This window comes from Vicugna pacos, chromosome 36, assembly GCF_048564905.1.
Source record: "Vicugna pacos chromosome 36, VicPac4, whole genome shotgun sequence".
Classification (NCBI taxonomy): Eukaryota; Metazoa; Chordata; class Mammalia; order Artiodactyla; family Camelidae; genus Vicugna; species Vicugna pacos.
Genome location: NC_133022.1, coordinates 4522710 through 4593393, shown reverse-complemented (window position 1 = coordinate 4593393; position 70684 = coordinate 4522710). Strand labels below are relative to the sequence as shown.

The following is a 70684-nucleotide window of genomic DNA, read 5'->3' as shown; positions in this document are numbered from 1 at the left end:
AAAGTGGAAAACAAAACACATACACATACCTATTATATAAATTTTATATAACCCTGAAATATGTTAACTTGCATCTTTTCTGATTTAGAGACGAAAGGCTTCGACTTAGCTCTTTGCTTCATCTTTATTGCATAAACTGCACCCACCCTACATCACTCTGATTTTCAGTTTTTGGGTTTTGTGTTTGTTTTTTTAGAGTGAAGCAAGAAATCAAGGACACTTAGAAAGCAATAGGGATGCAGAAATCCTGTGACCTTTAAAGAAATTTGTGACCCTGTTTTTATGTTGTTGCCTTCAAAATGATTTTGACATACATTGCTTTACTCTTCAAAGCAGAAGTGTAATGGATTCGTTCGTTGTAAAGGGGAGGGTAAGGACAGCTCTCTGGTCTTCATAACCTTTTTATTTGTTGCTGAACATTTGTTATATCCCACTATTTTTGGAGTAGAAACTCATGATGAAGTACATTCTAAGGAAGAGGTCAGAAGTGATACCTACTAGACCACGTGTCTTTCTACTGTTGTGCACAGAGCAGAGTCTTGACTTGGGGCAAATGGCTGTTATTAGCTTTGAGTCTTTTCACACTGCAAGAAGCTTTTCCTTAGTTCTTATCACCTGTAAATACATAAAAAGCTAACTGAGAATAGATATGTATAGTAAATAGTAAATAGTTTATTTACTGTCAAAAGGCTGTCTGACATGAAATGCTGTGGAACAACAATATACACTGAAAGATCCGCTCTCCACCTGTATTGCATTGTGAAAGTCTGATAGTTCAGCAATTTGTTGCATTTGTAAGTAACCAACTTATGTATTCTTCTCTGACATTTAAAAATATCTGTGGAGATTATACTAGCTTTAGGTGTACAACATAGTGATTCAATTTTTTATAGGTTACAGTCCACTTAAAGTTAGTATAAAACATTGGCTACATTGCCTGTGTTGTACAGTGTACCCTGCTATCTTATTTATTTCATCCCTAGTAGCTGTGTCTCTTATCTCCTGCCCTATCATGCCCTCCCCTCCCCTCCCCCATTGGTAACCATGATTTTGTTCTCTACATCTGTGAGTCTGTTTCTGTTTTGTTATATTCACCAGTTTGCTTGCTTTATTTTTTAGATTCCACGTATGTGTGATTCTACATACAATACTTGACTTTCTCTGTCTGACTTAGTTCAGTAGGCATAATACCCTCCAGATCCATCTATACTGCCTGTTGCAAATGGCAAAGTTTCAATCTTTTCATAAATGAAAAATAGTCCAGTGTGTGTGTGTGTGTGTGTGTGTGTGTGTATACTTATACCACATCTTCTTTATCCATTCATTTGTTGACAGTCACTTAGGTTGCTTCCATATCTTGATAACTGTAAATAAGGCTGCTATGAATACTGAGATGTGTGCATATCTTTTCCTTTTTCTCTAAATCCTGAGCAGCATTTGTGATTTGTGGTCTTACTGACTCTAGCCATTCTGACAGGTGCGAGGTGATATCCCACTGTGGTTTTGATTTGCATTTCCCTGATGACGAGTGCTGCTGAGCACCTTTTCAGTGCCTGTTGGCATCTGCTTGTCCCCTTTGGAAAAATGTCCATCAGATCTTCTGCCCATTTTATTGATTGGGTTGTTTGGGTTTAGTTGACTTTTGAGTTGTATGAGCTGTTTATATATTTCAGATATTGACCCTTTATCTATCATATAATTTGGAAATACTTTCTCCCACTCAGTAGGTTGTCTTTTCATTTTGTTAATGTTTGCCTTTGCTATGCAAAATCTTTTAAGTTTATTTAGATCCCATCGTTTATTTTAGCTTTCATTTCCTTTGCTGAGGAGACAGATACCAAAAACATATTGCTGTGATATATGCCAAAGATTATCTGCCTAATGTTTGCAGGAATTTTATGGCTTCTAGTCTTATGTTTAGGTCTTTAAGCCATTTTGAGTTTATTATTGTATATGCTGTGAAATGTTCTAGTTTCATTTGCCTGTAGCTGTCCAGGTTTCCCAGCACCACTTAACGAAGAGACTGTCTTTTCCCCAATGAATACCCATGCTTCATTTGTCATGGATTAATTGACCAAGTGTGTGAGTTTGTTTCTGGGCTCTCCGTTCTGTTGCACTGATCTACTTCTCTGTTTTTGTGCCAGCACCAAACTTTTTTTGATGACTGTATCTTTGTAGTATAGTTTGAAGACAGGGAGTGTGATGCTTCCAGCTTTGTTCTTTTTCTCAAGATTGCCTTGGCTCTTGAGTTTGTGTGTGTGTGTGTGTGTGTGTGTGTGTGTGTGTTTTGTTTAAATTTTAGGGTTATTTGTTCTATTCCTGTAAAAACTGTCATGAATATTTTGATAGGGATTGCATTAATTCTGTAGATTGCTTTGGGTAGTATAAATATTTTAACAGTATTAACCATTTCAATCCATGAACACTGGCTATCTTTTCATTGATTTATATCATCTTCAGTTTCCTTCATCAGTGTTTCATAGCTTTCAGAGTATAGGTCTTTTTCCTCCTTGGTTAAGTTTATTCCTAGGTGTTTTTTTGTTGTTGTTCTTCTTCTTCTGATTTTAAATGGGGTTGATTTCTTGATTTCTCTTTCTGATAGTTGATTATTTGTGTATAGAAAAGCAACAGATTTCTGTATATTAATCTTGTATCCTACAACTTTACTGAATTCATTTATTCATTTTAATACCTTTTTGGGTGGAGATTTTAGGGTTTTATACATATAGTATCATGTCATCTGTGAATAATGACAATTTTACTTCCTGCATTCCAATTTGGATACATTTTGTATCTTTTTCTTTTCTGCTCTGGCTAGCACTGTGGTCCAGCACTATGTTAAATGTAAGTGGCAAAATTGGGCATCCTTGCTCCTTGTAAGAAGTGAAAAGCTTTTGGCTTTCGACTGTTGGGTATGATGTTGGCTGTGGGTTTGTCAGCACTTTACATGTAACATGCCACTCCCCTCAGGCCTGAAAAGCTTCTGCAGAAAAATCTGCTGATGGCCTTGGGAGTTCCCTCTATGTGACTCTTTGTTTTTCTCCTGCTGCCTTTAAAATTCTCTACTTAAGTTAAATATTTACCAATTTAAATGTGACATGTCTTGACGTGAGTCTCTTTTGGTTCATCTTGTTTTGGACTCTCTGAGATTCCTGAACCTGGAAATTTGTTTCTTTCTTCAGCTTTGGGAATTTTCAGCCATAATTTCATCAAATTCATTTTCTACACTTTTTGCCCTCTCTTCTCCTCCTGGGACCCCTGTACCACACTTGTTAGTTCACATGATGTTGTCTCAGTGGTCCCGTAAACGGTCTTCAATTTTTTTTAATTTGTTTTTCTTCTTGCTATTCTGACTGAATGATTTCCATTATTCTATATTTCAGATCAAAATATTTTTCTATTTTTCTGTATGACTTCGATGTTAATTCCTTCCAGTGTTTGTTGTTTGTTTGTTTGTTTTCAATTACTTTATTCTTCGGCTCTGACTGATTCTTCTTTATATTTTCTTTTTTTTATATTTTCCTGGTTAAAATTTTTACTGTTTTCATCCATTCTATTCCCAAGTTCACTTAGCATTCTTATTACTAATGCTTTGAACTCTTTACCTGGTAGATTACTTATCTGTTTCATTTGTCATTTCTTTCAGGGATTTATTCTTGTTCTTTTGTTTGAAAGAAATTTCTCTGTCTTCTCATTTTGTTGAGCTTACTCTGTCTTTATGAAATTAGAAGGAGCAGTGACCTCTCCTGGTACTGAAGTAGTGTCCTTGTGTGCTAGCTTCTCTCTGCAGCCTTTGGACCCGGTGGCTTTGCCGGGGAACAGGATCTGGAGTGCGTATGGGTCACATATTCCCCTCAGGGGTGATAGCAGCTATCACCTTGGTGGGAGGTGGGGCTGGAGATGGAGGGGCTAGAGCCAGAGGCAGGTGTGAGCCAGAGCTTCTCTGCTACTCAGTGGGAGTCACAGCTTCCTGGTCCCAAGTTGCTGGAGCAGAAGTCATAAGGGTAGGGTCCAAACTGGTCCTAATCCATCTACATGCACTCTCCCCACTCCCAGCAATGGCACCTTTGCCCCGTGGGGTGCAGGATTGGAACAAGAGGGGCTGGAGTCCCAGCACATCAGGCAGAGCTCCAGGCTCGTCCTGATCTGCCACTCTCTAAGCTCCAGCAACAGCTGTCCTTGCCCAGTTTAGATGCAGTGCAGGGTCTCAGTCAGCCCCATCCCCTCCAAATGCTCACTCCCCTCAGTGACAGCAGCCATCACCCTAGTGGGAAGCTGCCCTGGAGCAAGAGGGGCTGGAGTGCATGCCCAGTGTGGCCAGGAGAGGTGCTGGGGCCATCCCAGGACACCAGCCAGAGCCCCGGGCAGTTTCAGTCCACTTCCTCTGCAGATTGCTCTGGAGAGTAAGCAATTGTGTGTACCCATTCTCCAAGAGCAGAGTCTAGGCTTCTTACAGCCCTCCTGTAAGTCCCACCAGTTTTCAAACCAGCTAAGGGACTTGCCTTCTGGTGTCGGACCCCACGGCTTGGGTGCCCAATATGTGCTTGGACCCCTCATACTCCAGGGAGGAGTCCACGGCCATGACATCCCTCCTCTTCTGTGTCACTTGCTAGGAGTTGGGTCCCAAACTGATTGCTTCCCCTCCCTCCCCACCTACCTCTGTGTGGATCTTTTTCTACAGCCTTGGTTCTAGAAGAGTCTTTCTGCCTGTCTCCAGTTTGTTTTCAGTGAGAGCTGCTCCACACGCAGACGTATATTTTAGTTGTGTCTGGGGGTGGGGGGCGGTGAGCTCCTTGACCTCCCACTTCACCATCTTGATCTCCTCCAGTCTGTCTTCTTTCTCTTCATGCTACTTTGTTTACAGTAATGGAACTTATGAAATTCCTCTCAGAGTGTCTGTTTCTCCTAAATAACACCAATGTCTCTTCCTGAGTCCCCAGATTCTCACCTCAATCCTTAAAGAAAACCTCTCTCTGCAGTTTGTATTTAAGTCCCTGGAACTTGCCTAGTAGCTTTGTCTGCAGTCCCCTTAGTACCACCCACATTACAAAATTATATTTTCTAATAATTCTTTTTGCAAAATCAAAATGGGGTCTGCTCTTTGTGTGTTTTTAATTCAGTCATTCAATCCACTGTCTTATATAAATGAGCTAATAGAAGTATATTGATGTTTGGCCACATGAGCATTTCCCTCTTTAGGATTTCACCAAATGTCACAACTTGCTGGTCTCTGTGCCACGATGTCCATTTATCTCACACTCACTAGGGCACTGAGCTTCATCACCTCCACACATGCTGTGTGTCTTACGTCAGTTTGGGGCCCTCTCTGTTTGTTGTCTCTTTCAAAAGGATGTTAGTATAAGAATGAGGGATGCCATTGGACTTCTTCTAAGCCAACCAACTGCTTTTTAGCTTATGGGAATTCATGGCTCTTTCCTTGGGACCTGCTAAACCCGTGTGTATTCATGTGACCCACAGAACCTCAAATCCATGAGGAAAAGACATGCTGGCTAGGCCTTCTGCAGATTGATCTGCAAGCTGCCTATGTGGGGCATCCTTCCAAATAACTACCAGAGTTAATGACAGATTCTCGACTCTCACCTGAACTACCCTGCGTACTTTTACGCTTGGTTCCCAGCGGCACATGCTGCCCACGATGACGCAGTAATTTTGATATATCCCTTGCAAAGCTATTTTTCTTTTAGTCTTAGATCATTAATTTCCAGTGCTTCACAATAAGAAAACCTGCTCATGTGCATTTCTGGACATCAGAAATCATAACAATAATAGCGCAGTTCCTGAATACAGTTGCTGTCTTCAGTAAGTGTTGGTTGAATCAGTGGACAGATCACATACCTGCTTTCCATGTTCAGTGATTATCACCACTAACACCAGCCTTATTGCCTGTGGTATAGACATGGATTCTTCCTTACTAATTTTTTGGTGCATTGGTTAGATTCTCCTACATTGTGCTGCAGTGATAAACAGTCTCAAAATCTCAGTGGCAAACAGAGACATAGGCTTAACATTGGCCAAAGTCTGCCTGTCCCTCCACTTCACTTATGGACGTGGGGTAGATCAGTAGCCAATATCTACGGCAGTCTTGGCACAACAAAGCAGGTGGCGTCACAACCACCTGATAGCTCATAAGGCGTTTTCTCAGAAGGAGCACACATCATCTCTACAAATATTTCTTGGCCCCAAACTGCTGCTTGGCCCAGGGTGAGGTCTTGTGACGATGGACTCATCAGGAGAGGGGATACTTTGACAGTAATACAATCTAACCCAGTTGCCCTCTTGGTTTTCTTGCCATGCACAAGAGCTACTCTCACCCTCTTCTCCAAGGAGCTAATCCCAAAGCCCCAGCGCTAGGATTGGTGAGCATCTTAACACTGTCTCTACGCGGATCTTCTTTTACTGTAAACCTATTAACTATAAAGACAATTTTTCTGCCTTGCTCACACAGACACAAAAGCAAGAGCTGCACAAATCCAGAAAATCATAATCAACACTCCCTTTCAGAAGGAAAAAATGGGGGAGCAGCACCATCCTGGGACAGAGCAAGTCTGTGATCCTGCTGGGAAGACGTGCAAGCCCTGCCCTGAGGGTGGGGCTCCTAAACCCCTGGTTCTCTAGGACTCGTGACTCCATCTTCTGAAAGATACTCTTCTCCTCAACCACAGATGAGAACACACTGCAGAATATATTATTTTGGGCAAATGCAGACTTCTAACCTGCTTCCTGTTTACAGAAGTTAGGGAATGGCCATCAAAAAGGCCGTTTTAAGTCTTGAACAGTCAGCCTCTTATAGTTCAAGCGATTCTTTTGAAAGTGATACCTTCTCAAAACCTTGGTTGAATTGTTGTCTGTGAGTCAAGTCAGTTCTGTGTGTCAACACCTCACTCACAAATCTGTACAAGATGTGACTCTACGTTTTTCAACTTATAGATAGTTCCATACACTGCTTTTCTAACTCTGAGCAATGATGTTTTATTTATTTTTCAGTCACAATCCCCCTTTGATATCCTCCTTTGAAGTATGGAGCCTTGTATTAAAGAGTAACAAGGGTGGGCACGCATTTCCCTCAGTCCTCGCTTCTGAGCTGGTTGCCTGGTGGTCACTGGTATTTACTGTGGGAGCCCATGACAGGGTTAACAAATTGTAACAGACCCCAGCCACCACGAACAACTGTGCTTAGTAACTGCTTTGCAAGCAGGCACCTGTGTGTCCGCAACCCTGTCTCCTGGCCCTAAAAAGCAGAGACAATGTCTTGCTTGCACAGTTGAGGTGTTAGATAGCACACTGCTCATGGCACAGCAACGACCCAGACCCTCAGCTATCTATAAACGCTGGGCGTGCCTGCTGTTAGACAGTCTGTTATCCCCAAAACAGGGACCTGGCGGGGCTGGGCTCTGCTCTGTAACTAACATATCTAAAGATGTACCTTGTGCCCATCTCTCCATGACTCCCTTACAGATAAACAAAGCCTTGGTACTCATTGTGGCTTCTACAGTCTCCAGCCCACCCTGTCTTTCCCTGAATGCCTGCATTCCCTCACACCTGTTAGTGATTTTCCCTTTGATTGTAACACTAAGCATGGGAGCATTTGAGAGTCTCAGGGAGTGGCCTCCGGACTCCCTCTCTCTCTTGACTTTCCGCAGAGTCTCGAGTAATTCACTCCATCTTGGTGGGGCTTCTGCCAGCCGGCCAGAACTCACAGTTTACAGCCTCTCTCTTCTGGGAGTGGTTTCAGCACCCTGTGGCCTCAGCCAGGTCTTACCTAGTGAAGCGATCTAAACTCCTTTACCTGGTCAGGTGACCCAAACGGTCATTGGCCAAAACTTTTTAGTTTGATAGAATTCAAATCCATAGAAAAGTTGCAAGAACAGTACAAAGTCCCATATGTCTTTTCACTCAGATTTACCAGTTCCTGACACTTTTGTTCCATTTATTTTTTCATCATCTCTCTCTCTACATTTATGTGTATTCCTATTGCACTTTCTGACCCATTCAGGAGTTAACTGGGAACTTTATGCTCTTTTATCACTAAATGATTTGACAGATATTGTGTAAGAACAAGACCACCTTCTTACCTAACATTGGTACAATTGTCAAATTAGGAAATGTATCGCTGATGCAGGACTGTTAAGTGATCCAAACTTTCAGTCCTTGAATTCCTGTCATTATTGGTCTTGCTCTATTGGCTTTCTGTATTTTGCCATTAGCTTTCAGAACAGGATTTGCAAATGTCATTTGGTGTCCCAGAGAATTCCCTGGGTCCCAGACTGCAGTCAGAATATTAACTCTTCTCACTGCCTGTTGGCAAAATTGTTAACAGAGGTGAATGACGTGTGATGAGGTGGCAGCTGGCATTCTTTGTGGGTGCATCTATGAGAGGTTTCAAAAGCCTCGTGTCTTTTTCATGAGCATGTAGCAGTGACATAATTAGAAAAATCACATTTTAAAATAATACACCACTATGGAATAAGCCATGAGCCAAGAGTGAAAAAAATGTGCAGAACATAGTAGTTCATAGTCAGCTTACTGCCGCTGTAGTTGTCCCCTCCTCTGTGTCCTGTCACCACCGCTGGGCTCCCTCCTGCCAGTGTGTGTCACTCACCCCTGTCTCCCACCTCTCCGTCCCCACTCAGACTCAGTCCCTCCCAGGTTTCCTCGGCCTCCGCTGCTTATCAAATACGATTTTCCCTTTTCCACTCAAAAACAACATTAGGTAACATACAAAGGTACGTTCCATGAATTATACATTTCATCAAGTCACAAAATATTGAGGGAAAGTGGATATGTGAGTACATGTGTTTCTTTTTCATAAATGGTGCTCATTGGTGGTAGAGAAATATACATAACTTATAAATGAAGACTAGGTGTATCAAAGGAAGTTCAGTTGGGGATTAACAGACACACGTTACTTCACATAAAACAGATAAACAAGGACCTACTGTAGAGCTCATGGAAATATATTCAGTTTCTTGCAATAAAATATAATGGAAAAGGGCCTGAAAAGAAAATGTATATATGTATGTATACGTGTAACTGAATCACTCCACTGTACACCTGAAACTAACATTGTAAATCCACTACACTTCCATAAAAATAAATATAAATAAATAAAAGTTGGGGTACATAGATTATGTTACACCTCTGGGGCCATATCCTGGCCTCCGTACTTGCTAACCCTATGACAGAGGGTAAGTTGCTTAACTTCTGTGCCTCATTCCCCCTCTTTTTTATTGACTTAGAGTCGATTTACAGTGCTGTGTTAGTTTCAGGCATACAGCATGGTGATTCAGTCACACATACACATATATATATACTCTTTTTCATTACAGGTTACTACAAGACACTGAATATAGTTCCCTGTGCTATGCAGCAGGACCTTGTTGTTAATCTATTCTGTACATAGTAGTTTGTATTGGTTAATCCCAAACTCCCAGTTATCCCTCTCTCCTCCCTCCCTTTTATTTCTCATGAAAATGGAGTCACAATAATACCTACATTATAAAGTTTGTAAAAAAGGATTTGTGTGATCATTTGCACAGGAAAAATAGTGCTCAGAAAAGTAACTGTAAACAGGGAGAACTTACACATTAAGTGTTGTCAGGTGTGATGCCCAAAGTCACAAATGTGGGTCTATTCAGGGATGTAAACTGGCTTGCTCTGGGCTCGCTAGTACCCTGTTCATCCCAGAACTCTTCCCTCTGGGTAAAACATCTCAACATGTTCAAGAAACAACAATGTGGGAGTTTTTGTTAAACTAGTGCAGGACGAAATATTTAGGAAGTGGGATACTGTGTTCTGGAAAGCTGCGTTTAAAATGTACATGAAGAATAAAATAAAATAAAATAAAATAAAATAAAGTAAAATAAAATGCACATGGTTGAGAGCATGATCCAAAGCCCCCTTTCTTCCTCCCAGAGCTTGCTGGTCTCTCCCACCCAAGGCTGGGGCAGAGCTGGTCCACTGAGAGCTACACAGTTTGAAGGCACTGAAGCAGCAGGTGTCAGGAGCTGAGACTTCCTGCACCCACCACTCTTGTGTGGGCTGGAGTTTATCCTGGGAGTCTGGAATTCTTTGCCGAGGGGTGCCAGTTCATGTGCCAATCATTTGCATTTTAGATTGTGCAGATGGTGACCAGAAGTATGTCGAGGTGAAGACTGGGACCGATGTTCAGCTATGACTTAGCTTATGGGCTGTTTGCCTTCCTCAGAGAGATTATAAAATAAATCATGCCTACCATCTACCCATGAAAAAAATGACACAGAAGGGCTGCTGCCTCAAAATGGTGTGTTTTCTCCCTTGAGATGAGCTTGACTGGTGATACCACCATGTGACACATGTCCTGTCTTTTCTTTTCTTTTTTCTTTTCTTTTCTTTCTTTCTTCCTTTCTTGAGTTATAGTCAGTTTACAATGTTGTGTCAATTTTCAGTGTGGAGCACAATTGTTCAGTTAGACATGAACGTACGTATATTCATTGCTTTTGTTGTTGTTGTTCTATTTATTTATTTAGTGAGTTAGTTAGTTAGATACATGTCCTTAACTCTTCTTCAGATGAAAACAAACATACTTTACAGGTCTTTTCCCTCTTTCAATTGAAACCACTCTTCCACCACCATCCTTTGAGTCCCAGTCATGCCAGCTCCACATCTTCACAAGCACCTGCCCTCACTCTGCTCTTGGCAGCGGGATTCCCACGGGACACCTCCCAGTCTCCCCGAAACACTCCATCTGTGGCCTGAGGGCTACTTCTCCTCTTGTTCAAAGAATGTCAGAAACATTTCAAGATTCAGTTAAAATTCTTCTGTTTTAAAAATCCTCCAGGGGCCAGTTATTCTGTTTTGAACTTGTGTACTTAATTCCTTTCCTACTGGCCCCTTGGTTTGTTTGAATTTTGCCTCCGACCTGTTTCCCAGGGGCTGTGGAAGTTATTGATCATTCTGGTCATGCCAAGCTGCTTTCTCTCATCTCACTAAAGTGTCAATTTTCTGCCTCAAAAAATAAAATCAAAATAAAACACTGTTTTCTTCTCTTCTGTTAATTAACTTACTTCTCTTCAAATAGTAGCACAACCGAAGCTTCTACATTATGGTTAGTATCTTTCACATGAAAGATGATAGAGGGAAAAAAAGTGGAAAATAGAAAGGTAGTATGGTTTTAATAAAAAGTTTTAGAGACAAAGAGGAAAAGACAGGTAGAAAGAAGATGGAATAGACTTAATACTTCCCTACAAAATGGCCTTAATCACAAATAAATCAAAGTAAGGCTAATAATAGCTACCCCAAAACAGAGAGGAAACAAAACCTAAAACTCAGTATTATTTTCAAATTTAGTCATTGTTATCATCAAGCCACAGTAGAGTGGGAAATAAAATCCAGAATTCCTTTAAGCAATTAGTAGTATTTCCAATTAATACATGTATCAAAATAATGGAAATAGAAAATCTTTTTTTGGCATATACCATTGTAATAACTTTTGCAGGAAAAAAACCATCAATGGATGCCAAAGTTTGTGGCCAAAATTTCTGTATAATGGGGAAAAGGATATTTTCACATGTTTGTGTCTCCCCTCAAAATACTTCATAAATAGAAAAACTAATTTTGTAGTGAAGAAACCTGCTGGATATCATTTTAGTCAAGCTTTCATTTAACAGCACAGATAATGAGACATATCACTGTCACACACACCTCAGTATGAGGCACTGAGGAGGGCACAAAGCCACGTCTCTGGTGTTTTTGAAAAAAAAAAGGCAATTTAAACATAAAACTGAGGAATGTCAGACAAACCCAAATGAGGGAAAATACACAAAATGGCCTCTCTTCTTCCAAAGTGTCAAGTTCATGAAGGACAGGAGGGCTGGGAACTGCCCCAGATTGGAGGACACTGAGGACAGCTGATGACTAAACCCAGTGTGTGTCCCGGACCAGAGAAGGGACATTGGTGACTGAAGGGTGAAGCTCAAATAAAGCCTGTAGGTTAGTCAGTGACGTCTCGTTACTGTTAACTTCCTGGGTCTTGATGACTGAGCTATGACTTTATAAGACATTTGTCTTTGGAGAAGCTGGGTAAAGTCTAGATGGACAATATTTGTAATATTTTTCCCTTTTTGAAAGTCTAAAATTATTTCAAAGTAAAATTAAAGTGTGAAATAATGGAGAGTACAGGTGACCTCTAATTAAGAATGGAGGTTTAAAGATAAATTCAGGATCTCCAAATAAAACTTTTGGAAGTGGCCTCTTTCTTCTTTTATTAGTTACAAAGTTATAACAGACTTGTCCAGTCAGCAAAGAATGAACTCTCTGGGTGTGTATTTAACTAAAGAAGATTACATGGTTTATGGGGTGTCTCTGGAACTGTAATGGTCTTGGATGACACTTGGTCAGCCTTCTATTTTTATTTTGAGGTTGTTTTGTTTTCTGCATCTAACACCAAATTAGAAGTTTAAAATTTCATTTTCATCCCAGAAGGAATGGCACACTGATGTGAGACCACTCACCTGTCCTTTTAATCTCTTCCTAAACTAGAAATACACACACACAACATATACCCTGAACATCCAGTTGCTTGGTATCCAAACTATATTTAGAAAGGTGTGACCCTAGAATTTTTTTCTCTCAGACTAACTTAAGAGGAAGATAACAGGCTATTTGTACTCAAAAGGACAATAAATATTTTTGAACCTTGGTAATTACTTCCAGAACCTAAAATTTAAATTGTGAAAAATCCTACAATGTAGATACAACCAGTAGCTTAGCTTTTTATAAGTCATCTGTATCTAGGGAAACTCTCCAGGGTATTTCTTAAACCTGATGTTTAAAAATTTATCTATTTACTTTACAGTTGGAGCGCTGTGATTCGGATTTCGTAGGAGTGAGCACAAGGACCCTGCCGAGCGCCCCCCGGAGGACGGGTTAAGGATGGCCACACGCTGTCCCGCCGTCCCTCCCGCAGGACGGGGCGTCTGTATCCCGCGTCTCTTCTCTTGCATTGAAGGCTTGTCATGTCAGTTTCGAAGTCTGATTGCTAAGGGCTCGACAGCTTCCCTATGACATGGATCGCCCACTCGGCATCTAAGCCACCAGGTAGGAGAGCAGCTACCCGCGGGGGAGACTGTGTGGAGAAGCCCTGAGAATACGTGGAGAGGGACAGTGCGCCCACCCAGCCGACCTTCATATTGCGCCCACCAGAGTCTCGGGCACCTGGAAAAAGCCTTTTCGGGCTAGGGACTGGCTGCTGCCAGCTGAATGCCGTGTGACCCCAGCCAACCCCGGGAGCAGAAGCATCACTCAGCTGAGTCCTACCTAAAGTTCTGACCCATGGATCCTGAACACAGAGAGGATCATTGCCTTGGGATGCTTTAGCGTGCAGCCACAGGTACCCAGAACACACGGGTGTGAGGAATGCTCTTTGGTGGGCGTGTTTAAGACTGCGCTTTCTGAACTAGTCTCACCTCACCTTTAGAAACTGAATCTCAAATACAAGTCTCAATACACCCAGATTAAGACAGAGAAAGACAAACACTCTATGGCAAATACTATATGATATCACTTATATGTGGAATCTAAAAAATAATAGAAATGAAACTATACACAAAACAGAAAAAGACTCACATAGAAAACAAATTTATGGCTGCCAGAAAGGGGGATACAAATTGGGCACATGGGATTAACAGACACAAGCTACCGAACATAAAATGGACAAGCAATAAGAATTTACTGTGCAGCATGGGGAATTATACCCAATATCTTGTAATAATCCATAATGAAATATAATCTGTAAGGAAAAAGCCAGCAAACAGAATCCCTATACTGTACACCTGACACTAACAAATATTGCAAATCAACTCTACTTCAATTTTTAAAAAAGGAATCATAATTTCCAGACTCCTTTGAAGGTCTCTGTATGTGGTCAAGTGACAAAAATTCCCTCAGAGATAGAAATGGAAACACCGTTTGCACTCTCGGGAGAATGTCCTTAAACCATCTCTTCTCCCTTCTCTGGGAGGGGGTGTGTGTGGATGGGATTATTGGTGTCGCAGCCTCATCAGGAGCCTTAAAGACAAGGACTTCGCCCCTGAGGTGTGAGAACTTAGTGCTGCCAGGATCACAAAACTTGGTGAGTTCAAGAAGCTAGTGCAAGACAGGAAGCTGGGTGCCCCAGAGCGCCAAATGTGTCTTCAGATGAATGGATGTCTGCAGAGAAGGCAGAGGCGCTACACCCGAGCTGAGAGCATCACCTGGTCGCGTCCTGAATCCTCCTTTCCTCCGTTTTCTTTTTCATTTCCCCCCTTCCCCTTGCCTCCCCCTTCCTGCTTCCTTCCTCCCCTCCCCCAGCTCATCCACAAGGACTGGCTGTTGACCCTGCTCAGGCCTGGGTGCGGGTGTGGGGGGGTGGTGGGGACCGGAGCCCCGCAGCGGCCCAGCAGTGCCCTCTGGCGAGACGGCTGCCTTGTGCTCTGTGAAAGGGCGGCCACAGGCTCCGCAGCCCAGCCGCACGGTTCTCCCCATCACTGATGGAGATGAAGGAGAAAGACAGTGTCCTTTGCCTGTGGTTGTTAGCTGAGGCCACCATCCAGGGATGCGAGAGGAGCTCTGCAGTCAAGGGTGGACTCCAATATGAAGCCAGCCCCCAGCTGTCAGGGGCTGCGGGCAGCGCGCACCTGTGACAAGGAGAAGCCGAGGGACAGCTGGCCCAGGCTGCAGGTTGAGGTGACTGTTGAAAAAAGCATTTAGATGCTGGATGGGGTGTCCGTGCCCACCCCTGCCTTTGTGAATGGACTGCGCTCTTCCCCAGCCTTCCTGCCCCCAAGGGTGTTGTTCAAAGCCGGAACCACCTGAGGTGGGGGTGAGTGGATTGTGCTGTCAGCTTAACCGGAAGAGACAAAAGTTGAGGGTCCCCCACACTCTGCCCTTTTCAGGGAGTCAAATAGAAACTTTACTCCCTAGAGAGGACAATCTCTGTCCTCCAGAGATTTGGGGAAGCACCTCTAAAAAGGTGGGGGTGAGGCTCTCCTTCCTGATAACAAAGCTTCCTACTCTGCTGCGTCCTTCTCGGGCAGCAAAGGAGATGGATCCTAAGCTTTTAGGTCACCCAGCGAATGGCTCCATAAAGTTCTCTGTCGCCAAATCCCATTCGGGACTGTGGAAGGACAGTCTCATTTGCTCCCAGCAATGGAGAAGCAGGCCTTGCTGCCACTGCTGCCACCAGTTGGAGGCCCTCGGCTTCCTGGCAGCTGTGCTCCATCGTTGGTCATTTCTCTCTGGACCAGCCAACCCCTGGTACCAGGTGTTTCGAGTGCTTGGGAAGTTAAGAGTATTCAGGGACACACAGCAATGACTAGGCACGTGGGCTCTGTAGGTGAGCTTTTTGGGTTCTGTTCTTAGTTCTTCACAGATGTATTAACTTAGCAGGTGGCTTAACCTCTGTGTCTATTTCTTTATCCCTGCTTGGTGGGGGCAGATTAATGATAGTCCCTGACTCTCAGGTTTGTTTTAAGGATTAAATGAGCCAATCTATGAGAGATTTAGCAGTTCCTGGCACATAGTAAATAATGGTCACTCAAACATTAGTAACCTTAGGAGCTTGACTGAGACAAGAGTTATAGCAAAAAGTCACGGTGCGTAACACTTCCATGTATAATTCCATTTCAGATTACTTTCAATGCTTAGTTTTAGAGACATTAAGGTGTGGCTGTACTTTAAAGAGTTAGGTTTCATTTCTGAGAGTTTTTAATGTCTTTCTACGAAGTCAGTGGATGGGGGAGCATTTCCAAACAATGAGATAACCCGGGTAGTAAACAGAACAAAAACATTAGTGTTTCTCCTATGCTAGGTCCCTTCTACTTCACTCTTAAGGTCTGCATTGCGGTGAAGAATCATTTGCGCTGCCTGGTTCTAAAACAAATTGTAAGGAATGGTCATCTGAGAGGTTTGTAGTTAGTTCTGCTTTGCAGTGTCTAATTTTAATTTATTCTCATTCTAGGCTTTTGGTTACTCCCCTTCCACCCTATCCCTTAATTTTATTTTTTGAAAGAGTCTGCATTTCAAGCTGCCAATGAGAGAATGTGATTACAGAAGGGAGGGCTCCTCATTCCAGGTAACTTACTCTGTAGCTGTCACTAGGAAAGCCATTCGGAGTCAGGCTCTGACATGAGAAGCCCTTGCTTACTCAGTAGTCAAATCATAAAGTTTAAATCAAAAGTAGCTTTATTTAGGTAGACACAATATGTGAATGCCTTAACTTATAAAGCCAGCATTCTTTAGAGGTCCTAAAACTTGCATTACCTTCCCATTTAATTATGCATTTTAAAAGCTGTTCTATGAGGAATAAACCTATTAAAATGAGAGATTTTGTTTTCATTAGGTCTTCATTTAGCCCTCAGTAAAAAGTAATGGGATGCAGAGTAATCAGTAAAATATATACATTACTTTCAATGAGTTTTATTCTGTATACTGTAAATATTTATGTAATTTTAAGTCCAGAGAAATAGTAACTAACTTTCAGTTTATAGTTTATTTTTCAATGTGAACACACAATAATTAGGATACAGCAGAATTTTGTGTCTTGCAAAACTTTGAACTATGTTTGTGTGTTTTTGACGTAGCTCATCAGAACAGTTGCTACCCTCGAAAGGAGCCTTCAGATGTATAATGGTGTCAACAACGAGTGTGTCTAATGGCAGCAGGCAGCAGAAAGCTCAAAGAGATTCCAGGACACTGTATCCATGAAAGGGGATGGTAAATTTTGGCCCCATCCTGGTTTTGTAAACAGAGATGTATTGGGACACCCCTGTGCTCATTCTTTACCGTATTGCCCGTGGCTGCTGCCACAGCTACAAAGCTGGGTTGTTGCAACACAGACCGTGGGGCCCAATAAAGTAAAAAATATTTACCGTATGTTCCCTTACAGGAAACGTTTGCCAGCCCCTTCCATAGAACCTCGAAGTCCCTTCCTTAAAAATACACTTATGACCTCTTCATTATTTCTTAGCCCAATGGTTCCCAAACTGTCTTCTGCACAATATTGTCTAACTTAATAAGTGTTGTGGGGAAAAGATCCATGCTAACAGTAGTTTTCCCTTTGTAGTTTATTTTAAAATAAAATTTAAGACTACCAAACTCATTGCTATGGCTTTTATTTTTATGTGATAACCTACCTTTATGAAAAGATGTCCCAAGCCTGAGAGCACCAGGACATCGAGTGAGAGATCGCCCAATATATGAGCATGCGGTGCTCCACCTGTGCCTTGGTGCCCAGGCAGCACTCACACAGACACTGACGAGATGCTTGGTAGCATCTCTTTGATGATGGCTCATCCTCTGTGCCCTGACTTATAATTTCAGCACATTTGTGATACTCAATGTTTATTCTAAATTAACCTTGTTTTGTACCACAAACACATTGCCTATGGATGTGTTGCTGAAACAAGGAAGTCTTAAACAAGAAGTAGAATATTTTTTGTTATCAAATTGTGTCTGAATCAAGTGATCAAAAGGTCGGAATATTACAAAGTAAAGATGAGCACTGCAGCCTTCCATTTCTAAAAATCCAGGAAGTGAGATTTCCAGGACCAATTTTATGTCCAATTCCAACAAAATAACATTTAGTAAGAAACCACTAAGAAGAAAATATGATGAAAGTTATTTGTCTTTTGGATTTACATACATTGGAAATAGAGTTACACCTCATGCTCATTGTGTGTTATGTAAGCAAATTTTATCGAAAAGCTCTTTGGCCCCTACTAAGCTTCGAAGACATTTGGAAACCAAACATGCTGCATATAAAGACAAAAACATAATCTTTTTCAAGCAACATCTTGATTCATCTGAAAACTATAAACCCCCAGCACCTAAAATTGTCGATACAGATCATGGAAGCACTAGAGAAGCATCATGCAGTGTCAACTACCATGCAGCCCCGAGCGGAGAGGCTCACGCATCAGAGAATTGCTCAGCAAGCCTTGTGCAAAAGACATCGTGATGCGGGTGTGTGACGGACAGTACAGTAGAAACAAATAGACGCGGTGCAGCTGTCAGACAGCACTGCTGTTGAATTGAGGATCTAGCTGCTGCCACTGAAGAAGGAAGGGCCTGTTTGTCGACAGAAAACCTGCAGCGCATTCTCACTGCAGCTCCACGAACCAGCCAAAGTCTCAGGACGTGCTGTGCTGCTCATGCTTGTTCGTTGCAGGTTTACCGAGTGCACTGAGGACGACCTGCTCTTACGTGGATCTTTGCAGGGAATGCCATTGGTGAGGACATTCTCAACTGTGTCCACAGCTTTACGGAAAAATGTGAAATTGAATGGGGAAAATGTGCTGGTGTTCGTAGTGATGCTTCTAGGGTGATGGAAGGGAAAATTGCTGGGGCTGTCACCTGGATAAAATATGTGGCTCCCGAAAGCACCTGTTATACAGACATGCACTTGCAGTTAAAATAATACCTGCATCTCTGGAAAACGTGCTTGATCAGGCAGTCCAAATCATCAATGATATTAAAGCTCAGCCACATCGGTCCAGACTACTAACAATTTTATGTGAAGAATTGGGTGCCCAGCATACAGCACCTCTAAATACAGAGGTGAGGTGTCTTTCCCGATGTAAAGTTCTTGTAAGATTTTGTGAGCTTCGTCATGAACTATTGGTTTTTGTGGATTCTGCTTTTTGAAGATCTGATTAACAAATTCATAGCGGTTGCTAAGACTTGTATATCTTGCAGATATTTTTACTAAATTATATGAGGTTACTCTGTCAATGCAAGGGGGAAATGTGACAGATTTTACAGTATTTGATAAATTATCATCAAAAGAAAGCTGTTTTCCTACACTCAGTGACTAGTCCTATGGTTGATGGAGACACTCGCAGGGCTGCTGTGCAGCACCCCAGGGGTTTGTGTTCTGTTTTGTTAATATTTTCCTGTAACAAAGGATAAGAGTGCTTGGGTTAGAAATCCATCTACAGTAACTTAAACCAGCCTCATTAGTGGCATGGAACTTTGAGAGCCTGATTGATTTAACATCTGATTCCCAGGTGAAGCAAAATTTCACTGAACTTTCAGGAAATGATTTTTGGAGCACCCTGAGTCAGGAGCAGCCAAGCGTTGCGAGGCGTGCAGGTTGTGTACTGCTTCGTTTGCTACATGCACCTGTGTGAAGCAGGCTTTTCCTATTATGCTGCAAAAAAAAAAAACCTGAAAAAACAGGAAAAGACTTGATGTGGACCTTACTTAGCAACACCACACCTAACATTAAGTGGCTATGCCTCCTCATGTCCGCTTCCCCCTACCTGGTGTTCCATCACCTCCTGTCCCTCTCTAGGACTTAACCCCCACCTCTCTATCACTCACACCCTCTCTCTCCCTGCCTGTGTCTTTCTGTCTCTCCCCCAGGCCCTCCGGCCCTGAGCTCAGGTTCAGCCCTGTCCAGGGTCACAGGGCCCCAGCTCTCCCAGCCCTCCCACCCTCACGGCCAAGTTCGAGCCCTGGCCCTGCTCACAGAGGTGGAGCCGGTTACAGAGCTGCTCTCGCTGGCATTTACTGCTGCACCGCTGTTCCCCCCCTTCCCAGGCAGTGCAGTCTCACCTTGACCTGTTGGTGGCCCAGCCTGGACCCTAGAGCTGCTGCAGGGCTGGCCGCCTCCCCAACCTGGAAGGAGGGAGGGCCCCGCGGGCTCCAGGGACAGCTGGTGCAGAGTGGAGTGGACTCATTTTATACCCAACACCACCTCCCTGGCAGTGGTGGCGCCCCACCCACTGACCCTGCCCCGCCCACCTCAGAGTTAGGAGGTTGTGGGAGGATGAAGGGCGCTCACGGGCTCACTGAGAGCACTGCCGCCCTCAGCCCCCCTCAGGGCCTGCCTGGAGCCGGGGCAGCCGGGCAGATGACACGCAGCGTGGGGACATGGGCTTGGTCAGTGCGGGGCCTCTCGCTGGATGCCCGTGGCCCCTTCTGCACCTCATCTGTTCCTCATCATGAGACACGGCCACTTCATTCTGATCATCTGGCTCACGACCAGATGCCCCTGTGACTGACAGGTCCACCTGCCCAGTGAGTGTTTGCAGACTGAAGCTGCACAGCCGTCACTGGATCAGACACAGGATGTGCCCGCCACCCAGAAGCAGCCCCGGGGCCCCTATGATCACTGCTGCCCCACAGGGGTGACCTTGCATCCGCCCTGTCATCCTAGTTCCTGCTGGTTTGTGAATTGTGTGCCTGTGAATCACTGTGTGCCCTCGAGAGTGTGTGACCACTGGTCCTCCAGGAAACAGACACTGACACAGAGAACTGTGACAGATTCATTAGGGATGACAATAGGAGACAATAGCAGAGGTGGCAGGATGGAGCAGGGAGACATTTAGGCCGTAATGCACCTCCGACATCATCTCTAAACACATCGTTGCCACAGCTTGGGGTCCCCTTCAGCTTTCAAACTTACTGGGCTGTAAGGCAAAAAGAAATATTTATTTTAATAGGGTCTTATTTTTTCCCGATTTTGTCTTCTCTAACGTATGCATGGCCTCTGACAGACACTGCAGTCTGTGGGTGCAGCTCCATGTCTATATATAATGGAAATAATTGTTTTCACATCTCGGACACAGATCTGAAAATGTGCACATTCTCATTATTACATTTCCTTCTTTAACTTGTAGGACCAGAGGTTTAATAGAAGAAAGTGACCCTTCACCTTATCTCTAACGCAGAGAATAGTAAGCTCTGGGCCTGAGCTCTTAGATCTTCAGTTTAATTTAATGTACTTCCCGAGGTCTCTTTTGATGATTCTGTGTGCAGACACTTTCTTTTAAACTATGAGAATGCTGAGTGAGAAATATGTCCCAGTCATATTGCAAAACAATGTGTGTGCTTCACCTGATCCTCCTGACAATGACATCAGGAGCCAGTGTTACCCCCGGCTCACAGACAACAAAGCTGAGACCCTGTGGGGGCCCCAATGGGTCTTGGTGTTGGGGGCTGAACTGCAGGAATTGAAACAAAGAATCAGAAATTGGATCTTCACACATAAACATAGAGATGCTAAGCTGGCAGTGGGCATGGTGACAGGAGGGAGCAGGGGTGTGGGGACGGGGTCTTGGAGGGGGTCTCCTGACCACTCCTGACTTCCCCTAAAGAACCTGCCTCATGCTGAAGGGCAAGGCACCTGCTCAGCTGATCTGAATCCTGCCTGTACTTTTCAAAATACCGGGGCAGAAGAAAACTTTAGCCACACAAAATATTCTGAAAAAAACAAGCTAAATTTCACTTTCTCTGATATCCAGAGATTTCTTTCATCCAGATCTAGGACTTTCAGAAACCCAAGAGAACAATCATTTGTATATGACGTTGTGAACTGAGGGCTTTCTGGAGGCAGTGGGTTCTGACGGGGATATGTGCATGGCTGCACTGAGTCCCCTGCACACACACGTGGCTCTGAGTGGACCTCACGTTGCATTCAGAAAGCCTGCCTGGACTGCCCTCCCAGCTGGGAGTGACCTTCCAGCTCCAACAAACCCTCGCTGGGCACCTCAATTTCTTTCTTCCCCTTCACACCGTCCTATTCACTCCTGTGTGGCTCACGTGTCCCTCTTTTGCACTTTGGGGCTTTGTATTGGCACGTCTGTTATGGTGATGACAAGCTGAATGTCTCTCTCCCTCAACCCTCGAAGGAACACCCTGAGACCCCAAAAGTTAGTGGTGTGCTTCATCAAAAAAAAAGTACATCACATGGTCCAAGCCGGAGGCACATCTGCCAAACAGGGACTTGAAACTCATTTGATATTCTGTCAAAAGTCTCTTGTACTATACAAGAGACACCTGCTTCCCAGGATAGGATGGGGAAATGACAAAGCCCATCAAATGCGTGTGCTAGGAAACTACATGAACATTATAATGTCCCAAGATAGGTTTCCTCAGGCAACGCAAGGCCCTGGAGTGCCATCTCCCCTTCAGAAAAGACTCAACAATGGAAAAGGACAACATGCTCTCATCTTACCAAGTGGAGAAACTGGTGGCTCTGCCTATGCCTGAGGACCCAGAGGCCACGAGGGTGGTCCAGGTGGAGGTGGCGAATAGCCCATGAAGGGTGACGTTGGGCCACTCATACAGGGGGAAACATGAGCTGGCCCTGAGTAAGAACGGGGCGCTTTGCCATCCACAGTGCCCTGTGGAACAGAAGAGAGATCTGCTGAATGACAGACAAAAGGATAAACACAGACAAAACCAGAAACATAATGCAGCACCGTCAGCACCTGTCACCCTCACCTCCACCAGGTGGCCAGACAGCAGAGCACTACCACATGCTCCACCCAGCCTGGGTCGACAGAAGGACACAGGGATACGACACGGAGGCTGCACGTCACCAACAAATTCTGTAAGTTCATGCAGCCAAGGGTCCTAACCGATAAAAAACTCATAGAGGTCCCAGCAAATTGACTAATATTCACCTTATGAAAACGAAACTTCTCCATGGAGAACAAAATTTTAAGGAATCTTCCAAAGCTCCAACGACACGTAATGTTCTGCAGAACAAGAACACAGAGAAACAAAGAATGTTAAAACACATTCTCCACACGTGCAGAGTCACACCTGGGTTACTGCTCTGCCTGCAGCACCCTGCCAGGCCCTTTCTGCCCCCTCCTCATGTAGGGCCCTCCACCACCCTGCAGGGGCTGCCCCTGGGTGCAAAGAGCCCTGGGGAGCTTGGCAGCCTGGAGTCCTATGGGGGAGCTGCTCAAGTGATCCTGAGGAGATAAGGCTGTCCTTAGGAGGTAGTCAGGCTCCGCTACAATCACCGCTATCCCCAGGGATGTCTGGGTTTTAACTGTGCTACGAAGCACACACTACATGTGTCCTTTGGGAAATTGAAGAGGAAAGTCTTGATTCCACAACTGACACCAAAGGGACCCTACTAGCCCATGCGAAAAATCCCACGGCATCTCATGCTGAATCAGAAGATCAGCTCTGACAGCTTCCAGGGCAGGACCAACTCGGTGCAGGGTGGGGAGCACAACGGGAGGATGCTGCTGAGTGTTGCAATTCCCCTGCAGGGAAGTACGCCTCTTCACTGTGTGCTATTTCCCTTCAAGCCTCTACATCCTACTACAAAAGCAACAATTCTGAGAGTCAGGCTTTTCTACCCAGAGTAAAACTGGAGGCAGCGGGCCAGGCACATTTCCCTCCCGAGAAAAGACAGAGGTGGGTTGTGACATTTACCCCACCCAGGAAGACTCAAAGCTGCACAAAGCCCACGGAACAAAGCTGGAGGGAGACCTCTGCACTTTCCCAGTCATGAGGACTTGAACGGCCATGCAAAACAGTAGAATCACCTGGACTGAGCCGGGAAACCAAAGAAGGACAACAGGAATCTCGATAACTTAAACAGCAACAATCAGAAAAGAAAGTGTTAGGGAAGAAACAGAAAAGCGAGGAGACATAAGTATGGAGCAAGGGCTCACAGTGAAGACCCACATTCGACAAACAGACAAAGTCTATGTTACTCAGCATGTAAGAACTCTGATGCTTCCTGAAGGCTCCATCGAAGGTGATAGGGCTGAGGGGAGAAGACCACTGTGCCCGTGGGCAACAGTTTGAAATTCTAATGACACAAAACACTTGTCTAAAAACACATGTCTACAGAAGAGGATAATACAAAGGCAAGGGAAACAAAAACAACACATTCCCTAGGGAGACATCGAACGTAATGAACACTCAATTTACCTGAGCCTCCACATCGGAATCAGGTGTCAGGAAGGGGCCAGGCCGAAGTTGAGACGTGTCAGGTCCTGCGTGGGCTGAAAACCACAAAAGGGATGGAGGATTAGGCTCGCCTGCGAAGACTTTGCTGAAGCCACACAAAACCTGGTGAGCCTTCCTTCCCCGTATCCCACTCGTCCCCGCATCAGACCGAGTGGGAGACAGGTCTCGTGACCCTGAGGGAGACACCACAGGCCACGGGTTCAGGGGTCTCTTCCATAGCCGATCAACGGCCGTGGAAGGTCAGGGCTCCACACGCTGCAGACAATGGCAGGGGTGGGCTTCTCCTTCGGGGAGCCCGGAACGTGCTCCCTGTTGAAGCCCCGTGTGCAGAACTGACACGCCTGCCTTCTGTCACAGGCCTCTTACTCCGTAGCACTCTACAAGAGACACCTCCTCCCCAGGGCACGATGGGGGAGGGGAAGACGCGGACCATCAATTGCGTCCGCTAAGGGACCAGGGGAGCACGGCCGACAGCCCAGTCAGGGTGGCACATGCCCTGGGAGGGACCTGGAGAGCGATCTGCCCTTCTCCTGCAGTGACGCAAGGAACAAACAGAGAAATGGACACTTTCATCTTACCAAGTGGAGCATCCGGTACTGGTGAGCGAGGCTGCACAGGGCCCAAGGGGGGCCCAGGTGCTGGTGGCAACACGGGCCGGTCCCTGCAAACGCCGGGACGCTGCAAGGTAACCTGCAGGGCAGAAGGGAGAGCCGTGTCAGGCGACAGAAACGGAGCGACCACCGACAAAAGCCGAAACCCAACGCATCAGCTGTCGGCACCGGGCACCCTCCCCACACCCCGCCGGGTGCCCACCCAGCAGCACAGTGCCCCACGCTCCACCCAGCCCCATGGGGCCTGCAGCCGGCAGCCCGGGCCGCGCAGCAGGACACGGGGGGACAACAATGGCGCCACACGACGCCGCCGGTGTCTCCAAGTGGACGAAGCCAAGGGTCCTGCCTGCGAGGATGCACACAGAGCTTCCAGCACTCTGACAAAAGCAGCGCCTTCACAACAGGCAGCCCCTTTGGGCAGGACAGCCCTCCTCGCCACCACCCCAGCTCCACGGGAGCTGGCCCGGCGCGGACCAGGAACACGCAGAAGGGACGGACGTGAAAAGCTCGTACTCCACACGTGCAATCAGAGCCGCACCTGGGTCACCGCTCTGCCTCCAGGACCCTGCCTGGCCCTCTCCTTCCCCCCAAACCAAGTAATCTCCTCCGACCTGCAGGGGCTTCCCCTGGGCGCAACGTGCACTGGGGAGCTGGGCACCCCGGAGTCCTGCGGGGGAGCTGCCCAAGTGCTCCTGAGGGGACAACGCTGCCCACAGGAGGTAGTCAGGCTCCGCTACAATCACCGCTATCCTCAGGGACGTCTGGGTTTTCAGTGCGCTACGAAGCACGCACTACTTGTGTCCTTCGGCAAACTCAAGTGGGATGTCTGGATCCCACAACTGACACCAAAAGGACCGTACAGGCCCGTGCGCAAACTCCCGCGACGTGTCGTGCTGACGCCCAGGAGCAGCTCTGACAGCTTCCGGGGCAGGCCCGACCCGGCGCAGGGGTGGGGAGCACGATGGGAGGACGCTGCTGCGCGTCGCAATTCCCCTGCAGGGAAGTAGGCCTCTTCACTGCGGGCTCTTTCCCTTCAAGCCTCTATTTCTTACTACAAAAGCAACATCTACCCAGAGTACAACTGGACGCAGCGGGCCAGGCACATCTCCGTCCCGAGAACAGACGGTCACGGGTTCTGACATTTACCCCACACCAAACAGGTAGACTCAAAGCTGCACAAAGCACACAGGACAAAGCTGGAGGGAGGGCTTTGCCCCTTTCTCACTTACGAGCATTTCAATGGCCATGCTAAACAGGAGAATCACCTGGCCTCAGCAAGGAAACAAGTCAAACGAGTGACGACACAGGACTCTGCCTCAGTGACCCAGGAGCAACCCCAGGTGCAGGTCGGCAGGAAGGAGTCAGCAGAGCCAGGAGAAGCCAGTGTGGAGCGAGGGCTCACCCTCCGCACGCTATCTCGACAAACCCACAGCCAAAGTCTGCGGTCCTCGGCTTCTGAGCACTCCCTCATGGCTTCTGCAGGCACCAGCCAAGGTGACGGGCTCCAGGGACAAGCAGCCCACTGGCCCCTGGGGAGACTGAATTGGAAAGCGAACGACATGCCAGACCCGTCACAGGACACACAGTCTGGAGATGAGGGCGGGAATGGCTTCCGGGAAAACAGGAAGCTCACCTTTCCCAGGACGACGTCCAACGGAGCACGGCCACCCCACTTACCTGGGCCTCCGGGGCCGCCGCAGGCGGGCGGGAGCTGCCGGCCAATGCCGGGGCCGGGCCAGGTCCTACGTGGGCTGAAAACCACAGAAGGGATGGACGATTAGGCTCGCCTGCGAAGACTTTGCTGAAGCCACACAAAACCTGGTGAGCCTTCCTTCCCCGTATCCCACTCGTCCCCGCATCAGACCGAGTGGGAGACAGGTCTCGTGACCCTGAGGGAGACACCACAGGCCACGGGTTCAGGGGTCTCTTCCATAGCCGAACAACGGCCGTGGAAGGTCAGGGCTCCACACGCTGCAGACAATGGCAGGGGTGGGCTTCTCCTTCGGGGAGCCCGGAACGTGCTCCCTGTTGAAGCCCCGTGTGCAGAACTGACACGCCTGCCTTCTGTCACAGGCCTCTTACTCCGTAGCACTCTACAAGAGACACCTCCTCCCCAGGGCAGGATGGGGGAGGGGAAGACGCGGTCCATCAATTGCGTCCGCTAAGGGACCAGGGGAGCACGGCCGACAGCCCAGTCAGGGTGGCCCATGCCCTGGGAGGGACCTGGAGAGCGATCTGCCCTTCTCCTGCAGTGACGCAAGGAACAAACAGAGGAATGGACGCTTTCATCTTACCAAGTGGAGCATCCGGTACTGGTGAGCGAGGCTGCACAGGGCCCAAGGGGGGCCCAGGTGCTGGTGGCAACACGGGCCGGTCCCTGCAAACGCCGGGACGCTGCAAGGTAACCTGCAGGGCAGAAGGGAGAGCCGTGTCAGGCGACAGAAACGGAGCGACCACCGACAAAAGCCGAAACCCAACGCATCAGCTGTCGGCACCGGGCACCCTCCCCACACCCCGCCGGGTGCCCACCCAGCAGCACAGTGCCCCACGCTCCACCCAGCCCTCTGGGGCCTGCAGCCGGCAGCCCGGGCCGCGCAGCAGGACACGGGGGGACAACAATGGCGCCACACGACGTCGCCGGTGTCTCCAAGTGGACGAAGCCAAGGGTCCTGACTGCGAGGATGCACACAGAGCTTCCAGCACACTGACAAAAGCAGCGCCTTCACAACAGGCAGCCCCTTTGGGCAGGACAGCCCTCCTCGCCACCACCCCAGCTCCACGGGAGCTGGCCCGGCGCGGACCAGGAACACGCAGAAGGGACGGACGTGAAAAGCTCGTCCTCCACACGTGCAATCAGAGCCGCACCTGGGTCACCGCTCTGCCTCCAGGACCCTGCCTGGCCCTCTCCTTCCCCCCAAACCAAGTAATCTCCTCCGACCTGCAGGGGCTTCCCCTGGGCGCAACGTGCACTGGGGAGCTGGGCACCCCGGAGTCCTGCGGGGGAGCTGCCCAAGTGCTCCTGAGGGGACAACGCTGCCCACAGGAGGTAGTCAGGCTCCGCTACAATCACCGCTATCCTCAGGGACGTCTGGGTTTTCAGTGCGCTACGAAGCACGCACTACTTGTGTCCTTCGGCAAACTCAAGTGGGATGTCTGGATCCCACAACTGACACCAAAAGGACCGTACAGGCCCGTGCGCAAACTCCCGCGACGTGTCGTGCTGACGCCCAGGAGCAGCTCTGACAGCTTCCGGGGCAGGCCCGACCCGGCGCAGGGGTGGGGAGCACGATGGGAGGACGCTGCTGCGCGTCGCAATTCCCCTGCAGGGAAGTAGGCCTCTTCACTGCGGGCTCTTTCCCTTCAAGCCTCTATTTCTTACTACAAAAGCAACATCTACCCAGAGTACAACTGGACGCAGCGGGCCAGGCACATCTCCGTCCCGAGAACAGACGGTCACGGGTTCTGACATTTACCCCACACCAAACAGGTAGACTCAAAGCTGCACAAAGCACACAGGACAAAGCTGGAGGGAGGGCTTTGCCCCTTTCTCACTTACGAGCATTTCAATGGCCATGCTAAACAGGAGAATCACCTGGCCTCAGCAAGCAAACAAGTCAAACGAGGGACGACACAGGACTCTGCCTCAGTGACCCAGGAGCAACCCCAGGTGCAGGTCGGCAGGAAGGAGTCAGCAGAGCCAGGAGAAGCCAGTGTGGAGCGAGGGCTCACCCTCCGCACGCTATCTCGACAAACCCACAGCCAAAGTCTGCGGTCCTCGGCTTCAGAGCACTCCCTCATGGCTTCTGCAGGCACCAGCCAAGGTGACGGGCTCCAGGGACAAGCAGCCCACTGGCCCCTGGGGAGACTGAATTGGAAAGCGAACGACATGCCAGACCCGTCACAGGACACACAGTCTGGAGATGAGGGCGGGAATGGCTTCCGGGAAATCAGGAAGCTCACCTTTCCCAGGACGACGTCCAACGGAGCACGGCCACCCCACTTACCTGGGCCTCCGGGGCCGCCGCAGGCGGGCGGGAGCTGCCGGCCAATGCCGGGGCCGGGCCAGGTCCTACGTGGGCTGAAAACCACAGAAGGGATGGACGATTAGGCTCGCCTGCGAAGACTTTGCTGAAGCCACACAAAACCTGGTGAGCCTTCCTTCCCCGTATCCCACTCGTCCCCGCTTCAGACCGACTGGGAGACAGGTCTCGTGACCCTGAGGGAGACACCACAGGCCACGGGTTCAGGGGTCTCTTCCATAGCCGATCAACGGCCGTGGAAGGTCAGGGCTCCACACGCTGCAGACAATGGCAGGGGTGGGCTTCTCCTTCGGGGAGCCCGGAACGTGCTCCCTGTTGAAGCCCCGTGTGCAGAACTGACACGCCTGCCTTCTGTCACAGGCCTCTTACTCCGTAGCACTCTACAAGAGACACCGCCTCCCCAGGGCAGGATGGGGGAGGGGAAGACGCGGTCCATCAATTGCGTCCGCTAAGGGACCAGGGGAGCACGGCCGACAGCCCAGTCAGGGTGGCCCATGCCCTGGGAGGGACCTGGAGAGCGATCTGCCCTTCTCCTGCAGTGACGCAAGGAACAAACAGAGGAATGGACGCTTTCATCTTACCAAGTGGAGCATCCGGTACTGGTGAGCGAGGCTGCACAGGGCCCAAGGGGGGCCCAGGTGCTGGTGGCAACACGGGCCGGTCCCTGCAAACGCCGGGACGCTGCAAGGTAACCTGCAGGGCAGAAGGGAGAGCCGTGTCAGGCGACAGAAACGGAGCGACCACCGACAAAAGCCGAAACCCAACGCATCAGCTGTCGGCACCGGGCACCCTCCCCACACCCCGCCGGGTGCCCACCCAGCAGCACAGTGCCCCACGCTCCACCCAGCCCTCTGGGGCCTGCAGCCGGCAGCCCGGGCCGCGCAGCAGGACACGGGGGGACAACAATGGCGCCACACGACGTCGCCGGTGTCTCCAAGTGGACGAAGCCTAGGGTCCTGACTGCGAGGATGCACACAGAGCTTCCAGCACACTGACAAAAGCAGCGCCTTCACAACAGGCAGCCCCTTTGGGCAGGACAGCCCTCCTCGCCACCACCCCAGCTCCACGGGAGCTGGCCCGGCGCGGACCAGGAACACGCAGAAGGGACGGACGTGAAAAGCTCGTCCTCCACACGTGCAATCAGAGGCGCACCTGGGTCACCGCTCTGCCTCCAGGACCCTGCCTGGCCCTCTCCTTCCCCCCAAACCAAGTAATCTCCTCCGACCTGCAGGGGCTTCCCCTGGGCGCAACGTGCACTGGGGAGCTGGGCACCCCGGAGTCCTGCGGGGGAGCTGCCCAAGTGCTCCTGAGGGGACAACGCTGCCCACGGGAGGTAGTCAGGCTCCGCTACAATCACCGCTATCCTCAGGGACGTCTGGGTTTTCAGTGCGCTACGAAGCGCGCACTACTTGTGTCCTTCGGCAAACTCAAGTGGGATGTCTCGATCCCACAACTGACACCAAAAGGACCCTACAGGCCCGTGCGCAAACTCCCGCGACGTGTCGTGCTGACGCCCAGGAGCAGCTCTGACAGATTCCGGGGCAGGCCCGACCCGGCGCAGGGGTGGGGAGCACGATGGGAGGACGCTGCTGCGCGTCGCAATTCCCCTGCAGGGAAGTAGGCCTCTTCACTGCGGGCTCTTTCCCTTCAAGCCTCTATTTCTTACTACAAAAGCAACATCTACCCAGAGTACAACTGGACGCAGCGGGCCAGGCACATCTCCGTCCCGAGAACAGACGGTCACGGGTTCTGACATTTACCCCACACCAAACAGGTAGACTCAAAGCTGCACAAAGCACACAGGACAAAGCTGGAGGGAGGGCTTTGCCCCTTTCTCACTTACGAGCATTTCAATGGCCATGCTAAACAGGAGAATCACCTGGCCTCAGCAAGCAAACAAGTCAAACGAGGGACGACACAGGACTCTGCCTCAGTGACCCAGGAGCAACCCCAGGTGCAGGTCGGCAGGAAGGAGTCAGCAGAGCCAGGAGAAGCCAGTGTGGAGCGAGGGCTCACCCTCCGCACGCTATCTCGACAAACCCACAGCCAAAGTCTGCGGTCCTCGGCTTCTGAGCACTCCCTCATGGCTTCTGCAGGCACCAGCCAAGGTGACGGGCTCCAGGGACAAGCAGCCCACTGGCCCCTGGGGAGACTGAATTGGAAAGCGAACGACATGCCAGACCCGTCACAGGACACACAGTCTGGAGATGAGGGCGGGAATGGCTTCCGGGAAAACAGGAAGCTCACCTTTCCCAGGACGACGTCCAACGGAGCACGGCCACCCCACTTACCTGGGCCTCCGGGGCCGCCGCAGGCGGGCGGGAGCTGCCGGCCAATGCCGGGGCCGGGCCAGGTCCTACGTGGGCTGAAAACCACAGAAGGGATGGAGGATTAGGCTCGCCTGCGAAGACTTTGCTGAAGCCACACAAAACCTGGTGAGCCTTCCTTCCCCGTATCCCACTCGTCCCCGCATCAGACCGAGTGGGAGACAGGTCTCGTGACCCTGAGGGAGACACCACAGGCCACGGGTTCAGGGGTCTCTTCCATAGCCGATCAACGGCCGTGGAAGGTCAGGGCTCCACACGCTGCAGACAATGGCAGGGGTGGGCTTCTCCTTCGGGGAGCCCGGAACGTGCTCCCTGTTGAAGCCCCGTGTGCAGAACTGACACGCCTGCCTTCTGTCACAGGCCTCTTACTCCGTAGCACTCTACAAGAGACACCTCCTCCCCAGGGCAGGATGGGGGAGGGGAAGACGCGGTCCATCAATTGCGTCCGCTAAGGGACCAGGGGAGCACGGCCGACAGCCCAGTCAGGGTGGCCCATGCCCTGGGAGGGACCTGGAGAGCGATCTGCCCTTCTCCTGCAGTGACGCAAGGAACAAACAGAGGAATGGACGCTTTCATCTTACCAAGTGGAGCATCCGGTACTGGTGAGCGAGGCTGCACAGGGCCCAAGGGGGGCCCAGGTGCTGGTGGCAACACGGGCCGGTCCCTGCAAACGCCGGGACGCTGCAAGGTAACCTGCAGGGCAGAAGGGAGAGCCGTGTCAGGCGACAGAAACGGAGCGACCACCGACAAAAGCCGAAACCCAACGCATCAGCTGTCGGCACCGGGCACCCTCCCCACACCCCGCCGGGTGCCCACCCAGCAGCACAGTGCCCCACGCTCCACCCAGCCCTCTGGGGCCTGCAGCCGGCAGCCCGGGCCGCGCAGCAGGACACGGGGGGACAACAATGGCGCCACACGACGTCGCCGGTGTCTCCAAGTGGACGAAGCCAAGGGTCCTGCCTGCGAGGATGCACACAGAGCTTCCAGCACTCTGACAAAAGCAGCGCCTTCACAACAGGCAGCCCCTTTGGGCAGGACAGCCCTCCTCGCCACCACCCCAGCTCCACGGGAGCTGGCCCGGCGCGGACCAGGAACACGCAGAAGGGACGGACGTGAAAAGCTCGTCCTCCACACGTGCAATCAGAGCCGCACCTGGGTCACCGCTCTGCCTCCAGGACCCTGCCTGGCCCTCTCCTTCCCCCCAAACCAAGTAATCTCCTCCGACCTGCAGGGGCTTCCCCTGGGCGCAACGTGCACTGGGGAGCTGGGCACCCCGGAGTCCTGCGGGGGAGCTGCCCAAGTGCTCCTGAGGGGACAACGCTGCCCACGGGAGGTAGTCAGGCTCCGCTACAATCACCGCTATCCTCAGGGACGTCTGGGTTTTCAGTGCGCTACGAAGCGCGCACTACTTGTGTCCTTCGGCAAACTCAAGTGGGATGTCTCGATCCCACAACTGACACCAAAAGGACCCTACAGGCCCGTGCGCAAACTCCCGCGACGTGTCGTGCTGACGCCCAGGAGCAGCTCTGACAGCTTCCGGGGCAGGCCCGACCCGGCGCAGGGGTGGGGAGCACGATGGGAGGACGCTGCTGCGCGTCGCAATTCCCCTGCAGGGAAATAGGCCTCTTCACTGCGGGCTCTTTCCCTTCAAGCCTCTATTTCTTACTACAAAAGCAACATCTACCCAGAGTACAACTGGACGCAGCGGGCCAGGCACATCTCCGTCCCGAGAACAGACGGTCACGGGTTCTGACATTTACCCCACACCAAACAGGTAGACTCAAAGCTGCACAAAGCACACAGGACAAAGCTGGAGGGAGGGCTTTGCCCCTTTCTCAGTTACGAGCATTTCAATGGCCATGCTAAACAGGAGAATCACCTGGCCTCAGCAAGGAAACAAGTCAAACGAGTGACGACACAGGACTCTGCCTCAGTGACCCAGGAGCAACCCCAGGTGCAGGTCGGCAGGAAGGAGTCAGCAGAGCCAGGAGAAGCCAGTGTGGAGCGAGGGCTCACCCTCCGCACGCTATCTCGACAAACCCACAGCCAAAGTCTGCGGTCCTCGGCTTCTGAGCACTCCCTCATGGCTTCTGCAGGCACCAGCCAAGGTGACGGGCTCCAGGGACAAGCAGCCCACTGGCCCCTGGGGAGACTGAATTGGAAAGCGAACGACATGCCAGACCCGTCACAGGACACACAGTCTGGAGATGAGGGCGGGAATGGCTTCCGGGAAAACAGGAAGCTCACCTTTCCCAGGACGACGTCCAACGGAGCACGGCCACCCCACTTACCTGGGCCTCCGGGGCCGCCGCAGGCGGGCGGGAGCTGCCGGCCAATGCCGGGGCCGGGCCAGGTCCTACGTGGGCTGAAAACCACAGAAGGGATGGACGATTAGGCTCGCCTGCGAAGACTTTGCTGAAGCCACACAAAACCTGGTGAGCCTTCCTTCCCCGTATCCCACTCGTCCCCGCATCAGACCGAGTGGGAGACAGGTCTCGTGACCCTGAGGGAGACACCACAGGCCACGGGTTCAGGGGTCTCTTCCATAGCCGATCAACGGCCGTGGAAGGTCAGGGCTCCACACGCTGCAGACAATGGCAGGGGTGGGCTTCTCCTTCGGGGAGCCCGGAACGTGCTCCCTGTTGAAGCCCCGTGTGCAGAACTGACACGCCTGCCTTCTGTCACAGGCCTCTTACTCCGTAGCACTCTACAAGAGACACCTCCTCCCCAGGGCACGATAGGATAGGGGAAAACGCGGTCCATCAATTGCGTCCGCTAAGGGACCAGGGGAGCACGGCCGACAGCCCAGTCAGGGTGGCCCATGCCCTGGGAGGGACCTGGAGAGCGATCTGCCCTTCTCCTGCAGTGACGCAAGGAACAAACAGAGGAATGGACGCTTTCATCTTACCAAGTGGAGCATCCGGTACTGGTGAGCGAGGCTGCACAGGGCCCAAGGGGGGCCCAGGTGCTGGTGGCAACACGGGCCGGTCCCTGCAAACGCCGGGACGCTGCAAGGTAACCTGCAGGGCAGAAGGGAGAGCCGTGTCAGGCGACAGAAACGGAGCGACCACCGACAAAAGCCGAAACCCAACGCATCAGCTGTCGGCACCGGGCACCCTCCCCACACCCCGCCGGGTGCCCACCCAGCAGCACAGTGCCCCACGCTCCACCCAGCCCTCTGGGGCCTGCAGCCGGCAGCCCGGGCCGCGCAGCAGGACACGGGGGGACAACAATGGCGCCACACGACGTCGCCGGTGTCTCCAAGTGGACGAAGCCAAGGGTCCTGCCTGCGAGGATGCACACAGAGCTTCCAGCACTCTGACAAAAGCAGCGCCTTCACAACAGGCAGCCCCTTTGGGCAGGACAGCCCTCCTCGCCACCACCCCAGCTCCACGGGAGCTGGCCCGGCGCGGACCAGGAACACGCAGAAGGGACGGACGTGAAAAGCTCGTCCTCCACACGTGCAATCAGAGCCGCACCTGGGTCACCGCTCTGCCTCCAGGACCCTGCCTGGCCCTCTCCTTCCCCCCAAACCAAGTAATCTCCTCCGACCTGCAGGGGCTTCCCCTGGGCGCAACGTGCACTGGGGAGCTGGGCACCCCGGAGTCCTGCGGGGGAGCTGCCCAAGTGCTCCTGAGGGGACAACGCTGCCCACGGGAGGTAGTCAGGCTCCGCTACAATCACCGCTATCCTCAGGGACGTCTGGGTTTTCAGTGCGCTACGAAGCGCGCACTACTTGTGTCCTTCGGCAAACTCAAGTGGGATGTCTCGATCCCACAACTGACACCAAAAGGACCCTACAGGCCCGTGCGCAAACTCCCGCGACGTGTCGTGCTGACGCCCAGGAGCAGCTCTGACAGCTTCCGGGGCAGGCCCGACCCGGCGCAGGGGTGGGGAGCACGATGGGAGGACGCTGCTGCGCGTCGCAATTCCCCTGCAGGGAAATAGGCCTCTTCACTGCGGGCTCTTTCCCTTCAAGCCTCTATTTCTTACTACAAAAGCAACATCTACCCAGAGTACAACTGGACGCAGCGGGCCAGGCACATCTCCGTCCCGAGAACAGACGGTCACGGGTTCTGACATTTACCCCACACCAAACAGGTAGACTCAAAGCTGCACAAAGCACACAGGACAAAGCTGGAGGGAGGGCTTTGCCCCTTTCTCACTTACGAGCATTTCAATGGCCATGCTAAACAGGAGAATCACCTGGCCTCAGCAAGGAAACAAGTCAAACGAGTGACGACACAGGACTCTGCCTCAGTGACCCAGGAGCAACCCCAGGTGCAGGTCGGCAGGAAGGAGTCAGCAGAGCCAGGAGAAGCCAGTGTGGAGCGAGGGCTCACCCTCCGCACGCTATCTCGACAAACCCACAGCCAAAGTCTGCGGTCCTCGGCTTCTGAGCACTCCCTCATGGCTTCTGCAGGCACCAGCCAAGGTGACGGGCTCCAGGGACAAGCAGCCCACTGGCCCCTGGGGAGACTGAATTGGAAAGCGAACGACATGCCAGACCCGTCACAGGACACACAGTCTGGAGATGAGGGCGGGAATGGCTTCCGGGAAAACAGGAAGCTCACCTTTCCCAGGACGACGTCCAACGGAGCACGGCCACCCCACTTACCTGGGCCTCCGGGGCCGCCGCAGGCGGGCGGGAGCTGCCGGCCAATGCCGGGGCCGGGCCAGGTCCTACGTGGGCTGAAAACCACAGAAGGGATGGAGGATTAGGCTCGCCTGCGAAGACTTTGCTGAAGCCACACAAAACCTGGTGAGCCTTCCTTCCCCGTATCCCACTCGTCCCCGCATCAGACCGAGTGGGAGACAGGTCTCGTGACCCTGAGGGAGACACCACAGGCCACGGGTTCAGGGGTCTCTTCCATAGCCGATCAACGGCCGTGGAAGGTCAGGGCTCCACACGCTGCAGACAATGGCAGGGGTGGGCTTCTCCTTCGGGGAGCCCGGAACGTGCTCCCTGTTGAAGCCCCGTGTGCAGAACTGACACGCCTGCCTTCTGTCACAGGCCTCTTACTCCGTAGCACTCTACAAGAGACACCTCCTCCCCAGGGCACGATAGGATAGGGGAAAACGCGGTCCATCAATTGCGTCCGCTAAGGGACCAGGGGAGCACGGCCGACAGCCCAGTCAGGGTGGCCCATGCCCTGGGAGGGACCTGGAGAGCGATCTGCCCTTCTCCTGCAGTGACGCAAGGAACAAACAGAGGAATGGACGCTTTCATCTTACCAAGTGGAGCATCCGGTACTGGTGAGCGAGGCTGCACAGGGCCCAAGGGGGGCCCAGGTGCTGGTGGCAACACGGGCCGGTCCCTGCAAACGCCGGGACGCTGCAAGGTAACCTGCAGGGCAGAAGGGAGAGCCGTGTCAGGCGACAGAAACGGAGCGACCACCGACAAAAGCCGAAACCCAACGCATCAGCTGTCGGCACCGGGCACCCTCCCCACACCCCGCCGGGTGCCCACCCAGCAGCACAGTGCCCCACGCTCCACCCAGCCCTCTGGGGCCTGCAGCCGGCAGCCCGGGCCGCGCAGCAGGACACGGGGGGACAACAATGGCGCCACACGACGTCGCCGGTGTCTCCAAGTGGACGAAGCCAAGGGTCCTGCCTGCGAGGATGCACACAGAGCTTCCAGCACTCTGACAAAAGCAGCGCCTTCACAACAGGCAGCCCCTTTGGGCAGGACAGCCCTCCTCGCCACCACCCCAGCTCCACGGGAGCTGGCCCGTCGCGGACCAGGAACACGCAGAAGGGACGGACGTGAAAAGCTCGTCCTCCACACGTGCAATCAGAGCCGCACCTGGGTCACCGCTCTGCCTCCAGGACCCTGCCTGGCCCTCTCCTTCCCCCCAAACCAAGTAATCTCCTCCGACCTGCAGGGGCTTCCCCTGGGCGCAACGTGCACTGGGGAGCTGGGCACCCCGGAGTCCTGCGGGGGAGCTGCCCAAGTGCTCCTGAGGGGACAACGCTGCCCACGGGAGGTAGTCAGGCTCCGCTACAATCACCGCTATCCTCAGGGACGTCTGGGTTTTCAGTGCGCTACGAAGCGCGCACTACTTGTGTCCTTCGGCAAACTCAAGTGGGATGTCTGGATCCCACAACTGACACCAAAAGGACCCTACAGGCCCGTGCACAAACTCCCGCGACGTGTCGTGCTGACGCCCAGGAGCAGCTCTGACAGCTTCCGGGGCAGGCCCGACCCGGCGCAGGGGTGGGGAGCACGATGGGAGGACGCTGCTGCGCGTCGAATTCCCCTGCAGGGAAGTAGGCCTCTTCACTGCGGGCTCTTTCCCTTCAAGCCTCTATTTCTTACTACAAAAGCAACATCTACCCAGAGTACAACTGGACGCAGCGGGCCAGGCACATCTCCGTCCCGAGAACAGACGGTCACGGGTTCTGACATTTACCCCACACCAAACAGGTAGACTCAAAGCTGCACAAAGCACACAGGACAAAGCTGGAGGGAGGGCTTTGCCCCTTTCTCAGTTACGAGCATTTCAATGGCCATGCTAAACAGGAGAATCACCTGGCCTCAGCAAGGAAACAAGTCAAACGAGTGACGACACAGGACTCTGCCTCAGTGACCCAGGAGCAACCCCAGGTGCAGGTCGGCAGGAAGGAGTCAGCAGAGCCAGGAGAAGCCAGTGTGGAGCGAGGGCTCACCCTCCGCACGCTATCTCGACAAACCCACAGCCAAAGTCTGCGGTCCTCGGCTTCTGAGCACTCCCTCATGGCTTCTGCAGGCACCAGCCAAGGTGACGGGCTCCAGGGACAAGCAGCCCACTGGCCCCTGGGGAGACTGAATTGGAAAGCGAACGACATGCCAGACCCGTCACAGGACACACAGTCTGGAGATGAGGGCGGGAATGGCTTCCGGGAAAACAGGAAGCTCACCTTTCCCAGGACGACGTCCAACGGAGCACGACCACCCCACTTACCTGGGCCTCCGGGGCCGCCGCAGGCGGGCGGGAGCTGCCGGCCAATGCCGGGGCCGGGCCAGGTCCTACGTGGGCTGAAAACCACAGAAGGGATGGAGGATTAGGCTCGCCTGCGAAGACTTTGCTGAAGCCACACAAAACCTGGTGAGCCTTCCTTCCCCGTATCCCACTCGTCCCCGCATCAGACCGAGTGGGAGACAGGTCTCGTGACCCTGAGGGAGACACCACAGGCCACGGGTTCAGGTGTCTCTTCCATAGCCGATCAACGGCCGTGGAAGGTCAGGGCTCCACACGCTGCAGACAATGGCAGGGGTGGGCTTCTCCTTCGGGGAGCCAGGAACGTGCTCCCTGTTGAAGCCCCGTGTGCAGAACTGACACGCCTGCCTTCTGTCACAGGCCTCTTACTCCGTAGCACTCTACAAGAGACACCACCTCCCCAGGGCACGATAGGGGAGGGGAAGACGCGGTCCATCAATTGCGTCCACTAAGGGACCAGGGGAGCATGGCCGACAGCCCAGTCAGGGTGGCCCATGCCCTGGGAGGGACCTGGAGAGCGATCTGCCCTTCTCCTGCAGTGACGCAAGGAATAAACAGAGGAATGGACGCTTTCATCTTACCAAGTGGAGCATCCGGTACTGGTGAGCGAGGCTGCACAGGGCCCAAGGGGGGCCCAGGTGCTGGTGGCAACACGGGCCGGTCCCTGCAAACGCCGGGACGCTGCAAGGTAACCTGCAGGGCAGAAGGGAGAGCCGTGTCAGGCGACAGAAACGGAGCGACCACCGACAAAAGCCGAAACCCAACGCATCAGCTGTCGGCACCGGGCACCCTCCCCACACCCCGCCGGGTGCCCACCCAGCAGCACAGTGCCCCACGCTCCACCCAGCCCTCTGGGGCCTGCAGCCGGCAGCCCGGGCCGCGCAGCAGGACACGGGGGGACAACAATGGCGCCACACGACGTCGCCGGTGTCTCCAAGTGGACGAAGCCAAGGGTCCTGCCTGCGAGGATGCACACAGAGCTTCCAGCACTCTGACAAAAGCAGCGCCTTCACAACAGGCAGCCCCTTTGGGCAGGACAGCCCTCCTCGCCACCACCCCAGCTCCACGGGAGCTGGCCCGGCGCGGACCAGGAACACGCAGAAGGGACGGACGTGAAAAGCTCGTCCTCCACACGTGCAATCAGAGCCGCACCTGGGTCACCGCTCTGCCTCCAGGACCCTGCCTGGCCCTCTCCTTCCCCCCAAACCAAGTAATCTCCTCCGACCTGCAGGGGCTTCCCCTGGGCGCAACGTGCACTGGGGAGCTGGGCACCCCGGAGTCCTGCGGGGGAGCTGCCCAAGTGCTCCTGAGGGGACAACGCTGCCCACGGGAGGTAGTCAGGCTCCGCTACAATCACCGCTATCCTCAGGGACGTCTGGGTTTTCAGTGCGCTACGAAGCGCGCACTACTTGTGTCCTTCGGCAAACTCAAGTGGGATGTCTCGATCCCACAACTGACACCAAAAGGACCCTACAGGCCCGTGCGCAAACTCCCGCGACGTGTCGTGCTGACGCCCAGGAGCAGCTCTGACAGCTTCCGGGGCAGGCCCGACCCGGCGCAGGGGTGGGGAGCACGATGGGAGGACGCTGCTGCGCGTCGCAATTCCCCTGCAGGGAAATAGGCCTCTTCACTGCGGGCTCTTTCCCTTCAAGCCTCTATTTCTTACTACAAAAGCAACATCTACCCAGAGTACAACTGGACGCAGCGGGCCAGGCACATCTCCGTCCCGAGAACAGACGGTCACGGGTTCTGACATTTACCCCACACCAAACAGGTAGACTCAAAGCTGCACAAAGCACACAGGACAAAGCTGGAGGGAGGGCTTTGCCCCTTTCTCACTTACGAGCATTTCAATGGCCATGCTAAACAGGAGAATCACCTGGCCTCAGCAAGGAAACAAGTCAAACGAGTGACGACACAGGACTCTGCCTCAGTGACCCAGGAGCAACCCCAGGTGCAGGTCGGCAGGAAGGAGTCAGCAGAGCCAGGAGAAGCCAGTGTGGAGCGAGGGCTCACCCTCCGCACGCTATCTCGACAAACCCACAGCCAAAGTCTGCGGTCCTCGGCTTCTGAGCACTCCCTCATGGCTTCTGCAGGCACCAGCCAAGGTGACGGGCTCCAGGGACAAGCAGCCCACTGGCCCCTGGGGAGACTGAATTGGAAAGCGAACGACATGCCAGACCCGTCACAGGACACACAGTCTGGAGATGAGGGCGGGAATGGCTTCCGGGAAAACAGGAAGCTCACCTTTCCCAGGACGACGTCCAACGGAGCACGGCCACCCCACTTACCTGGGCCTCCGGGGCCGCCGCAGGCGGGCGGGAGCTGCCGGCCAATGCCGGGGCCGGGCCAGGTCCTACGTGGGCTGAAAACCACAGAAGGGATGGAGGATTAGGCTCGCCTGCGAAGACTTTGCTGAAGCCACACAAAACCTGGTGAGCCTTCCTTCCCCGTATCCCACTCGTCCCCGCATCAGACCGAGTGGGAGACAGGTCTCGTGACCCTGAGGGAGACACCACAGGCCACGGGTTCAGGGGTCTCTTCCATAGCCGATCAACGGCCGTGGAAGGTCAGGGCTCCACACGCTGCAGACAATGGCAGGGGTGGGCTTCTCCTTCGGGGAGCCCGGAACGTGCTCCCTGTTGAAGCCCCGTGTGCAGAACTGACACGCCTGCCTTCTGTCACAGGCCTCTTACTCCGTAGCACTCTACAAGAGACACCTCCTCCCCAGGGCACGATAGGATAGGGGAAAACGCGGTCCATCAATTGCGTCCGCTAAGGGACCAGGGGAGCACGGCCGACAGCCCAGTCAGGGTGGCCCATGCCCTGGGAGGGACCTGGAGAGCGATCTGCCCTTCTCCTGCAGTGACGCAAGGAACAAACAGAGGAATGGACGCTTTCATCTTACCAAGTGGAGCATCCGGTACTGGTGAGCGAGGCTGCACAGGGCCCAAGGGGGGCCCAGGTGCTGGTGGCAACACGGGCCGGTCCCTGCAAACGCCGGGACGCTGCAAGGTAACCTGCAGGGCAGAAGGGAGAGCCGTGTCAGGCGACAGAAACGGAGCGACCACCGACAAAAGCCGAAACCCAACGCATCAGCTGTCGGCACCGGGCACCCTCCCCACACCCCGCCGGGTGCCCACCCAGCAGCACAGTGCCCCACGCTCCACCCAGCCCTCTGGGGCCTGCAGCCGGCAGCCCGGGCCGCGCAGCAGGACACGGGGGGACAACAATGGCGCCACACGACGTCGCCGGTGTCTCCAAGTGGACGAAGCCAAGGGTCCTGCCTGCGAGGATGCACACAGAGCTTCCAGCACTCTGACAAAAGCAGCGCCTTCACAACAGGCAGCCCCTTTGGGCAGGACAGCCCTCCTCGCCACCACCCCAGCTCCACGGGAGCTGGCCCGGCGCGGACCAGGAACACGCAGAAGGGACGGACGTGAAAAGCTCGTCCTCCACACGTGCAATCAGAGCCGCACCTGGGTCACCGCTCTGCCTCCAGGACCCTGCCTGGCCCTCTCCTTCCCCCCAAACCAAGTAATCTCCTCCGACCTGCAGGGGCTTCCCCTGGGCGCAACGTGCACTGGGGAGCTGGGCACCCCGGAGTCCTGCGGGGGAGCTGCCCAAGTGCTCCTGAGGGGACAACGCTGCCCACGGGAGGTAGTCAGGCTCCGCTACAATCACCGCTATCCTCAGGGACGTCTGGGTTTTCAGTGCGCTACGAAGCGCGCACTACTTGTGTCCTTCGGCAAACTCAAGTGGGATGTCTGGATCCCACAACTGACACCAAAAGGACCCTACAGGCCCGTGCACAAACTCCCGCGACGTGTCGTGCTGACGCCCAGGAGCAGCTCTGACAGCTTCCGGGGCAGGCCCGACCCGGCGCAGGGGTGGGGAGCACGATGGGAGGACGCTGCTGCGCGTCGAATTCCCCTGCAGGGAAGTAGGCCTCTTCACTGCGGGCTCTTTCCCTTCAAGCCTCTATTTCTTACTACAAAAGCAACATCTACCCAGAGTACAACTGGACGCAGCGGGCCAGGCACATCTCCGTCCCGAGAACAGACGGTCACGGGTTCTGACATTTACCCCACACCAAACAGGTAGACTCAAAGCTGCACAAAGCACACAGGACAAAGCTGGAGGGAGGGCTTTGCCCCTTTCTCAGTTACGAGCATTTCAATGGCCATGCTAAACAGGAGAATCACCTGGCCTCAGCAAGGAAACAAGTCAAACGAGTGACGACACAGGACTCTGCCTCAGTGACCCAGGAGCAACCCCAGGTGCAGGTCGGCAGGAAGGAGTCAGCAGAGCCAGGAGAAGCCAGTGTGGAGCGAGGGCTCACCCTCCGCACGCTATCTCGACAAACCCACAGCCAAAGTCTGCGGTCCTCGGCTTCTGAGCACTCCCTCATGGCTTCTGCAGGCACCAGCCAAGGTGACGGGCTCCAGGGACAAGCAGCCCACTGGCCCCTGGGGAGACTGAATTGGAAAGCGAACGACATGCCAGACCCGTCACAGGACACACAGTCTGGAGATGAGGGCGGGAATGGCTTCCGGGAAAACAGGAAGCTCACCTTTCCCAGGACGACGTCCAACGGAGCACGACCACCCCACTTACCTGGGCCTCCGGGGCCGCCGCAGGCGGGCGGGAGCTGCCGGCCAATGCCGGGGCCGGGCCAGGTCCTACGTGGGCTGAAAACCACAGAAGGGATGGAGGATTAGGCTCGCCTGCGAAGACTTTGCTGAAGCCACACAAAACCTGGTGAGCCTTCCTTCCCCGTATCCCACTCGTCCCCGCATCAGACCGAGTGGGAGACAGGTCTCGTGACCCTGAGGGAGACACCACAGGCCACGGGTTCAGGTGTCTCTTCCATAGCCGATCAACGGCCGTGGAAGGTCAGGGCTCCACACGCTGCAGACAATGGCAGGGGTGGGCTTCTCCTTCGGGGAGCCAGGAACGTGCTCCCTGTTGAAGCCCCGTGTGCAGAACTGACACGCCTGCCTTCTGTCACAGGCCTCTTACTCCGTAGCACTCTACAAGAGACACCACCTCCCCAGGGCACGATAGGGGAGGGGAAGACGCGGTCCATCAATTGCGTCCACTAAGGGACCAGGGGAGCATGGCCGACAGCCCAGTCAGGGTGGCCCATGCCCTGGGAGGGACCTGGAGAGCGATCTGCCCTTCTCCTGCAGTGACGCAAGGAATAAACAGAGGAATGGACGCTTTCATCTTACCAAGTGGAGCATCCGGTACTGGTGAGCGAGGCTGCACAGGGCCCAAGGGGGGCCCAGGTGCTGGTGGCAACACGGGCCGGTCCCTGCAAACGCCGGGACGCTGCAAGGTAACCTGCAGGGCAGAAGGGAGAGCCGTGTCAGGCGACAGAAACGGAGCGACCACCGACAAAAGCCGAAACCCAACGCATCAGCTGTCGGCACCGGGCACCCTCCCCACACCCCGCCGGGTGCCCACCCAGCAGCACAGTGCCCCACGCTCCACCCAGCCCTCTGGGGCCTGCAGCCGGCAGCCCGGGCCGCGCAGCAGGACACGGGGGGACAACAATGGCGCCACACGACGTCGCCGGTGTCTCCAAGTGGACGAAGCCAAGGGTCCTGCCTGCGAGGATGCACACAGAGCTTCCAGCACTCTGACAAAAGCAGCGCCTTCACAACAGGCAGCCCCTTTGGGCAGGACAGCCCTCCTCGCCACCACCCCAGCTCCACGGGAGCTGGCCCGGCGCGGACCAGGAACACGCAGAAGGGACGGACGTGAAAAGCTCGTCCTCCACACGTGCAATCAGAGCCGCACCTGGGTCACCGCTCTGCCTCCAGGACCCTGCCTGGCCCTCTCCTTCCCCCCAAACCAAGTAATCTCCTCCGACCTGCAGGGGCTTCCCCTGGGCGCAACGTGCACTGGGGAGCTGGGCACCCCGGAGTCCTGCGGGGGAGCTGCCCAAGTGCTCCTGAGGGGACAACGCTGCCCACGGGAGGTAGTCAGGCTCCGCTACAATCACCGCTATCCTCAGGGACGTCTGGGTTTTCAGTGCGCTACGAAGCGCGCACTACTTGTGTCCTTCGGCAAACTCAAGTGGGATGTCTGGATCCCACAACTGACACCAAAAGGACCCTACTGGCCCGTGCACAAACTCCCGCGACGTGTCGTGCTGACGCCCAGGAGCAGCTCTGACAGCTTCCGGGGCAGGCCCGACCCGGCGCAGGGGTGGGGAGCACGATGGGAGGACGCTGCTGCGCGTCGAATTCCCCTGCAGGGAAGTAGGCCTCTTCACTGCGGGCTCTTTCCCTTCAAGCCTCTATTTCTTACTACAAAAGCAACATCTACCCAGAGTACAACTGGACGCAGCGGGCCAGGCACATCTCCGTCCCGAGAACAGACGGTCACGGGTTCTGACATTTACCCCACACCAAACAGGTAGACTCAAAGCTGCACAAAGCACACAGGACAAAGCTGGAGGGAGGGCTTTGCCCCTTTCTCAGTTACGAGCATTTCAATGGCCATGCTAAACAGGAGAATCACCTGGCCTCAGCAAGGAAACAAGTCAAACGAGTGACGACACAGGACTCTGCCTCAGTGACCCAGGAGCAACCCCAGGTGCAGGTCGGCAGGAAGGAGTCAGCAGAGCCAGGAGAAGCCAGTGTGGAGCGAGGGCTCACCCTCCGCACGCTATCTCGACAAACCCACAGCCAAAGTCTGCGGTCCTCGGCTTCTGAGCACTCCCTCATGGCTTCTGCAGGCACCAGCCAAGGTGACGGGCTCCAGGGACAAGCAGCCCACTGGCCCCTGGGGAGACTGAATTGGAAAGCGAACGACATGCCAGACCCGTCACAGGACACACAGTCTGGAGATGAGGGCGGGAATGGCTTCCGGGAAAACAGGAAGCTCACCTTTCCCAGGACGACGTCCAACGGAGCACGGCCACCCCACTTACCTGGGCCTCCGGGGCCGCCGCAGGCGGGCGGGAGCTGCCGGCCAATGCCGGGGCCGGGCCAGGTCCTACGTGGGCTGAAAACCACAGAAGGGATGGAGGATTAGGCTCGCTTGCGAAGACTTTGCTGAAGCCACACAAAACCTGGTGAGCCTTCCTTCCCCGTATCCCACTCGTCCCCGCATCAGACCGAGTGGGAGACAGGTCTTGTGACCCTGAGGGAGACACCACAGGCCACGGGTTCAGGTGTCTCTTCCATAGCCGATCAACGGCCGTTTAAGGTCTGGGCTCCACATGCTGCAGACAATGGCAGGGGTGGGCTTCTCCTTCGGGGAGCCAGGAACGTGCTCCCTGTTGAAGCCCCGTGTGCAGAACTGACACGCCTGCCTTCTGTCACAGGCCTCTTACTCCGAAGCACTCTACAAGAGACACCTCCTCCCCAGGGCAGGATGGGGGAGGGGAAGACGCGGTCCATCAATTGCGTCCGCTAAGGGACCAGGGGAGCACGGCCGACAGCCCAGTCAGGGTGGCCCATGCCCTGGGAGGGACCTGGAGAGCGATCTGCCCTTCTCCTGCAGTGACGCAAGGAACAAACAGAGGAATGGACGCTTTCATCTTACCAAGTGGAGCATCCGGTACTGGTGAGCGAGGCTGCAAAGGGCCCAAGGGGGGCCCAGGTGCTGGTGGCAACACGGGCCGGTCCCTGCAAACGCCGGGACGCTGCAAGGTAACCTGCAGGGCAGAAGGGAGAGCCGTGTCAGGCGACAGAAACGGAGCGACCACCGACAAAAGCCGAAACCCAACGCATCAGCTGTCGGCACCGGGCACCCTCCCCACACCCCGCCGGGTGCCCACCCAGCAGCACAGTGCCCCACGCTCCACCCAGCCCTCTGGGGCCTGCAGCCGGCAGCCCGGGCCGCGCAGCAGGACACGGGGGGACAACAATGGCGCCACACGACGTCGCCGGTGTCTCCAAGTGGACGAAGCCAAGGGTCCTGCCTGCGAGGATGCACACAGAGCTTCCAGCACTCTGACAAAAGCAGCGCCTTCACAACAGGCAGCCCCTTTGGGCAGGACAGCCCTCCTCGCCACCACCCCAGCTCCACGGGAGCTGGCCCGGCGCGGACCAGGAACACGCAGAAGGGACGGACGTGAAAAGCTCGTCCTCCACACGTGCAATCAGAGCCGCACCTGGGTCACCGCTCTGCCTCCAGGACCCTGCCTGGCCCTCTCCTTCCCCCCAAACCAAGTAATCTCCTCCGACCTGCAGGGGCTTCCCCTGGGCGCAACGTGCACTGGGGAGCTGGGCACCCCGGAGTCCTGCGGGGGAGCTGCCCAAGTGCTCCTGAGGGGACAACGCTGCCCACGGGAGGTAGTCAGGCTCCGCTACAATCACCGCTATCCTCAGGGACGTCTGGGTTTTCAGTGCGCTACGAAGCGCGCACTACTTGTGTCCTTCGGCAAACTCAAGTGGGATGTCTGGATCCCACAACTGACACCAAAAGGACCCTACAGGCCCGTGCACAAACTCCCGCGACGTGTCGTGCTGACGCCCAGGAGCAGCTCTGACAGCTTCCGGGGCAGGCCCGACCCGGCGCAGGGGTGGGGAGCACGATGGGAGGACGCTGCTGCGCGTCGAATTCCCCTGCAGGGAAGTAGGCCTCTTCACTGCGGGCTCTTTCCCTTCAAGCCTCTATTTCTTACTACAAAAGCAACATCTACCCAGAGTACAACTGGACGCAGCGGGCCAGGCACATCTCCGTCCCGAGAACAGACGGTCACGGGTTCTGACATTTACCCCACACCAAACAGGTAGACTCAAAGCTGCACAAAGCACACAGGACAAAGCTGGAGGGAGGGCTTTGCCCCTTTCTCAGTTACGAGCATTTCAATGGCCATGCTAAACAGGAGAATCACCTGGCCTCAGCAAGGAAACAAGTCAAACGAGTGACGACACAGGACTCTGCCTCAGTGACCCAGGAGCAACCCCAGGTGCAGGTCGGCAGGAAGGAGTCAGCAGAGCCAGGAGAAGCCAGTGTGGAGCGAGGGCTCACCCTCCGCACGCTATCTCGACAAACCCACAGCCAAAGTCTGCGGTCCTCGGCTTCTGAGCACTCCCTCATGGCTTCTGCAGGCACCAGCCAAGGTGACGGGCTCCAGGGACAAGCAGCCCACTGGCCCCTGGGGAGACTGAATTGGAAAGCGAACGACATGCCAGACCCGTCACAGGACACACAGTCTGGAGATGAGGGCGGGAATGGCTTCCGGGAAAACAGGAAGCTCACCTTTCCCAGGACGACGTCCAACGGAGCACGGCCACCCCACTTACCTGGGCCTCCGGGGCCGCCGCAGGCGGGCGGGAGCTGCCGGCCAATGCCGGGGCCGGGCCAGGTCCTACGTGGGCTGAAAACCACAGAAGGGATGGAGGATTAGGCTCGCCTGCGAAGACTTTGCTGAAGCCACACAAAACCTGGTGAGCCTTCCTTCCCCGTATCCCACTCGTCCCCGCATCAGACCGAGTGGGAGACAGGTCTCGTGACCCTGAGGGAGACACCACAGGCCACGGGTTCAGGTGTCTCTTCCATAGCCGATCAACGGCCGTGGAAGGTCAGGGCTCCACACGCTGCAGACAATGGCAGGGGTGGGCTTCTCCTTCGGGGAGCCAGGAACGTGCTCCCTGTTGAAGCCCCGTGTGCAGAACTGACACGCCTGCCTTCTGTCACAGGCCTCTTACTCCGTAGCACTCTACAAGAGACACCACCTCCCCAGGGCACGATAGGGGAGGGGAAGACGCGGTCCATCAATTGCGTCCACTAAGGGACCAGGGGAGCATGGCCGACAGCCCAGTCAGGGTGGCCCATGCCCTGGGAGGGACCTGGAGAGCGATCTGCCCTTCTCCTGCAGTGACGCAAGGAATAAACAGAGGAATGGACGCTTTCATCTTACCAAGTGGAGCATCCGGTACTGGTGAGCGAGGCTGCACAGGGCCCAAGGGGGGCCCAGGTGCTGGTGGCAACACGGGCCGGTCCCTGCAAACGCCGGGACGCTGCAAGGTAACCTGCAGGGCAGAAGGGAGAGCCGTGTCAGGCGACAGAAACGGAGCGACCACCGACAAAAGCCGAAACCCAACGCATCAGCTGTCGGCACCGGGCACCCTCCCCACACCCCGCCGGGTGCCCACCCAGCAGCACAGTGCCCCACGCTCCACCCAGCCCTCTGGGGCCTGCAGCCGGCAGCCCGGGCCGCGCAGCAGGACACGGGGGGACAACAATGGCGCCACACGACGTCGCCGGTGTCTCCAAGTGGACGAAGCCAAGGGTCCTGCCTGCGAGGATGCACACAGAGCTTCCAGCACTCTGACAAAAGCAGCGCCTTCACAACAGGCAGCCCCTTTGGGCAGGACAGCCCTCCTCGCCACCACCCCAGCTCCACGGGAGCTGGCCCGGCGCGGACCAGGAACACGCAGAAGGGACGGACGTGAAAAGCTCGTCCTCCACACGTGCAATCAGAGCCGCACCTGGGTCACCGCTCTGCCTCCAGGACCCTGCCTGGCCCTCTCCTTCCCCCCAAACCAAGTAATCTCCTCCGACCTGCAGGGGCTTCCCCTGGGCGCAACGTGCACTGGGGAGCTGGGCACCCCGGAGTCCTGCGGGGGAGCTGCCCAAGTGCTCCTGAGGGGACAACGCTGCCCACGGGAGGTAGTCAGGCTCCGCTACAATCACCGCTATCCTCAGGGACGTCTGGGTTTTCAGTGCGCTACGAAGCGCGCACTACTTGTGTCCTTCGGCAAACTCAAGTGGGATGTCTGGATCCCACAACTGACACCAAAAGGACCCTACAGGCCCGTGCACAAACTCCCGCGACGTGTCGTGCTGACGCCCAGGAGCAGCTCTGACAGCTTCCGGGGCAGGCCCGACCCGGCGCAGGGGTGGGGAGCACGATGGGAGGACGCTGCTGCGCGTCGAATTCCCCTGCAGGGAAGTAGGCCTCTTCACTGCGGGCTCTTTCCCTTCAAGCCTCTATTTCTTACTACAAAAGCAACATCTACCCAGAGTACAACTGGACGCAGCGGGCCAGGCACATCTCCGTCCCGAGAACAGACGGTCACGGGTTCTGACATTTACCCCACACCAAACAGGTAGACTCAAAGCTGCACAAAGCACACAGGACAAAGCTGGAGGGAGGGCTTTGCCCCTTTCTCAGTTACGAGCATTTCAATGGCCATGCTAAACAGGAGAATCACCTGGCCTCAGCAAGGAAACAAGTCAAACGAGTGACGACACAGGACTCTGCCTCAGTGACCCAGGAGCAACCCCAGGTGCAGGTCGGCAGGAAGGAGTCAGCAGAGCCAGGAGAAGCCAGTGTGGAGCGAGGGCTCACCCTCCGCACGCTATCTCGACAAACCCACAGCCAAAGTCTGCGGTCCTCGGCTTCTGAGCACTCCCTCATGGCTTCTGCAGGCACCAGCCAAGGTGACGGGCTCCAGGGACAAGCAGCCCACTGGCCCCTGGGGAGACTGAATTGGAAAGCGAACGACATGCCAGACCCGTCACAGGACACACAGTCTGGAGATGAGGGCGGGAATGGCTTCCGGGAAAACAGGAAGCTCACCTTTCCCAGGACGACGTCCAACGGAGCACGGCCACCCCACTTACCTGGGCCTCCGGGGCCGCCGCAGGCGGGCGGGAGCTGCCGGCCAATGCCGGGGCCGGGCCAGGTCCTACGTGGGCTGAAAACCACAGAAGGGATGGAGGATTAGGCTCGCCTGCGAAGACTTTGCTGAAGCCACACAAAACCTGGTGAGCCTTCCTTCCCCGTATCCCACTCGTCCCCGCATCAGACCGAGTGGGAGACAGGTCTCGTGACCCTGAGTGAGACGCCACAGGCCACGGGTTCAGGGGTCTCTTCCATAGCCGATCAACGGCCGTGGAAGGTCAGGGCTCCACACGCTGCAGACAATGGCAGGGGTGGGCTTCTCCTTCGGGGAGCCCGGAACGTGCTCCCTGTTGAAGCCCCGTGTGCAGAACTGACACGCCTGCCTTCTGTCACAGGCCTCTTACTCCGTAGCACTCTACAAGAGACACCTCCTCCCCAGGGCAGGATGGGGGAGGGGAAGACGCGGTCCATCAATTGCGTCCGCTAAGGGACCAGGGGAGCACGGCCGACAGCCCAGTCAGGGTGGCCCATGCCCTGGGAGGGACCTGGAGAGCGATCTGCCCTTCTCCTGCAGTGACGCAAGGAACAAACAGAGGAATGGACGCTTTCATCTTACCAAGTGGAGCATCCGGTACTGGTGAGCGAGGCTGCACAGGGCCCAAGGGGGGCCCAGGTGCTGGTGGCAACACGGGCCGGTCCCTGCAAACGCCGGGACGCTGCAAGGTAACCTGCAGGGCAGAAGGGAGAGCCGTGTCAGGCGACAGAAACGGAGCGACCACCGACAAAAGCCGAAACCCAACGCATCAGCTGTCGGCACCGGGCACCCTCCCCACACCCCGCCGGGTGCCCACCCAGCAGCACAGTGCCCCACGCTCCACCCAGCCCTCTGGGGCCTGCAGCCGGCAGCCCGGGCCGCGCAGCAGGACACGGGGGGACAACAATGGCGCCACACGACGTTGCCGGTGTCTCCAAGTGGACGAAGCCAAGGGTCCTGCCTGCGAGGATGCACACAGAGCTTCCAGCACTCTGACAAAAGCAGCGCCTTCACAACAGGCAGCCCCTTTGGGCAGGACAGCCCTCCTCGCCACCACCCCAGCTCCACGGGAGCTGGCCCGGCGCGGACCAGGAACACGCAGAAGGGACGGACGTGAAAAGCTCGTCCTCCACACGTGCAATCAGAGCCGCACCTGGGTCACCGCTCTGCCTCCAGGACCCTGCCTGGCCCTCTCCTTCCCCCCAAACCAAGTAATCTCCTCCGACCTGCAGGGGCTTCCCCTGGGCGCAACGTGCACTGGGGAGCTGGGCACCCCGGAGTCCTGCGGGGGAGCTGCCCAAGTGCTCCTGAGGGGACAACGCTGCCCACGGGAGGTAGTCAGGCTCCGCTACAATCACCGCTATCCTCAGGGACGTCTGGGTTTTCAGTGCGCTACGAAGCGCGCACTACTTGTGTCCTTCGGCAAACTCAAGTGGGATGTCTGGATCCCACAACTGACACCAAAAGGACCCTACAGGCCCGTGCACAAACTCCCGCGACGTGTCGTGCTGACGCCCAGGAGCAGCTCTGACAGCTTCCGGGGCAGGCCCGACCCGGCGCAGGGGTGGGGAGCACGATGGGAGGACGCTGCTGCGCGTCGCAATTCCCCTGCAGGGAAATAGGCCTCTTCACTGCGGGCTCTTTCCCTTCAAGCCTCTATTTCTTACTACAAAAGCAACATCTACCCAGAGTACAACTGGACGCAGCGGGCCAGGCACATCTCCGTCCCGAGAACAGACGGTCACGGGTTCTGACATTTACCCCACACCAAACAGGTAGACTCAAAGCTGCACAAAGCACACAGGACAAAGCTGGAGGGAGGGCTTTGCCCCTTTCTCAGTTACGAGCATTTCAATGGCCATGCTAAACAGGAGAATCACCTGGCCTCAGCAAGGAAACAAGTCAAACGAGTGACGACACAGGACTCTGCCTCAGTGACCCAGGAGCAACCCCAGGTGCAGGTCGGCAGGAAGGAGTCAGCAGAGCCAGGAGAAGCCAGTGTGGAGCGAGGGCTCACCCTCCGCACGCTATCTCGACAAACCCACAGCCAAAGTCTGCGGTCCTCGGCTTCTGAGCACTCCCTCATGGCTTCTGCAGGCACCAGCCAAGGTGACGGGCTCCAGGGACAAGCAGCCCACTGGCCCCTGGGGAGACTGAATTGGAAAGCGAACGACATGCCAGACCCGTCACAGGACACACAGTCTGGAGATGAGGGCGGGAATGGCTTCCGGGAAAACAGGAAGCTCACCTTTCCCAGGACGACGTCCAACGGAGCACGGCCACCCCACTTACCTGGGCCTCCGGGGCCGCCGCAGGCGGGCGGGAGCTGCCGGCCAATGCCGGGGCCGGGCCAGGTCCTACGTGGGCTGAAAACCACAGAAGGGATGGAGGATTAGGCTCGCCTGCGAAGACTTTGCTGAAGCCACACAAAACCTGGTGAGCCTTCCTTCCCCGTATCCCACTCGTCCCCGCATCAGACCGAGTGGGAGACAGGTCTCGTGACCCTGAGTGAGACGCCACAGGCCACGGGTTCAGGGGTCTCTTCCATAGCCGATCAACGGCCGTGGAAGGTCAGGGCTCCACACGCTGCAGACAATGGCAGGGGTGGGCTTCTCCTTCGGGGAGCCCGGAACGTGCTCCCTGTTGAAGCCCCGTGTGCAGAACTGACACGCCTGCCTTCTGTCACAGGCCTCTTACTCCGTAGCACTCTACAAGAGACACCTCCTCCCCAGGGCAGGATGGGGGAGGGGAAGACGCGGTCCATCAATTGCGTCCGCTAAGGGACCAGGGGAGCACGGCCGACAGCCCAGTCAGGGTGGCCCATGCCCTGGGAGGGACCTGGAGAGCGATCTGCCCTTCTCCTGCAGTGACGCAAGGAACAAACAGAGGAATGGACGCTTTCATCTTACCAAGTGGAGCATCCGGTACTGGTGAGCGAGGCTGCACAGGGCCCAAGGGGGGCCCAGGTGCTGGTGGCAACACGGGCCGGTCCCTGCAAACGCCGGGACGCTGCAAGGTAACCTGCAGGGCAGAAGGGAGAGCCGTGTCAGGCGACAGAAACGGAGCGACCACCGACAAAAGCCGAAACCCAACGCATCAGCTGTCGGCACCGGGCACCCTCCCCACACCCCGCCGGGTGCCCACCCAGCAGCACAGTGCCCCACGCTCCACCCAGCCCTCTGGGGCCTGCAGCCGGCAGCCCGGGCCGCGCAGCAGGACACGGGGGGACAACAATGGCGCCACACGACGTTGCCGGTGTCTCCAAGTGGACGAAGCCAAGGGTCCTGCCTGCGAGGATGCACACAGAGCTTCCAGCACTCTGACAAAAGCAGCGCCTTCACAACAGGCAGCCCCTTTGGGCAGGACAGCCCTCCTCGCCACCACCCCAGCTCCACGGGAGCTGGCCCGGCGCGGACCAGGAACACGCAGAAGGGACGGACGTGAAAAGCTCGTCCTCCACACGTGCAATCAGAGCCGCACCTGGGTCACCGCTCTGCCTCCAGGACCCTGCCTGGCCCTCTCCTTCCCCCCAAACCAAGTAATCTCCTCCGACCTGCAGGGGCTTCCCCTGGGCGCAACGTGCACTGGGGAGCTGGGCACCCCGGAGTCCTGCGGGGGAGCTGCCCAAGTGCTCCTGAGGGGACAACGCTGCCCACGGGAGGTAGTCAGGCTCCGCTACAATCACCGCTATCCTCAGGGACGTCTGGGTTTTCAGTGCGCTACGAAGCGCGCACTACTTGTGTCCTTCGGCAAACTCAAGTGGGATGTCTGGATCCCACAACTGACACCAAAAGGACCCTACAGGCCCGTGCACAAACTCCCGCGACGTGTCGTGCTGACGCCCAGGAGCAGCTCTGACAGCTTCCGGGGCAGGCCCGACCCGGCGCAGGGGTGGGGAGCACGATGGGAGGACGCTGCTGCGCGTCGCAATTCCCCTGCAGGGAAATAGGCCTCTTCACTGCGGGCTCTTTCCCTTCAAGCCTCTATTTCTTACTACAAAAGCAACATCTACCCAGAGTACAACTGGACGCAGCGGGCCAGGCACATCTCCGTCCCGAGAACAGACGGTCACGGGTTCTGACATTTACCCCACACCAAACAGGTAGACTCAAAGCTGCACAAAGCACACAGGACAAAGCTGGAGGGAGGGCTTTGCCCCTTTCTCAGTTACGAGCATTTCAATGGCCATGCTAAACAGGAGAATCACCTGGCCTCAGCAAGGAAACAAGTCAAACGAGTGACGACACAGGACTCTGCCTCAGTGACCCAGGAGCAACCCCAGGTGCAGGTCGGCAGGAAGGAGTCAGCAGAGCCAGGAGAAGCCAGTGTGGAGCCAGGGCTCACCCTCCGCACGCTATCTCGACAAACCCACAGCCAAAGTCTGCGGTCCTCGGCTTCTGAGCACTCCCTCATGGCTTCTGCAGGCACCAGCCAAGGTGACGGGCTCCAGGGACAAGCAGCCCACTGGCCCCTGGGGAGACTGAATTGGAAAGCGAACGACATGCCAGACCCGTCACAGGACACACAGTCTGGAGATGAGGGCGGGAATGGCTTCCGGGAAAACAGGAAGCTCACCTTTCCCAGGACGACGTCCAACGGAGCACGGCCACCCCACTTACCTGGGCCTCCGGGGCCGCCGCAGGCGGGCGGGAGCTGCCGGCCAATGCCGGGGCCGGGCCAGGTCCTACGTGGGCTGAAAACCACAGAAGGGATGGACGATTAGGCTCGCCTGCGAAGACTTTGCTGAAGCCACACAAAACCTGGTGAGCCTTCCTTCCCCGTATCCCACTCGTCCCCGCATCAGACCGAGTGGGAGACAGGTCTCGTGACCCTGAGTGAGACGCCACAGGCCACGGGTTCAGGGGTCTCTTCCATAGCCGATCAACGGCCGTGGAAGGTCAGGGCTCCACACGCTGCAGACAATGGCAGGGGTGGGCTTCTCCTTCGGGGAGCCCGGAACGTGCTCCCTGTTGAAGCCCCGTGTGCAGAACTGACACGCCTGCCTTCTGTCACAGGCCTCTTACTCCGTAGCACTCTACAAGAGACACCTCCTCCCCAGGGCAGGATGGGGGAGGGGAAGACGCGGTCCATCAATTGCGTCCGCTAAGGGACCAGGGGAGCACGGCCGACAGCCCAGTCAGGGTGGCCCATGCCCTGGGAGGGACCTGGAGAGCGATCTGCCCTTCTCCTGCAGTGACGCAAGGAACAAACAGAGGAATGGACGCTTTCATCTTACCAAGTGGAGCATCCGGTACTGGTGAGCGAGGCTGCACAGGGCCCAAGGGGGGCCCAGGTGCTGGTGGCAACACGGGCCGGTCCCTGCAAACGCCGGGACGCTGCAAGGTAACCTGCAGGGCAGAAGGGAGAGCCGTGTCAGGCGACAGAAACGGAGCGACCACCGACAAAAGCCGAAACCCAACGCATCAGCTGTCGGCACCGGGCACCCTCCCCACACCCCGCCGGGTGCCCACCCAGCAGCACAGTGCCCCACGCTCCACCCAGCCCTCTGGGGCCTGCAGCCGGCAGCCCGGGCCGCGCAGCAGGACACGGGGGGACAACAATGGCGCCACACGACGTTGCCGGTGTCTCCAAGTGGACGAAGCCAAGGGTCCTGCCTGCGAGGATGCACACAGAGCTTCCAGCACTCTGACAAAAGCAGCGCCTTCACAACAGGCAGCCCCTTTGGGCAGGACAGCCCTCCTCGCCACCACCCCAGCTCCACGGGAGCTGGCCCGGCGCGGACCAGGAACACGCAGAAGGGACGGACGTGAAAAGCTCGTCCTCCACACGTGCAATCAGAGCCGCACCTGGGTCACCGCTCTGCCTCCAGGACCCTGCCTGGCCCTCTCCTTCCCCCCAAACCAAGTAATCTCCTCCGACCTGCAGGGGCTTCCCCTGGGCGCAACGTGCACTGGGGAGCTGGGCACCCCGGAGTCCTGCGGGGGAGCTGCCCAAGTGCTCCTGAGGGGACAACGCTGCCCACGGGAGGTAGTCAGGCTCCGCTACAATCACCGCTATCCTCAGGGACGTCTGGGTTTTCAGTGCGCTACGAAGCGCGCACTACTTGTGTCCTTCGGCAAACTCAAGTGGGATGTCTGGATCCCACAACTGACACCAAAAGGACCCTACAGGCCCGTGCACAAACTCCCGCGACGTGTCGTGCTGACGCCCAGGAGCAGCTCTGACAGCTTCCGGGGCAGGCCCGACCCGGCGCAGGGGTGGGGAGCACGATGGGAGGACGCTGCTGCGCGTCGCAATTCCCCTGCAGGGAAATAGGCCTCTTCACTGCGGGCTCTTTCCCTTCAAGCCTCTATTTCTTACTACAAAAGCAACATCTACCCAGAGTACAACTGGACGCAGCGGGCCAGGCACATCTCCGTCCCGAGAACAGACGGTCACGGGTTCTGACATTTACCCCACACCAAACAGGTAGACTCAAAGCTGCACAAAGCACACAGGACAAAGCTGGAGGGAGGGCTTTGCCCCTTTCTCAGTTACGAGCATTTCAATGGCCATGCTAAACAGGAGAATCACCTGGCCTCAGCAAGGAAACAAGTCAAACGAGTGACGACACAGGACTCTGCCTCAGTGACCCAGGAGCAACCCCAGGTGCAGGTCGGCAGGAAGGAGTCAGCAGAGCCAGGAGAAGCCAGTGTGGAGCGAGGGCTCACCCTCCGCACGCTATCTCGACAAACCCACAGCCAAAGTCTGCGGTCCTCGGCTTCTGAGCACTCCCTCATGGCTTCTGCAGGCACCAGCCAAGGTGACGGGCTCCAGGGACAAGCAGCCCACTGGCCCCTGGGGAGACTGAATTGGAAAGCGAACGACATGCCAGACCCGTCACAGGACACACAGTCTGGAGATGAGGGCGGGAATGGCTTCCGGGAAAACAGGAAGCTCACCTTTCCCAGGACGACGTCCAACGGAGCACGGCCACCCCACTTACCTGGGCCTCCGGGGCCGCCGCAGGCGGGCGGGAGCTGCCGGCCAATGCCGGGGCCGGGCCAGGTCCTACGTGGGCTGAAAACCACAGAAGGGATGGAGGATTAGGCTCGCCTGCGAAGACTTTGCTGAAGCCACACAAAACCTGGTGAGCCTTCCTTCCCCGTATCCCACTCGTCCCCGCATCAGACCGAGTGGGAGACAGGTCTCGTGACCCTGAGTGAGACGCCACAGGCCACGGGTTCAGGGGTCTCTTCCATAGCTGATCAACGGCCGTGGAAGGTCAGGGCTCCACACGCTGCAGACAATGGCAGGGGTGGGCTTCTCATTCGGGGAGCCCGGAACGTGCTCCCTGTTGAAGCCCCGTGTGCAGAACTGACACGCCTGCCTTCTGTCACAGGCCTCTTACTCCGTAGCACTCTACAAGAGACACCTCCTCCCCAGGGCAGGATGGGGGAGGGGAAGACGCGGTCCATCAATTGCGTCCGCTAAGGGACCAGGGGAGCACGGCCGACAGCCCAGTCAGGGTGGCCCATGCCCTGGGAGGGACCTGGAGAGCGATCTGCCCTTCTCCTGCAGTGACGCAAGGAACAAACAGAGGAATGGACGCTTTCATCTTACCAAGTGGAGCATCCGGTACTGGTGAGCGAGGCTGCACAGGGCCCAAGGGGGGCCCAGGTGCTGGTGGCAACACGGGCCGGTCCCTGCAAACGCCGGGACGCTGCAAGGTAACCTGCAGGGCAGAAGGGAGAGCCGTGTCAGGCGACAGAAACGGAGCGACCACCGACAAAAGCCGAAACCCAACGCATCAGCTGTCGGCACCGGGCACCCTCCCCACACCCCGCCGGGTGCCCACCCAGCAGCACAGTGCCCCACGCTCCACCCAGCCCTCTGGGGCCTGCAGCCGGCAGCCCGGGCCGCGCAGCAGGACACGGGGGGACAACAATGGCGCCACACGACGTTGCCGGTGTCTCCAAGTGGACGAAGCCAAGGGTCCTGCCTGCGAGGATGCACACAGAGCTTCCAGCACTCTGACAAAAGCAGCGCCTTCACAACAGGCAGCCCCTTTGGGCAGGACAGCCCTCCTCGCCACCACCCCAGCTCCACGGGAGCTGGCCCGGCGCGGACCAGGAACACGCAGAAGGGACGGACGTGAAAAGCTCGTCCTCCACACGTGCAATCAGAGCCGCACCTGGGTCACCGCTCTGCCTCCAGGACCCTGCCTGGCCCTCTCCTTCCCCCCAAACCAAGTAATCTCCTCCGACCTGCAGGGGCTTCCCCTGGGCGCAACGTGCACTGGGGAGCTGGGCACCCCGGAGTCCTGCGGGGGAGCTGCCCAAGTGCTCCTGAGGGGACAACGCTGCCCACGGGAGGTAGTCAGGCTCCGCTACAATCACCGCTATCCTCAGGGACGTCTGGGTTTTCAGTGCGCTACGAAGCGCGCACTACTTGTGTCCTTCGGCAAACTCAAGTGGGATGTCTGGATCCCACAACTGACACCAAAAGGACCCTACAGGCCCGTGCACAAACTCCCGCGACGTGTCGTGCTGACGCCCAGGAGCAGCTCTGACAGCTTCCGGGGCAGGCCCGACCCGGCGCAGGGGTGGGGAGCACGATGGGAGGACGCTGCTGCGCGTCGCAATTCCCCTGCAGGGAAATAGGCCTCTTCACTGCGGGCTCTTTCCCTTCAAGCCTCTATTTCTTACTACAAAAGCAACATCTACCCAGAGTACAACTGGACGCAGCGGGCCAGGCACATCTCCGTCCCGAGAACAGACGGTCACGGGTTCTGACATTTACCCCACACCAAACAGGTAGACTCAAAGCTGCACAAAGCACACAGGACAAAGCTGGAGGGAGGGCTTTGCCCCTTTCTCAGTTACGAGCATTTCAATGGCCATGCTAAACAGGAGAATCACCTGGCCTCAGCAAGGAAACAAGTCAAACGAGTGACGACACAGGACTCTGCCTCAGTGACCCAGGAGCAACCCCAGGTGCAGGTCGGCAGGAAGGAGTCAGCAGAGCCAGGAGAAGCCAGTGTGGAGCGAGGGCTCACCCTCCGCACGCTATCTCGACAAACCCACAGCCAAAGTCTGCGGTCCTCGGCTTCTGAGCACTCCCTCATGGCTTCTGCAGGCACCAGCCAAGGTGACGGGCTCCAGGGACAAGCAGCCCACTGGCCCCTGGGGAGACTGAATTGGAAAGCGAACGACATGCCAGACCCGTCACAGGACACACAGTCTGGAGATGAGGGCGGGAATGGCTTCCGGGAAAACAGGAAGCTCACCTTTCCCAGGACGACGTCCAACGGAGCACGGCCACCCCACTTACCTGGGCCTCCGGGGCCGCCGCAGGCGGGCGGGAGCTGCCGGCCAATGCCGGGGCCGGGCCAGGTCCTACGTGGGCTGAAAACCACAGAAGGGATGGAGGATTAGGCTCGCCTGCGAAGACTTTGCTGAAGCCACACAAAACCTGGTGAGCCTTCCTTCCCCGTATCCCACTCGTCCCCGCATCAGACCGAGTGGGAGACAGGTCTCGTGACCCTGAGTGAGACGCCACAGGCCACGGGTTCAGGGGTCTCTTCCATAGCCGATCAACGGCCGTGGAAGGTCAGGGCTCCACACGCTGCAGACAATGGCAGGGGTGGGCTTCTCCTTCGGGGAGCCCGGAATGTGCTCCCTGTTGAAGCCCCGTGTGCAGAACTGACACGCCTGCCTTCTGTCACAGGCCTCTTACTCCGTAGCACTCTACAAGAGACACCTCCTCCCCAGGGCAGGATGGGGGAGGGGAAGACGCGGTCCATCAATTGCGTCCGCTAAGGGACCAGGGGAGCACGGCCGACAGCCCAGTCAGGGTGGCCCATGCCCTGGGAGGGACCTGGAGAGCGATCTGCCCTTCTCCTGCAGTGACGCAAGGAACAAACAGAGGAATGGACGCTTTCATCTTACCAAGTGGAGCATCCGGTACTGGTGAGCGAGGCTGCACAGGGCCCAAGGGGGGCCCAGGTGCTGGTGGCAACACGGGCCGGTCCCTGCAAACGCCGGGACGCTGCAAGGTAACCTGCAGGGCAGAAGGGAGAGCCGTGTCAGGCGACAGAAACGGAGCGACCACCGACAAAAGCCGAAACCCAACGCATCAGCTGTCGGCACCGGGCACCCTCCCCACACCCCGCCGGGTGCCCACCCAGCAGCACAGTGCCCCACGCTCCACCCAGCCCTCTGGGGCCTGCAGCCGGCAGCCCGGGCCGCGCAGCAGGACACGGGGGGACAACAATGGCGCCACACGACGTTGCCGGTGTCTCCAAGTGGACGAAGCCAAGGGTCCTGCCTGCGAGGATGCACACAGAGCTTCCAGCACTCTGACAAAAGCAGCGCCTTCACAACAGGCAGCCCCTTTGGGCAGGACAGCCCTCCTCGCCACCACCCCAGCTCCACGGGAGCTGGCCCGGCGCGGACCAGGAACACGCAGAAGGGACGGACGTGAAAAGCTCGTCCTCCACACGTGCAATCAGAGCCGCACCTGGGTCACCGCTCTGCCTCCAGGACCCTGCCTGGCCCTCTCCTTCCCCCCAAACCAAGTAATCTCCTCCGACCTGCAGGGGCTTCCCCTGGGCGCAACGTGCACTGGGGAGCTGGGCACCCCGGAGTCCTGCGGGGGAGCTGCCCAAGTGCTCCTGAGGGGACAACGCTGCCCACGGGAGGTAGTCAGGCTCCGCTACAATCACCGCTATCCTCAGGGACGTCTGGGTTTTCAGTGCGCTACGAAGCGCGCACTACTTGTGTCCTTCGGCAAACTCAAGTGGGATGTCTGGATCCCACAACTGACACCAAAAGGACCCTACAGGCCCGTGCACAAACTCCCGCGACGTGTCGTGCTGACGCCCAGGAGCAGCTCTGACAGCTTCCGGGGCAGGCCCGACCCGGCGCAGGGGTGGGGAGCACGATGGGAGGACGCTGCTGCGCGTCGCAATTCCCCTGCAGGGAAATAGGCCTCTTCACTGCGGGCTCTTTCCCTTCAAGCCTCTATTTCTTACTACAAAAGCAACATCTACCCAGAGTACAACTGGACGCAGCGGGCCAGGCACATCTCCGTCCCGAGAACAGACGGTCACGGGTTCTGACATTTACCCCACACCAAACAGGTAGACTCAAAGCTGCACAAAGCACACAGGACAAAGCTGGAGGGAGGGCTTTGCCCCTTTCTCAGTTACGAGCATTTCAATGGCCATGCTAAACAGGAGAATCACCTGGCCTCAGCAAGGAAACAAGTCAAACGAGTGACGACACAGGACTCTGCCTCAGTGACCCAGGAGCAACCCCAGGTGCAGGTCGGCAGGAAGGAGTCAGCAGAGCCAGGAGAAGCCAGTGTGGAGCGAGGGCTCACCCTCCGCACGCTATCTCGACAAACCCACAGCCAAAGTCTGCGGTCCTCGGCTTCTGAGCACTCCCTCATGGCTTCTGCAGGCACCAGCCAAGGTGACGGGCTCCAGGGACAAGCAGCCCACTGGCCCCTGGGGAGACTGAATTGGAAAGCGAACGACATGCCAGACCCGTCACAGGACACACAGTCTGGAGATGAGGGCGGGAATGGCTTCCGGGAAAACAGGAAGCTCACCTTTCCCAGGACGACGTCCAACGGAGCACGGCCACCCCACTTACCTGGGCCTCCGGGGCCGCCGCAGGCGGGCGGGAGCTGCCGGCCAATGCCGGGGCCGGGCCAGGTCCTACGTGGGCTGAAAACCACAGAAGGGATGGAGGATTAGGCTCGCCTGCGAAGACTTTGCTGAAGCCACACAAAACCTGGTGAGCCTTCCTTCCCCGTATCCCACTCGTCCCCGCATCAGACCGAGTGGGAGACAGGTCTCGTGACCCTGAGGGAGACACCACAGGCCACGGGTTCAGGGGTCTCTTCCATAGCCGATCAACGGCCGTGGAAGGTCAGGTCTCCACACGCTGCAGACAATGGCAGGGGTGGGCTTCTCCTTCGGGGAGCCCGGAACGTGCTCCCTGTTTAAGCCCCGTGTGCAGAACTGACACGCCTGCCTTCTGTCACAGGCCTCTTACTCCGTAGCACTCTACAAGAGACACCTCCTCCCCAGGGCAGGATGGGGGAGGGGAAGACGCGGTCCATCAATTGCGTCCGCTAAGGGACCAGGGGAGCACGGCCGACAGCCCAGTCAGGGTGGCCCATGCCCTGGGAGGGACCCGGAGAGCGATCTGCCCTTCTCCTGCAGTGACGCAAGGAACAAACAGAGGAATGGACGCTTTCATCTTACCAAGTGGAGCATCCGGTACTGGTGAGCGAGGCTGCACAGGGCCCAAGGGGGGCCCAGGTGCTGGTGGCAACACGGGCCGGTCCCTGCAAACGCCGGGATGCTGCAAGGTAACCTGCAGGGCAGAAGGGAGAGCCGTGTCAGGCGACAGAACCGGAGCGGCCACCGACAAAAGCCGAAACCCAACGCATCAGCTGTCGGCACCGGGCACCCTCCCCACACCCCGCCGGGTGCCCACCCAGCAGCACAGTGCCCCACGCTCCACCCAGCCCTCTGGGGCCTGCAGCCGGCAGCCCGGGCCGCGCAGCAGGACACGGGGGGACAACAATGGCGCCACACGACGTCGCCGGTGTCTCCAAGTGGACGAAGCCAAGGGTCCTGCCTGCGAGGATGCACACAGAGCTTCCAGCACTCTGACAAAAGCAGCGCCTTCACAACAGGCAGCCCCTTTGGGCAGGACAGCCCTCCTCGCCACCACCCCAGCTCCACGGGAGCTGGCCCGGCGCGGACCAGGAACACGCAGAAGGGACGGACGTGAAAAGCTCGTCCTCCACACGTGCAATCAGAGCCGCACCTGGGTCACCGCTCTGCCTCCAGGACCCTGCCTGGCCCTCTCCTTCCCCCCAAACCAAGTAATCTCCTCCGACCTGCAGGGGCTTCCCCTGGGCGCAACGTGCACTGGGGAGCTGGGCACCCCGGAGTCCTGCGGGGGAGCTGCCCAAGTGCTCCTGAGGGGACAACGCTGCCCACGGGAGGTAGTCAGGCTCCGCTACAATCACCGCTATCCTCAGGGACGTCTGGGTTTTCAGTGCGCTACGAAGCGCGCACTACTTGTGTCCTTCGGCAAACTCAAGTGGGATGTCTGGATCCCACAACTGACACCAAAAGGACCCTACAGGCCCGTGCACAAACTCCCGCGACGTGTCGTGCTGACGCCCAGGAGCAGCTCTGACAGCTTCCGGGGCAGGCCCGACCCGGCGCAGGGGTGGGGAGCACGATGGGAGGACGCTGCTGCGCGTCGCAATTCCCCTGCAGGGAAGTAGGCCTCTTCACTGCGGGCTCTTTCCCTTCAAGCCTCTATTTCTTACTACAAAAGCAACATCTACCCAGAGTACAACTGGACGCAGCGGGCCAGGCACATCTCCGTCCCGAGAACAGACGGTCACGGGTTCTGACATTTACCCCACACCAAACAGGTAGACTCAAAGCTGCACAAAGCACACAGGACAAAGCTGGAGGGAGGGCTTTGCCCCTTTCTCAGTTACGAGCATTTCAATGGCCATGCTAAACAGGAGAATCACCTGGCCTCAGCAAGGAAACAAGTCAAACGAGTGACGACACAGGACTCTGCCTCAGTGACCCAGGAGCAACCCCAGGTGCAGGTCGGCAGGAAGGAGTCAGCAGAGCCAGGAGAAGCCAGTGTGGAGCGAGGGCTCACCCTCCGCACGCTATCTCGACAAACCCACAGCCAAAGTCTGCGGTCCTCGGCTTCTGAGCACTCCCTCATGGCTTCTGCAGGCACCAGCCAAGGTGACGGGCTCCAGGGACAAGCAGCCCACTGGCCCCTGGGGAGACTGAATTGGAAAGCGAACGACATGCCAGACCCGTCACAGGACACACAGTCTGGAGATGAGGGCGGGAATGGCTTCCGGGAAAACAGGAAGCTCACCTTTCCCAGGACGACGTCCAACGGAGCACGGCCACCCCACTTACCTGGGCCTCCGGGGCCGCCGCAGGCGGGCGGGAGCTGCCGGCCAATGCCGGGGCCGGGCCAGGTCCTACGTGGGCTGAAAACCACAGAAGTGATGGACGATTAGGCTCGCCTGCAAAGACTTTGCTGAAGCCACACAAAACCTGGTGAGCCTTCCTTCCCCGTATCCCACTCGTCCCCGCATCAGACCGACTGGGAGACAGGTCTCGTGACCCTGAGGGAGACACCACAGGCCACGGGTTCAGGGGTCTCTTCCATAGCCGATCAACGGCCGTGGAAGGTCAGGGCTCCACACGCTGCAGACAATGGCAGGGGTGGGCTTCTCCTTCGGGGAGCCCGGAACGTGCTCCCTGTTGAAGCCCCGTGTGCAGAACTGACACGCCTGCCTTCTGTCACAGGCCTCTTACTCCGTAGCACTCTACAAGAGACACCTCCTCCCCAGGGCAGGATGGGGGAGGGGAAGACGCGGTCCATCAATTGCGTCCGCTAAGGGACCAGGGGAGCACGGCCGACAGCCCAGTCAGGGTGGCACATGCCCTGGGAGGGACCTGGAGAGCGATCTGCCCTTCTCCTGCAGTGACGCAAGGAACAAACAGAGGAATGGACGCTTTCATCTTACCAAGTGGAGCATCCGGTACTGGTGAGCGAGGCTGCACAGGGCCCAAGGGGGGCCCAGGTGCTGGTGGCAACACGGGCCGGTCCCTGCAAACGCCGGGACGCTGCAAGGTAACCTGCAGGGCAGAAGGGAGAGCCGTGTCAGGCGACAGAAACGGAGCGACCACCGACAAAAGCCGAAACCCAACGCATCAGCTGTCGGCACCGGGCACCCTCCCCACACCCCGCCGGGTGCCCACCCAGCAGCACAGTGCCCCACGCTCCACCCAGCCCTCTGGGGCCTGCAGCCGGCAGCCCGGGCCGCGCAGCAGGACACGGGGGGACAACAATGGCTCCACACGACGTCACCGGTGACTCCAAGTGGACGAAGCCAAGGGTCCTGCCTGCGAGGATGCACACAGAGCTTCCAGCACTCTGACAAAAGCAGCGCCTTCACAACAGGCAGCCCCTTTGGGCAGGACAGCCCTCCTCGCCACCACCCCAGCTCCACGGGAGCTGGCCCGGCGCGGACCAGGAACACGCAGAAGGGACGGACGTGAAAAGCTCGTCCTCCACACGTGCAATCAGAGCCGCACCTGGGTCACCGCTCTGCCTCCAGGACCCTGCCTGGCCCTCTCCTTCCCCCCAAACCAAGTAATCTCCTCCGACCTGCAGGGGCTTCCCCTGGGCGCAACGTGCACTGGGGAGCTGGGCACCCCGGAGTCCTGCGGGGGAGCTGCCCAAGTGCTCCTGAGGGGACAACGCTGCCCACGGGAGGTAGTCAGGCTCCGCTACAATCACCACTATCCTCAGGGACGTCTGGGTTTTCAGTGCGCTACGAAGCGCGCACTACTTGTGTCCTTCGGCAAACTCAAGTGGGATGTCTGGATCCCACAACTGACACCAAAAGGACCCTACAGGCCCGTGCGCAAACTCCCGCGACGTGTCGTGCTGACGCCCAGGAGCTGCTCTGACAGCTTCCGGGGCAGGCCCGACCCGGCGCAGGGGTGGGGAGCACGATGGGAGGACGCTGCTGCGCGTCGCAATTCCCCTGCAGGGAAGTAGGCCTCTTCACTGCGGGCTCTTTCCCTTCAAGCCTCTATTTCTTACTACAAAAGCAACATCTACCCAGAGTACAACTGGACGCAGAGGGCCAGGCACATCTCCGTCCCGAGAACAGACGGTCACGGGTTCTGACATTTACCCCACACCAAACAGGTAGACTCAAAGCTGCACAAAGCACACAGGACAAAGCTGGAGGGAGGGCTTTGCCCCTTTCTCAGTTACGAGCATTTCAATGGCCATGCTAAACAGGAGAATCACCTGGCCTCAGCAAGGAAACAAGTCAAACGAGTGACGACACAGGACTCTGCCTCAGTGACCCAGGAGCAACCCCAGGTGCAGGTCGGCAGGAAGGAGTCAGCAGAGCCAGGAGAAGCCAGTGTGGAGCGAGGGCTCACCCTCCGCACGCTATCTCGACAAACCCACAGCCAAAGTCTGCGGTCCTCGGCTTCTGAGCACTCCCTCATGGCTTCTGCAGGCACCAGCCAAGGTGACGGGCTCCAGGGACAAGCAGCCCACTGGCCCCTGGGGAGACTGAATTGGAAAGCGAACGACATGCCAGACCCGTCACAGGACACACAGTCTGGAGATGAGGGCGGGAATGGCTTCCGGGAAAACAGGAAGCTCACCTTTCCCAGGACGACGTCCAACGGAGCACGGCCACCCCACTTACCTGGGCCTCCGGGGCCGCCGCAGGCGGGCGGGAGCTGCCGGCCAATGCCGGGGCCGGGCCAGGTCCTACGTGGGCTGAAAACCACAGAAGGGATGGACGATTAGGCTCGCCTGCGAAGACTTTGCTGAAGCCACACAAAACCTGGTGAGCCTTCCTTCCCCGTATCCCACTCGTCCCCGCATCAGACCGAGTGGGAGACAGGTCTCGTGACCCTGAGGGAGACACCACAGGCCACGGGTTCAGGTGTCTCTTCCATAGCCGATCAACGGCCGTGGAAGGTCAGGGCTCCACACGCTGCAGACAATGGCAGGGGTGGGCTTCTCCTTCGGGGAGCAAGGAACGTGCTCCCTGTTGAAGCCCCGTGTGCAGAACTGACACGCCTGCCTTCTGTCACAGGCCTCTTACTCCGTAGCACTCTACAAGAGACACCTCCTCCCCAGGGCACGATAGGGGAGGGGAAGACGCGGTCCATCAATTGCGTCCGCTAAGGGACCAGGGGAGCACGGCCGACAGCCCAGTCAGGGTGGCCCATGCCCTGGGAGGGACCTGGAGAGCGATCTGCCCTTCTCCTGCAGTGACGCAAGGAATAAACAGAGGAATGGACGCTTTCATCTTACCAAGTGGAGCATCCGGTACTGGTGAGCGAGGCTGCACAGGGCCCAAGGGGTGCCCAAGTGCTGGTGGCAACACGGGCCGGTCCCTGCAAACGCCGGGACGCTGCAAGGTAACCTGCAGGGCAGAAGGGAGAGCCGTGTCAGGCGACAGAAACGGAGCGACCACCGACAAAAGCCGAAACCCAACGCATCAGCTGTCGGCACCGGGCACCCTCCCCACACCCCGCCGGGTGCCCACCCAGCAGCACAGTGCCCCACGCTCCACCCAGCCCTCTGGGGCCTGCAGCCGGCAGCCCGGGCCGCGCAGCAGGACACGGGGGGACAACAATGGCGCCACACGACGTCGCCGGTGTCTCCAAGTGGACGAAGCCAAGGGTCCTGCCTGCGAGGATGCACACAGAGCTTCCAGCACTCTGACAAAAGCAGCGCCTTCACAACAGGCAGCCCCTTTGGGCAGGACAGCCCTCCTCGCCACCACCCCAGCTCCACGGGAGCTGGCCCGGCGCGGACCAGGAACACGCAGAAGGGACGGACGTGAAAAGCTCGTCCTCCACACGTGCAATCAGAGCCGCACCTGGGTCACCGCTCTGCCTCCAGGACCCTGCCTGGCCCTCTCCTTCCCCCCAAACCAAGTAATCTCCTCCGACCTGCAGGGGCTTCCCCTGGGCGCAACGTGCACTGGGGAGCTGGGCACCCCGGAGTCCTGCGGGGGAGCTGCCCAAGTGCTCCTGAGGGGACAACGCTGCCCACGGGAGGTAGTCAGGCTCCGCTACAATCACCGCTATCCTCAGGGACGTCTGGGTTTTCAGTGCGCTACGAAGCGCGCACTACTTGTGTCCTTCGGCAAACTCAAGTGGGATGTCTGGATCCCACAACTGACACCAAAAGGACCCTACAGGCCCGTGCACAAACTCCCGCGACGTGTCGTGCTGACGCCCAGGAGCAGCTCTGACAGCTTCCGGGGCAGGCCCGACCCGGCGCAGGGGTGGGGAGCACGATGGGAGGACGCTGCTGCGCGTCGAATTCCCCTGCAGGGAAGTAGGCCTCTTCACTGCGGGCTCTTTCCCTTCAAGCCTCTATTTCTTACTACAAAAGCAACATCTACCCAGAGTACAACTGGACGCAGCGGGCCAGGCACATCTCCGTCCCGAGAACAGACGGTCACGGGTTCTGACATTTACCCCACACCAAACAGGTAGACTCAAAGCTGCACAAAGCACACAGGACAAAGCTGGAGGGAGGGCTTTGCCCCTTTCTCAGTTACGAGCATTTCAATGTCCATGCTAAACAGGAGAATCACCTGGCCTCAGCAAGGAAACAAGTCAAACGAGTGACGACACAGGACTCTGCCTCAGTGACCCAGGAGCAACCCCAGGTGCAGGTCGGCAGGAAGGAGTCAGCAGAGCCAGGAGAAGCCAGTGTGGAGCGAGGGCTCACCCTCCGCACGCTATCTCGACAAACCCACAGCCAAAGTCTGCGGTCCTCGGCTTCTGAGCACTCCCTCATGGCTTCTGCAGGCACCACCCAAGGTGACGGGCTCCAGGGACAAGCAGCCCACTGGCCCCTGGGGAGACTGAATTGGAAAGCGAACGACATGCCAGACCCGTCACAGGACACACAGTCTGGAGATGAGGGCGGGAATGGCTTCCGGGAAAACAGGAAGCTCACCTTTCCCAGGACGACGTCCAACGGAGCACGGCCACCCCACTTACCTGGGCCTCCGGGGCCGCCGCAGGCGGGCGGGAGCTGCCGGCCAATGCCGGGGCCGGGCCAGGTCCTACGTGGGCTGAAAACCACAGAAGGGATGGACGATTAGGCTCGCCTGCGAAGACTTTGCTGAAGCCACACAAAACCTGGTGAGCCTTCCTTCCCCGTATCCCACTCGTCCCCGCATCAGACCGAGTGGGAGACAGGTCTCGTGACCCTGAGGGAGACACCACAGGCCACGGGTTCAGGGGTCTCTTCCATAGCCGATCAACGGCCGTGGAAGGTCAGGGCTCCACACGCTGCAGACAATGGCAGGGGTGGGCTTCTCCTTCGGGGAGCCCAGAACGTGCTCCCTGTTGAAGCCCCGTGTGCAGAACTGACACGCCTGCCTTCTGTCACAGGCCTCTTACTCCGTAGCACTCTACAAGAGACACCTCCTCCCCAGGGCATGATGGGGGAGGGGAAGACGCGGTCCATCAATTGCGTCCGCTAAGGGACCAGGGGAGCACGGCCGACAGCCCAGTCAGGGTGGCCCATGCCCTGGGAGGGACCCGGAGAGCGATCTGCCCTTCTCCTGCAGTGACGCAAGGAACAAACAGAGGAATGGACGCTTTCATCTTACCAAGTGGAGCATCCGGTACTGGTGAGCGAGGCTGCACAGGGCCCAAGGGGGGCCCAGGTGCTGGTGGCAACACGGGCCGGTCCCTGCAAACGCCGGGACGCTGCAAGGTAACCTGCAGGGCAGAAGGGAGAGCCGTGTCAGGCGACAGAAACGGAGCGACCACCGACAAAAGCCGAAACCCAACGCATCAGCTGTCGGCACCGGGCACCCTCCCCACACCCCGCCGGGTGCCCACCCAGCAGCACAGTGCCCCACGCTCCACCCAGCCCTCTGGGGCCTGCAGCCGGCAGCCCGGGCCGCGCAGCAGGACACGGGGGGACAACAATGGCGCCACACGACGTCGCCGGTGTCTCCAAGTGGACGAAGCCAAGGGTCCTGCCTGCGAGGATGCACACAGAGCTTCCAGCACTCTGACAAAAGCAGCGCCTTCACAACAGGCAGCCCCTTTGGGCAGGACAGCCCTCCTCGCCACCACCCCAGCTCCACGGGAGCTGGCCCGGCGCGGACCAGGAACACGCAGAAGGGACGGACGTGAAAAGCTCGTCCTCCACACGTGCAATCAGAGCCGCACCTGGGTCACCGCTCTGCCTCCAGGACCCTGCCTGGCCCTCTCCTTCCCCCCAAACCAAGTAATCTCCTCCGACCTGCAGGGGCTTCCCCTGGGCGCAACGTGCACTGGGGAGCTGGGCACCCCGGAGTCCTGCGGGGGAGCTGCCCAAGTGCTCCTGAGGGGACAACGCTGCCCACGGGAGGTAGTCAGGCTCCGCTACAATCACCGCTATCCTCAGGGACGTCTGGGTTTTCAGTGCGCTACGAAGCGCGCACTACTTGTGTCCTTCGGCAAACTCAAGTGGGATGTCTCGATCCCACAACTGACACCAAAAGGACCCTACAGGCCCGTGCACAAACTCCCGTGACGTGTCGTGCTGACGCCCAGGAGCAGCTCTGACAGCTTCCGGGGCAGGCCCGACCCGGCGCAGGGGTGGGGAGCACGATGGGAGGACGCTGCTGCGCGTCGAATTCCCCTGCAGGGAAGTAGGCCTCTTCACTGCGGGCTCTTTCCCTTCAAGCCTCTATTTCTTACTACAAAAGCAACATCTACCCAGAGTACAACTGGACGCAGCGGGCCAGGCACATCTCCGTCCCGAGAACAGACGGTCACGGGTTCTGACATTTACCCCACACCAAACAGGTAGACTCAAAGCTGCACAAAGCACACAGGACAAAGCTGGAGGGAGGGCTTTGCCCCTTTCTCAGTTACGAGCATTTCAATGGCCATGCTAAACAGGAGAATCACCTGGCCTCAGCAAGGAAACAAGTCAAACGAGTGACGACACAGGACTCTGCCTCAGTGACCCAGGAGCAACCCCAGGTGCAGGTCGGCAGGAAGGAGTCAGCAGAGCCAGGAGAAGCCAGTGTGGAGCGAGGGCTCACCCTCCGCACGCTATCTCGACAAACCCACAGCCAAAGTCTGCGGTCCTCGGCTTCTGAGCACTCCCTCATGGCTTCTGCAGGCACCAGCCAAGGTGACGGGCTCCAGGGACAAGCAGCCCACTGGCCCCTGGGGAGACTGAATTGGAAAGCGAACGACATGCCAGACCCGTCACAGGACACACAGTCTGGAGATGAGGGCGGGAATGGCTTCCGGGAAAACAGGAAGCTCACCTTTCCCAGGACGACGTCCAACGGAGCACGGCCACCCCACTTACCTGGGCCTCCAGGGCCGCCGCAGGCGGGCGGGAGCTGCCGGCCAATGCCGGGGCCGGGCCAGGTCCTACGTGGGCTGAAAACCACAGAAGGGATGGAGGATTAGGCTCGCCTGTGAAGACTTTGCTGAAGCCACACAAAACCTGGTGAGCCTTCCTTCCCCGTATCCCACTCGTCCCCGCATCAGACCGAGTGGGAGACAGGTCTCGTGACCCTGAGGGAGACACCACAGGCCACGGGTTCAGGTGTCTCTTCCATAGCCGATCAACGGCCGTGGAAGGTCAGGGCTCCACACGCTGCAGACAATGGCAGGGGTGGGCTTCTCCTTCGGGGAGCCAGGAACGTGCTCCCTGTTGAAGCCCCGTGTGCAGAACTGACACGCCTGCCTTCTGTCACAGGCCTCTTACTCCGTAGCACTCTACAAGAGACACCTCC

At 56.4% G+C, this 70684-nt stretch overlaps 1 protein-coding gene, 1 long non-coding RNA gene and 1 pseudogene across 2 annotated transcripts; all 3 read right to left on the bottom strand.

Annotated features, from left to right (window-relative positions):
• The window catches only part of LOC140691658 (alpha/beta hydrolase domain-containing protein 17A-like), a 12832-nt pseudogene extending 8250 nt beyond the window's left edge, over positions 1-4582 (bottom strand).
• Positions 4583-20290: 15708 nt separating this feature from the next.
• Positions 20291-23793, bottom strand: LOC140691622 (uncharacterized). Its single transcript, XR_012067370.1, has 4 exons — positions 23719-23793; positions 22446-22520; positions 21995-22163; positions 20291-20447 (listed from the first exon to the last, which is right to left on the bottom strand). It is a non-coding gene; the product is annotated as an uncharacterized lncRNA (long non-coding RNA).
• Positions 23794-35305: 11512 nt separating this feature from the next.
• LOC140691657 (uncharacterized) lies at positions 35306-56547 on the bottom strand. Its single transcript, XM_072955522.1, has 11 exons — positions 56503-56547; positions 45276-45387; positions 44659-44732; positions 42950-43061; positions 42333-42406; positions 40624-40735; positions 40007-40080; positions 38297-38408; positions 37680-37753; positions 35971-36082; positions 35306-35427 (listed from the first exon to the last, which is right to left on the bottom strand). The coding sequence occupies exons 1-11, from the start codon at positions 56545-56547 to the stop codon at positions 35306-35308; spliced, it is 1023 nt and encodes a 340-aa protein (XP_072811623.1).
• Positions 56548-70684: the final 14137 nt, after the last annotated feature.

Bases quoted from the DNA above. Each gene is read 5' to 3' on its own strand.
- LOC140691657 (XM_072955522.1), bottom strand. From the start codon at position 56,547: ATGGAAGAGACCCCTGAACCCGTGGCCTGTGGCGTCTCACTCAGG. The intron at 38,409-40,006 runs GTAAGTGGGGTG...TCTGCCCTGCAG, and splicing joins CGGCGGCCCCGGAGGCCCAG to GTTACCTTGCAGCGTCCCGG. The intron at 37,754-38,296 runs GTAAGATGAAAG...TGTGGTTTTCAG, and splicing joins AGTACCGGATGCTCCACTTG to CCCACGTAGGACCTGGCCCG.